The sequence below is a fragment of the Zea mays genome, chromosome 1 (genome assembly GCF_902167145.1).
Source record: "Zea mays cultivar B73 chromosome 1, Zm-B73-REFERENCE-NAM-5.0, whole genome shotgun sequence".
Classification (NCBI taxonomy): domain Eukaryota; kingdom Viridiplantae; phylum Streptophyta; class Magnoliopsida; order Poales; family Poaceae; genus Zea; species Zea mays.
Window position 1 is genome coordinate 235,491,441 of NC_050096.1, and position 70,544 is coordinate 235,561,984.

Here is a 70,544-nt window from a genome sequence, read left to right on the forward strand (position 1 = left end):
GGGAGAGGCGAGGCGGCCGGAGCCGAGCGTGAGAGAGGTGGAAGTCCCGCGGCCTTCGTGTTCGTCCCGCGCCCAGGTCGGGTGCGCTTGCAGTAGGGGGGTTACAAGCGTCCACGCGGGTGAGGGAAGCGAGCGGCCCCAAGAGAGCGCCTGTCCCGTCCTCGGTCCCGCGCGGCCAACCTCCTCTGAGAAGGCCCTGGTCCTTCCTTTTATAGTCGTAAGGAGAGGACCCAGGTGTACAATGGGGATGTAGCAGAGTGCTACGTGTCTAGCGGAGGGAGAGCTAGCGCCCTAGGTACATGCCGATGTGGCAGCCGGAGAGATCTGGGCATCCTGCTGGCGTGATGTCGTGGCTATCGGAGGTGCGGCGGAGCCTGATGGAGGGACAGCTGTTGGAGCGGTCGAGTCCCTGCTGACGTTGTCTTGCTTTCGTAAGAGAGCTGGGGGCCGCCGTCGTCATAGAGCTTGTGGAGCGCCATCATTGCCCCTCTGGCGGAGCTGGCCGGACGAGACGCCGGTCTTGTTCTCCGTGACCCGAGTCGATTCGGGGTAGGATGATGATGACGTCTCCTGTTGACGTGGCGGTCTGTGCTCTAGGCAGGGCGACGTGGGGTTTCCTCCGAAGCCGAGGTTGAGTCTTGCCTTCAGTTGCCGTGGCCGAGCCCGAGCCAAGGGGTCGGGCGAGGCGGAGGTCGTTCGGCCGAGGCCAGGGTGGAGTCCGAGCCCTGGGGTCGGGCGGAGCGGAGTTCGTCGTCTTCCGGGTCTTAGCCCGAGTCCGAGCCCTGGGGTCGGGCGGAGCGGAGTTCACCGTCTTCCGGGTCTTAGCCCGAGTCCGAGCCCTGGGGTCGGGCGGAGCGGAGTTCGCCGTCTTCCGGGTCTTTGCCCGAGTCCGAGCCCTGGGGTCGGGCGGAGCGGAGGTCGCCGTCTTCCGGGTCTTAGCCCGAGTCCGAGCCCTGGGGTCGGGCGGAGCGGAGTTCGCCGTCTTCCGGGTCTTAGCCCGAGTCCGAGCCCTGGGGTCGGGCGGAGCGGAGTTCACCGTCTTCCGGGTCTTAGCCCGAGTCCGAGCCCTAGGGTCGGGCGGAGCGGAGTTCGCCGTCTTCCGGGTCTTTGCCCGAGTCCGAGCCCTGGGGTCGGGCGGAGCGGAGTTCGTCGTGGCGCCCTTGGCAAGGCCTGATTGCCTGTCGGACTCACTCTGTCGAGTGGCACTGCAGTCGGAGTGGCGCAGGTGGCGCTGTCTTTCTGTCAGACTGGCCAGTGGAGCGGTGGAGTGACGGCGGTCACCTCGGCTCTGCCGGGGGCGCGTGTCAGGATAGAGGTGTCAGGCCACCTTTGCGTTAAATGCCCCTGCAATTTGGTCAGTCGGTGTGGTGATTTAGTCAAGGTTGCTTCTGAGCGAAGCCAAGACCTTGGGCAAGCCGGTGATGTGTCCGCCATAAAAAGGGGGCCTCGGGCGAGACGGAAGTCTCTCGAGGTCGGCTGCCTTCGGCCGAGGCTAGGCTCGGGTGAAGCGCGATCGAGTCACTCGTGTGGACTGATCCCTGACTTAATCGTGCCCATCAGGCCTTTGTAGCTTTATGCTGATGGGGGTTACCAGCTGAGAATTAGGCGTCTTGAGGGTACCCCTAATTATGGTCCCCGACAGTAGCCCCCGAGCCTCGAAGGGAGTGTTAGCACTCGCTTGGAGGCTTTCGTCGCACTTTTTTGCAAGGGGACCAGCCTTTCTCGGTTGCATTTCGTTCCGGTGGGTGCGCGCGAGCGCACCCGCCGGGTGTAGCCCCCGAGGCCTCGGAGGAGTGGTTACACTCCTTTGAGGTCTTAATGCTTCGCTTTACGCTTCGGCTGGTCTGGTCGTTCCCTCATGCGAACTGGCCGTAGCCCGGGTGCACGGTCGGGGCCCAAGCTCTCGGGCTGGTATGTTGACGCTGTCAACGATTTGGCCGGAGCCGGTTTTTGCGAGAGCAGCCCCCGAGCCTCTGCACAGGGCGAGAGGACGATCAGGGACAGACTCGGCTTTTTACATACGCCCCTACGTCGCCTTTCCGCAAGGAGGAGGGGGGGAGTGCACCATGTTACCCTCGATGGGCACCGAACATGGTGTCTCCGGTGAGCTGCAAGCGGGTAATCCGAGTGGACGTCCGTGCCCCGTTCGTTGGGGGTCGGCTAGGGGCCCAGAGGCACGCCCAAAAGTACCTGCGGGTGATTTGCCGGACCCGGTCCCCTGGCGACGGGGTCCGAGGGCTCGATGCCTCCCTCCGATGGGATTCCGTTACAAGATCGTTCCCGCTGGTCTCGGAAATGTCCTAGGGTACCTCGGGAGCGCAGCCCGAGCCTTGGTTATGTATCGAACGTACCCCTGGTCATCCCTCGCTCGGTGTCTGAGGCGACTGTGAACCCTTCGGGGGCCAGCCTTCGAACCCCTGATCAGTAATGGGCGCGGAGCCCGAGTAGCCTGAGGCGGCCATGGAGCCCTTCGGGGGGCTGGCCTTCGAACCCCTGACCAGTAGTGGGTGTCGGGCCCACACGATCTGAGGCGGCTGTTGAACCCTTGGGGGGCCAGCCTTCGAACCCCTGATCAGTAATGGGGGGCTCGGAGCCCGGTTCCTTCGCGGAGAAGGATCCCTTTCGGGGTATCCCCCTTCCCCGGTCCCTGTTGCAAGAGATAGAGAAAGAGGAAAACGGAAAAGGATACGAAATCGGACGGCGTGGCGTACCTTTTCTGACGCGGTTATTACGGCGAAGGTGAAGCGTCGCGTGCTCCTCCTACCAGAGGCGCCGCGTGTCCCGCCGCGGAGTTAATGCGACGGGGCGAGTGGTTGGCGGGGCGGCCGTTGCGCGCGGGTGATCCGTTCGAGGAACGGGTCACGGGTGCACCGTCTTCACGCCGTGAGAGGAGGCTCTCTTGCTGTCTCAGGATGGGACGTGAGCCTGGCTGACGACGTGACCGCTGCGCCTGCCCGCCTGCCACCGCCATTACTGCCAGCCCACTTTCGGTCGCTTTGACCGACGCGCCAGTCTGGCGCTGTTGGGTCGCCTCGAGTCGTGGCACAGGCTTCGCAACCGAAGAGGCGCGATGGTGGCATAAGTGGCGGTGCGGTTGCTTGCATGCAGCAACTGGCGTGCCGGTTGCTCGACGCGTGGGCCTGGGTTCCAAGCTGGCGTGTCAGAAGTCGGAGAAGCGCGTCCATCTGGCGCGGTTGCATGCCGCCTGCATGGCTGCCCGCCCCTTCTGCCCGTTGGTCTGGGCGGAAATGGGGGGTCGCCTGTAACCGCTGGACGGTCGTGCGCACCATGCGCGGCGGTTTGGCTTCTTCTGCCCTGAGCCGGCTTGCATGACATGCGGGACCCAGCCCCCGAGTCGCAGGGGAGGGCCTTGGAGCGTGTTGGAGAAGACTCGGCCCGCGGCGCCTGGGGGCGCACGTAGGGGGAGTTGCCTTTAAAAAGAGGGAGGCTCCTTTCGTAAGGCAACCATGTCTTCTTCCTCCCTTAAGCGCCGGGTCTTCCCGTCTTCCAAGCCCCCGGATGGGGGGTATCCGCCGCCTTTCCGCCTCCTCGTTGGAGGAACGCAACTCCATGGGAGTTGGTACCTCTCAGCCATCGTTCGGCTTCAAGGATTTTCATCACGCAGCCTGGCCACACTCCGCCACCGGCGGTCACCCGAGATGGTGACCTCCGGTTCGACGGTGGGGAAAACGGGCCAGGCCGCGGCCTCTACTCCTCCCTTGGCCTCAAGGATTTTCGTCATCCAGGCCAAGATGGAAGATGAGGCGAGTCGGGGGGCCGCCTCCGCGCGGGTCGGCTGCCCCTTTCTTCCCCCTGCGCCCGGGGGTGAAGGGCGTCCTTAAGCCCCGCGGAGACTTCCTCCAGCCATGCCAGGATACGCGGGGCGCTAGGGGCCCTGGGTCCCCGTCTCCCTGCCTGAATGGCTGGTTCTCGTCTTCAGCGGGGGGGAGCCCTTCTGCTGTGACACCTCCCCCCAAAGCCGCTGCTCAAGCTGCTTCGCTGTCTGGGGCGGGGGTGGTGGTCGTCGCAGTTGAAGCGGGCGGCAGCGAGCCGTCCATCGTTCTTCAGTTACTCCGCAGGCCTTCCCCTTCGGAGTGGGGTTGTTCGCACCTGCGGAGGGGGAAACAGAGTTCCGTTGGTAGTGGCATCTCGTATGCCAGTGTGTTCGTTCATTGTGGCTGTCGAGGCCTGAACGTGTATGTAATTTTGGCACGGAGCCGTGTTTTTTCCTCATTTCCGAGCACTAAGTCTCGCCTGTTTGATTATCTGAACCGCTTTACCAAGCATGAGTTGCCCCTGTGTCAAGGTGACGGGTGAGGTATCCGTATCCCGGAGGCGTAGGAATCCCTCGGCCCGTTCGGCCTTGTTATGTGAGGCTCCTCTAGCTTAGTTGAAGAGACCCCTCGGCCGCCCTTTGGTGGATCGAGGCCGGGGGTAGCGATATCAGCATGAACAGAGGCAGAGTTGACTCGAGAATGGGGAACCTGGTTGGCCGGAGCCTAGCCGCGTTGCCCGTCAGCGGAGCCGACGCCAAAGTCGGTCAGTCGAGGCCTCGGATCGGGCTAGCGCCCTTGGAAGCCGGTTGCCCGAGGCCCCAGGGGTAACCGGTTGAGCCGCCTGCTCGGGCCGGATTCCCGGAGGAGCCCCTGGACCTCGGCGCCGCCCGAGGCTAGGTCGGGCTTTGTTGTAGACGCGTCGATGCCGAGGGTGCTACGGCTCCCTTCGGCGTGAAGACCCGAGCCTGCAGGATCAGATCGTCTTGTAGCGTGTGTTTTCTGCGGCCGCCGAGGCCAGAAGAACACGCCCTCGCCGCGCTTGCGAAGCTGCGTCCTTTTTTCCTCTTGTTTCGAGCATCTGGACTCTGTCGGTAATAGGGATGTTTGTGTGAGAGTTGCTTTTCGCGGAAGGGACGAGTGAGGTATCCGTATCCCAGAGGCGTGGGAATCCCTCGGCTCGGTCGGCCTTGCCGCTTACGCGTACTTTCACCCGTCCATGAGGCCCTGTCCCCGATTTAGTCGAGAAAGCTTGAAGGACTGCTTCGGCGGGAGAGCTTCCGAACGTGATGACTTGTTCGGTCCACGGAGTCGCTTTATCCGAGCGCAAGTTACTTATCGCAGAAGGGGACGAGTGAGGTATCCGTATCCCGGAGGCGTAGGAGTCCCTCGGCTCGGTCAGCCTTGGCTGCTTACGTGTACCTCGTCGTTTCCAGGATCCGCTTTCCAAAGTAGTCAAGAAGCACGGAAGAAATCCTGCTAAAAAGAGGTCCTTTTTCGAGGAAAAAATTCGACGCAGAGGGGGTCTCCCCCCTTTTAGCCCCCGAGGGAGGGTCGGGCCTTGCCGAGGCTAGGCCGACCCTTCCTTGACAACTAAACTTTGCGTAGGTGCGAGGTATATGAACAACTTGAAAACATCTTAAGGGTAGAAGCGACGTAGCTGTTTGATGTTCCAAGCGTTGCCGTAGATCTCGCCTTGATTGTTGGCCAGCTTGTATGTTCCGGGCTTCAGAACTTTGGCGATGACGAACGGCCCTTCCCAGGGGGGCGTGAGCTTGTGCCTCCCTCGGGCATCTTGTCGCAGCCGAAGCACCAGGTCGCCCACCTGGAGTTCTCGGGACCGGACCCCTCGGGCGTGGTAACGTCGCAGGGACTGTTGGTACCGCGCCGAGTGTAGTAAGGCCCTGTCCCGAGCTTCCTCCAACTGGTCCAGCGATTCCTCTCGGCTGGCTTGGTTGCTTTGCTCGGTGTAGGCCCTCGCCCTTGGGGAGCCGTATTCCAGGTCAGTGGGCAGGATAGCTTCAGCCCCGTAGACCAGGAAAAACGGCGTGAAGCCCGTGGCACGACTCGGCGTCGTCCTTAGGCTCCAGACCACCGAGGGGAGTTCCTTCATCCATCGCCTGCCGAACTGGTTGAGGTCGTTGTAGATCAGAGGCTTGAGCCCCTGTAGAATCATGCCGTTGGCACGCTCTACTTGCCCATTCGACATGGGATGAGCCACGGCGGCCCAGTCCACCCGGATATGATGATCCTCGCAAAAATCCAAGAATTTTTTGCCGGTGAACTGGGTGCCGTTGTCGGTGATGATGGAGTTCGGGACCCCGAAGCGATGGATGATGTTGGTGAAGAATGCCACCGCCTGCTCGGACCTGATGCTGTTCAGAGGTCGGACCTCGATCCACTTGGAGAATTTGTCGATGGCGACCAGCAGGTGCGTGTAGCCCCCGGGCGCCTTTTGCAAGGGACCGACGAGGTCCAGACCCCACATAGCGAAGGGCCAGGTGATGGGTATTGTCTGCAGAGCCTGAGCGGGCAGGCGTGTCCGCTTCGCATAGAACTGGCACCCTTCGCAGGTGCGGACAATTCTAGTGGCGTCAGCCACCGCCGTTGGCCAGTAGAAGCCTTGCCGAAAAGCATTTCCGACAAGGGCTCGGGGTGCTGCGTGGTGGCCGCAAGCCCCCGAGTGTACTTCTTGCAGCAGTTCCCGACCTTCGGCGATGGAGATGCATCGCTGGAGGATGCCCGAGGGGCTGCGATGGTAGAGCTCCTCTTGGTCGCCCAGCAAGACGAATGTCTTGGCGCGTCGCGCTACCCGCCGAGCCTCGACTTGGTCGAGGGGTAGCTCTCCTCGACGGAGATATTGCAGGTACGGGGCCTGCCAATCTTGGTCTGGCGTGGCCCCGCTCTGCCCTTCCTCGACGTTCAATGCCCCGCCCTCGGGGGCCGAGGGTACCTCGGGTCGGGCCGAGGTTGGCTCGGGCTGAGCCGAGGGTACCTCGGGCTCGGGCGCGTCGTCGAGCTTGACGGAGGGTTGATGCAGATCCCGGGAGAAGACGTCCGGGGGGACTGTCGTTCGTCCCGAGGCTATCTTCGCCAGCTCGTCTGCGGTTTCGTTGTAGCGCCGAGCGATGTGGTTGAGCTCGAGCCCGAAGAACTTGTCTTCCAGGCGCCGAACCTCGTCGCAGTAGGCCTCCATCTTTGGGTCGCGGCAGTGGGAGTTCTTCATGACTTGGTCGATGACGAGCTGCGAATCACCGCGGGCGTCGAGGCGTCTGACCCCTAGCTCGATGGCGATCCGCAATCCGTTGACCAGAGCTTCGTACTCGGCCACATTGTTGGACGCCGGGAAGTGGAGGCGCAGCACGTAGCGCAAGTGCTTCCCGAGGGGCGAGATGAAGAGCAGGCCCGCGCCGGCTCCTGTCTTCATCAGCGACCCGTCGAAAAACATGGTCCAGAGCTCCGGTTGGATCGGAGCCGTTGGCAACTGGGTGTCGACCCATTCGGCCACGAAATCCGCCAATACCTGGGACTTGATGGCCTTCCGAGGGGCGAACGAGATCGTTTCGCCCATGATCTCCACTGCCCACTTTGCGATCCTGCCCGAGGCCTCTCGGCACTGGATGATCTCCCCCAGGGGGAAGGATGACACCACAGTCACCGGATGGGACTCGAAGTAGTGTCGTAGCTTCCGCCTCGTCAGGATCACAGCATACAGCAGCTTTTGAACTTGTGGGTAGCGGATCTTAGTCTCGGACAGCACTTCGCTGATGAAGCAAACCGGCCTCTGAACGGGCAATGTATGCCCTTCCTCCTGCCTTTCGACCACAATCGCGGCGCTAACCACCTGAGTGGTCGCAGCGACGTAGACCAAGAGGGTTTCTCCGTCCGCCGGCGGCACCAAGACTGGCGCCTTTGTAAGGAGCGCCTTTAGGTTGCCGAGGGCTTCCTCGGCCTCAGGGGTCCAAACGAAACACTCGGCTTTCCTTAAGAGGCGGTACAGAGGCAGACCTCTTTCGCCGAGGCGTGAGATGAAGCGGCTCAGGGCCGCGAGGCATCCCATGACCCTCTGTACCCCTTTTAAGTCCTTGATGGGCCCCATGCTGGTGATGGCCGCGATCTTCTCCAGGTTGGCCTCGATGCCTCGCTCGGAGACGATGAAACCTAGGAGCATGCCTCGGGGCACCCCGAAGACACACTTCTCAGGATTAAGCTTGACTCCTTTCGCCTTGAGACACCGGAATGTCACTTCAAGGTCGGAGAGGAGGTCGGAAGCCTTCCGAGTCTTGACTACGATGTCATCGACGTAGGCCTCGACCGTGCGACCGATGTGTTCGCCGAACACATGGTTCATGCACCGCTGGTACGTCGCACCTGCATTCCTCAAGCCGAACGGCATGGTGACATAGCAGTACATGCCGAACGGCGTGATGAAAGAAGTCGCGAGCTGGTCGGACTCTTTCATTCGGATCTAGTGATACCCTGAGTAGGCATCGAGGAAGGACAGGGTTTCGCACCCAGCAGTGGAATCCACGATTTGGTCGATGCGAGGCAGAGGGTAGGGAACCTTCGGACATGCTTTGTTGAGACCAGTGTAGTCTACACACATCCGCCATTTCCCCCCTTTCTTCCTCACAAGCACAGGGTTGGCAAGCCATTCGGGATGGAATACCTCCTTGATGAACCCTGCCGCCATTAGCTTGTGGATCTCTTCGCCAATCGCTCTGCGCTTCTCCTCGTCGAATCGGCGCAGAGGCTGCCTGACGGGTCGGGCTCCGGCCCGAATATCCAGCGAGTGCTCGGCGACATCCCTCGGTATGCCGGGCATGTCCGAGGGACTCCACGCAAAGACATCAGCGTTTGCGCGGAGAAAGTCGACGAGCACTACTTCCTATTTGGGGTCGAGCCCGGAACCGATCCGGATCTGCTTGGTGGTGTCGCCACTGGGGTCGAGGGGGACGGCCTTGACCGTCTCCGCTGGCTCGAAGTTGCCGGCATGGCGCTTCACGTCTGGGACCTCCTTGGAGAGGTTCTCCAGGTCGGCGATGAGGGCCTCGGACTCGGCAAGGGCCTCGGCGTACTCCACGCACTCCACGTCGCATTCGAACGCGTGTTTGTACGTGGGGCCGACGGTGATGACCCCGTTGGGGCCCGACATCTTGAGCTTCAGGTAGGTGTAGTTGGGGACGGCCATGAACTTCGCGTAGCATGGCCTCCCTAACACGGCGTGGTAGGTTCCTCGGAACCCGACCACTTCGAACGTCAGGGTCTCCCTTCGGAAGTTGGAGGGTGTCCCGAAGCAGACTGGGAGGTCGAGTCGCCCGAGGGGCTGGACGCGCTTCCCAGGGATGATCCCGTGGAAGGGCGCAGCGCCTGCTCGGACGGAGGACGGATCGACGCGCAGGAGCTTGAGGGTCTCGGCGTAGATGATGTTGAGGCAGCTGCCCCCGTCCATCAGGACCTTGGTGAGCCTGACATCGCCGACAACGGGGTCGACGACGAGCGGGTATTTCCCCGGGCTCGGCACATGGTCGGGGTGGTCGGCTCGGTCGAAAGTGATGGGCTTGTCGGACCAGTCTAGGTAGACTGGCGCCGCCACCTTCACCGAGCAGACCTCCCGGCGCTCTTGCTTGCGGTGCCGAGCCGAGGTGTTCGCCGCATGCCCTCCATAGATCATGAAGCAGTCGCGGACCTCGGGGAACCCCCCTGCTGGGTGTTCTTCGTTCTTGTCGTCGTCGTGGGCCCTGCCACCCTCGGCGGGTGGCCCGGCCCTGTGGAAATGACGCCGAAGCATAACGCACTCCTCGAGGGTGTGCTTGACGGGCCCCTGATGGTAGGGGCACGGCTCCTTGAGCATCTTGTCGAAGAGGTTTGCACCTCCGGGGGGCTTCCGAGGGTTCTTATACTCGGCGGCGGCGACAAGGTCCGCGTCTGCGGCGTCGCGTTTCGATTGCGACTTCTTCTTGCCTTTCTTCTTGGCGCCGCGCGGAGCAGACGTCTCGGGAGCTTCTTCCGACGGGCGGCCCTGGGGCTGCCTGTCCTTTCGGAAGATAGCCTCGACCGCCTCCTGGCCGGAGGCGAACTTGGTGGCGATGTCCATCAGCTCGCTCGCCCTGGTGGGGGTTTTGCGACCCAGCTTGCTCACCAGGTCGCGGCAAGTGGTACCGGCGAGGAACGCGCCGATGACATCCGAGTCGGTGATGTTGGGCAGCTCGGTGCGCTGCTTCGAGAATCGCCGGATGTAGTCCCGGAGCGACTCCCCCGGCTGTTGCCGGCAGCTTCGAAGGTCCCAGGAATTCCCGGGGCGCACGTATGTGCCCTGGAAATTGCCAGCGAAGGCTTGGACCAAGTCGTCCCAGTTGGAAATCTGCCCCGGAGGCAGGTGCTCCAACCAGGCGCGAGCAGTGTCGGAGAGGAACAGGGGGAGGTTGCGGATGATGAGGTTGTCGTCGTCCGTTCCACCCAGTTGGCAGGCAAGGCGGTAGTCCGCGAGCCACAGTTCCGGTCTCGTTTCCCCCGAGTACTTTGTGATAGTAGTCGGGGGTCGGAACCGGGTCGGGAATGGCGCCCGTCGGATGGCCCGACTGAAAGCCTGCGGACCGGGTGGCTCAGGCGAAGGGCTCCGATCCTCCCTGCTGTCGTAGCGTCCCCCACACCTGGGGTGGTAGCCTCGGCGCACCCTTTCGTCGAGGTGAGCCCGACGGTCGCGCCGATGGTGCTCGTTGCTGAGGTGGCCCGGGGCCGCAGGCGCGGTGTTGCGCGTGCGCCCGGTGTAGACCGAGGCCTCCCGCAAGAATCGGGAAGTCGCGGCATGAGGTTCCGAGGGATATCCTTGCCTCCGGGATGCAGTGCTCTCGGCCCGCCGGGCCGCAGCGCCTTCCAGGAGATTCTTGAGTTCTCCCTGGATTCGCCGACCCTCGGTGGTTGACGGCTCCGGCATCGCGCGGATGAGCATTGCTGCAGTTGCCAGGTTCTGACCGACCCCGCTGGATGCGGGCGGCGGCCTGATCCTGACGTCGTTGGCGACGCGGTGCTGGAGACCTTGGGGTGGATGACGTATTTCTCCGGCCAAGGGTCGGCCCACCCATGCCTGTCCGACGTCCCGACGGATCGGCTCAAGCGCTCCTGTTCCCTCGTTGAGCCTGGCCTGCGCCTCGCGGACTTGCTCGAGTTGTGGGTCGTAACCCCCCGCCGGAGCGGGGACCACAGCTAGCTCCCGTGGGATGTCAGCGCGAGGCACCGGCCTAGGGAGATCACCATCCTCCGGCATACCAAGATGGTTGCCTTCGGTGGGATCCCCCAGCTCGATGTGGAAACATTCGCGGCTTGGGCCGCAGCTCTCGTCGCCAAGGCTGCGGCTTCCATCGGAACAGTCGGACAGACAGTTGTCACATGCGGTCATAAAGTCCCGCACGGCACTGGGGTTGCCAAGTCCGGAGAAATCCCAACCGATGCTGGGGTCGTCATCTTCCTCGAACCCAGAGGGCCCGTAGGTCGAGACGTCCGTCAGTCGGTCCCAAGGCGACCGCATACAGAACCTCAGTGGGGTTGCACTCGCCTCAATGAGAGCGCCCGCCAAATCGAGGTCGTTTGGCGGGTGGAGGCCGAGTCGAAATGACGCAAGATGGGAGTCAGTTGTTACCTCTTGGTCGACGAGGAGCGACGTAGTCACATCGGGGACTGGTTGCGCCGTCATCTCTGGTTCGAGGGCGACGTCCTGCAGGCTTTCCGCGAGCGCGCCGGCGTCGTCTTCTTGCTCGGGGTCATCGTGCCGCGGGGGGACGGCGCTTGCCTCCGTCTTGAACGCGAGGTCGATGTCCGGCGTGCCTTCCGTCGGGGCGTCGGGGGCGTCGATTCGCTCGACGGCCGGCGAAGCGTGGCCTCCCGTCTGGCCTTGACGGCCCCGCCTCCTCCTCCGTTGGCGGGGGAGAGAACGGAGCGAGCCCGAATGTTGCCTTTCCACCACGCGGGGAAGACGTCGTCGATTCCGCCGCCGGCGGGCGGGTTGTCGGCCGCCATTGTCGTAGTCGCGCGGCGATGGAAGAAGCGTCATGTCGTAGCTGCCGTCGAAGGACATGAACTCGAGAGTCCCGAAACGAAGCACCGTCCCGGGCCGGAGAGGTTGCTGGAGACTGCCCATCTGGAGCTTGACGGGGAGCTGTTCGTCAGCACGCAGCAGGCCCCTACCTGGCGCGCCAACTGTCGGCGTTTCGAGACAGGGGGGTCCCTAAGCCGACGAGTGAGTGTGCTGTGTGCCCCAGCCCAGATGGGTCGAGCGCGTGGGCGAGCGCGGAGGGGGGAGAGGCGAGGCGGCCGGAGCCGAGCGTGAGAGAGGTGGAAGTCCCGCGGCCTTCGTGTTCGTCCCGCGCCCAGGTCGGGTGCGCTTGCAGTAGGGGGGTTACAAGCGTCCACGCGGGTGAGGGAAGCGAGCGGCCCCAAGAGAGCGCCTGTCCCGTCCTCGGTCCCGCGCGGCCAACCTCCTCTGAGAAGGCCCTGGTCCTTCCTTTTATAGTCGTAAGGAGAGGACCCAGGTGTACAATGGGGATGTAGCAGAGTGCTACGTGTCTAGCGGAGGGAGAGCTAGCGCCCTAGGTACATGCCGATGTGGCAGCCGGAGAGATCTGGGCATCCTGCTGGCGTGATGTCGTGGCTATCGGAGGTGCGGCGGAGCCTGATGGAGGGACAGCTGTTGGAGCGGTCGAGTCCCTGCTGACGTTGTCTTGCTTTCGTAAGAGAGCTGGGGGCCGCCGTCGTCATAGAGCTTGTGGAGCGCCATCATTGCCCCTCTGGCGGAGCTGGCCGGACGAGACGCCGGTCTTGTTCTCCGTGACCCGAGTCGATTCGGGGTAGGATGATGATGACGTCTCCTGTTGACGTGGCGGTCTGTGCTCTAGGCAGGGCGACGTGGGGTTTCCTCCGAAGCCGAGGTTGAGTCTTGCCTTCAGTTGCCGTGGCCGAGCCCGAGCCAAGGGGTCGGGCGAGGCGGAGGTCGTTCGGCCGAGGCCAGGGCGGAGTCCGAGCCCTGGGGTCGGGCGGAGCGGAGTTCGTCGTCTTCCGGGTCTTAGCCCGAGTCCGAGCCCTGGGGTCGGGCGGAGCGGAGTTCACCGTCTTCCGGGTCTTAGCCCGAGTCCGAGCCCTGGGGTCGGGCGGAGCGGAGTTCGCCGTCTTCCGGGTCTTTGCCCGAGTCCGAGCCCTGGGGTCGGGCGGAGCGGAGGTCGCCGTCTTCCGGGTCTTAGCCCGAGTCCGAGCCCTGGGGTCGGGCGGAGCGGAGTTCGCCGTCTTCCGGGTCTTAGCCCGAGTCCGAGCCCTGGGGTCGGGCGGAGCGGAGTTCACCGTCTTCCGGGTCTTAGCCCGAGTCCGAGCCCTGGGGTCGGGCGGAGCGGAGTTCGCCGTCTTCCGGGTCTTTGCCCGAGTCCGAGCCCTGGGGTCGGGCGGAGCGGAGTTCGTCGTGGCGCCCTTGGCAAGGCCTGATTGCCTGTCGGACTCACTCTGTCGAGTGGCACTGCAGTCGGAGTGGCGCAGGTGGCGCTGTCTTTCTGTCAGACTGGCCAGTGGAGCGGTGGAGTGACGGCGGTCACCTCGGCTCTGCCGGGGGCGCGTGTCAGGATAGAGGTGTCAGGCCACCTTTGCGTTAAATGCCCCTGCAATTTGGTCAGTCGGTGTGGTGATTTAGTCAAGGTTGCTTCTGAGCGAAGCCAAGACCTTGGGCAAGCCGGTGATGTGTCCGCCATAAAAAGGGGGCCTCGGGCGAGACGGAAGTCTCTCGAGGTCGGCTGCCTTCGGCCGAGGCTAGGCTCGGGTGAAGCGCGATCGAGTCACTCGTGTGGACTGATCCCTGACTTAATCGTGCCCATCAGGCCTTTGCAGCTTTATGCTGATGGGGGTTACCAGCTGGGAATTAGGCGTCTTGAGGGTACCCCTAATTATGGTCCCCGACAGTATATATGTACATATATATGTGTATTATATCTATACATATGTACACAAGCTTACATTAGGTTCTACAATGACTTCTCTCAGGTATGTGCATTTAAAAACTACACACATCTTTATTTGTTACAGTGACTTAGTTTCTCAACTATATTTAATAAGAATGTTCTTTTACCATACTAACGATTTATAACAATTGTTATAGATTGATGGACTACACACTTCTACCAGATTTAACAACGTATAAAAAACATGCGATAATCCAGGTCCATGTCTCAAGAAAATGGTCTTTCCATGGTGCCACTGAAAATGGTCCCTTGCAGCACATCGACATGGTCCTATCAGATTGCAAGGTATGACACAAAGTACACAAATAAAATTCTTATCCACTTTCTTAACTCATCACGTTTAACTGCATCAAAACACAAGCAAATCAATTATAATATTATTACTAACAAGCAAACAAATTGTTAGGGTAATAGTATGTATGCTGAAATACCAGCAAATCTTGCCGAAGAAAAGGGAGCACTCATCGAAACAAATCAGATCTACGACATCAGTCGTTTTAGAGTTACTGCAGCAAAAACAGCCTACAAACCCATTGATGGTGACAAGATGATACAATTTACGATTTACACAATTATCAAGCCTGCAAGTAACCCACCACCTACATTTCCTTTATATATCTATCAATTAACTCCATTTGATGAGATTGAATCTCAAATTCAGCACAAGACCAAATTCCTAGGTAACATCAAAAACAACTTCAACAATTCAATTGAACTACATTTTCTCACTGCATTACTACCTATATTCTAACTACATTTTGTTTAACAGATGTTCTTGGAACTATAACCGAGGTAACTGCTTTGAAGATAGTACACATAGAAGGACAGCTCAGCCCCACTATTATTAGAGACGTAATGATAGAAGATCTAAGGTTTGTGACAAACAACTCATCCTAACTATAATTTTTACATATATGTGTGTATGTCTATATCTTTGTGTTTACTAATATATTTCCAACATGATCCACAGCCGCAAAACTCACAAAATCACTCTTTGGGCAAAACGAGCAACATCATTTACAATACAAAATGTGTATGACCCAATTAGCAAAAAGCCAATTCTTGCTCTTTTTGTTGGTTGCCTACCTAAATTCTACAAAGGTAAATACCTACTGCAACTACAAATTTTTATCACAATATACACTTCACACATCACACAAAGAAAAGATATTAGAGATTACAATTCTAAACAATACCAGGTGTTTACTTAAGTGGTGGTGCGGCTTGACATTGGTATTTCAATCCCGCAATACCTGAAGCTGAAGCGTACCAAAATAGGTTAAAAAACACCAAAGTTATTTTTTATTTATGTCATCTTCTATTCACATCACACTATAGTATAACAAAGTATTATGCTTACAGACATGGTGGTGAAACAATTCAGCTGCACCTTCCTACACAACCGGAACATGCACTACAAACCTTCCAACCTCCAACAATAGAACATAAAACTCTGGAGCAACTCCTGACAATGAACCCATATGATTACCCAGTAAGACCAATAAAAATACTACTTCCCATTACTTAACAACTTCACTTTTGTACTACCTAACCTTTCTACTATTATCTTTTTCAGGACACGAGATATGAATGCACAGTGACAGTCACCGAAATAGATACATCAAACACATGGTGGTATCCATCATGCACAAAATGCGGCCGAAAAACAACTCCACATAATACAGCATATTATTGTGATTTGTGTAAATGGGATGGCTACAAATTCAAGTAAGTAATCAAAATCTTCAACATTCATATGGTGAATAAATTAGACATACTGACAACACTTTTTACATAAACAATTCCATTGCTTTATAAACAAATCTAACCATGACATATTACTATTATCCATTGTTATTTACATCACCCAATTTTATAACAACATTCTAAGCATAGATTTTTAATTGCTATCACAATGCCTCTTAATGACAGATACAAGCTCAAATTTCGAGCATCAGATGCAACAGCCATAGCACAAATGTTTTGCTTTGATAACATAGCACGATATATTGTTGGCAAATCTTGCGAAGTTATCTTACGATCTACAAATGCAGCGACACCAATTCCTCCAGATTTAGCTCAGATTGTTTCACTGAAATTCACCTTTAGAGTAATACCAGATGACAGTTCTTTCGATAACCAAGACCAGGTCCCCATTGCCCTTCGCATCATCTCTATAACTGTAGCGCATGGTAGACAACATGCACTACCATTGAAGCCAACCAATATCATAGAAGGTACATCAACACCACAGAACAAGTTACAACTGCAGTTAATCGAGAACTCACCATCAAATCCTTTTCAAAATTTATCCACAAGTACTCCACCACCCATACAGGTTATCATATGACCATACTGAAACACCTTATTTTTCCTGCTACCTAGGTAATGTCTCACAACTAAATTATGTTATACAATATTTACTTTTAGGCTGCAAGGAAGCTAATATATCCACCGCTCAGTAACCCCCTCACATATCAACATACTCCCAAGTCTGATGGCGAAGAAGAAATTACAGAGGTACGTCTCTTCCACTTTGTATAAAAAATAACAACCACAAATATATTAATATATCTATTACTCACTGTATTATGAAAAGTTAGTACATTGACAAGCTAATCCATATTTTCCTTCTGTGGCAGCAAACAATGGACACCAGTCAAATCAAAGGAAAAAAAGTATGCCCTCATTCGAATCTCCTCCAAAAAGGTAACTATATACCTTCTACATGTTTTATCTTAGTAAGCAGCAATAAACTATATTATGATCCTCTATGAATCTGAGATATAAACATCGTATATTTGAGAATCTTGAACAACAATAATACAGTACCTTTTTTACTCCAACCACAAAGTCTATAATAATTGAAACAATTTAGTGCATACATGGCTCAATTTAAATCATACATAACAACAGAAAAAATATATCTGTTTGATTTCTGGTAGCAATGCAGTGAGGTTTGATCGTTGCCTCCTACAAAAAGCATTGCACAATTAAATCAAAGAAATGTAGTAAAAATAACATTGATAATTTGAAATTGTTCGTCATCTAGAGTATTATACTCACCATTTATAGGTAACATGGTCTAAACGTTAATTATACATGTGTACATTACATTCAGTTACAAATTAATAGCATTACCATACGTAATATCATGCCATATTTAAGTGAACCATTATTCCAAGTATCCACAGGTTCATATTACATAACTGCTTTCACCGTTTACTAACAATATATACCAACACACAGCTTAACAATATGAGTACCATACACAAATTCCATGCTGCCATAGGTACTCACAGATTACTGCACCAGATAGAATCTAGGTATCAACTTAGGAATTTCTAATAAATACACCAAATTGGACCTTCCAGAAATAATTCCCAAATTTAAAATTCATGACTATTATTATCCATCTTCCTATCAGGTGCCTACATAAAAAATCAACTGCTACTAATAAGTTTGTACACTATGACTTAAACAAAACAAAACCATACCATGTTCCCTATATCTGTTTTATGTACCATGCACGATACATTTTAAGAAAATACGAACCATTTGATCATAGAAAAAACTTTATTTGTTCTTTACTTTACTTTACATTAAGATACTAACCTGCTCACAAATTATTTCTTATATTCGCATCTACATCAATCTATTCTACCCTAATTCAAACCCACCATTACTTACTACTTAAATATATGTAGGTTCAAGAAAGGAAGCTTACATATCCAAAGCAATGATGACGATGTCCAGGAGAACTAAACACAGATGTTTAGAGCACCAAATTTTCTTGCTTTTGACACGATGTCTTCTACAAACTTTGGTGTAATCCGATCTAAAACGTATTTACCTGCCAAAGTCCCTACGAACTTTCTTTTGATGTAAACAATATATCCATGCCGAAACAAATACTACAACTAGAAAGGCATGTAGCTATAGTTCTGACATGCCATCTTTTGCGATCTTTAGGACCAATATTCTGGTGCCTCAACAAATATGTATATATAACTAGGAATTTGCTATCAACTATGGTTAGCTTACAACCCACTGTAATATAACACATCCAATCTGGACGTGATCCTATATTTGCATATCCCAACTTTTCAGTGGTACAAACATATTCGTGCTTGCATATTTTTTCATTCATATTACATACCGTCTTCTACACATATATTACTAAGATACACATTGCTTATATACACCCACAACATCAATTTACTTAATGTCTATATACATCAAATCAGCTATTCAATTATGTTATAAAAAACTCGCGCAAGGCGCGAGCAAGTTTCTAGTAGGAATAATAGTGCACCGAAACCAGATTGACCATCTTCGTCCACCGCCCACTCGAGCTTGGAAAATCACACTAAAGGCTAGTTTATAAACCCCATTTTTTCAAGGGATTTTCGTTTTCCTAAGGGTTGATTTGGTGACAAAGGGATCACGGGAGGATTGTAGGGGATTGAGGAGGAAATAAACTAATTTCTCCCTCAATCCCCTCCAATCCTCCCGTGATCCCTGGTCACCAAATCAGTCCTAAGAGAAATTAATTCATTTTCTCTTAGAAAAATTAGAATCCCTTGGAAAAACGGTGTTCCCAAACTAGCCCTAAAAAGCCATTAAACCCTCATCATACGAAATTTTGAGGACCACAAAAGTCAAGCCGCTTGCAACTAGATAAACTTCACACTAAAAAATATCAGCTTAGAAAAATCCACAAACATCGGCTTAGAAAATCCACAAGAAACATACGCTGAAATTCCTTGGCTACCATCAGGGCCAATTATTAAGTCTAAACATTGATCGATCATGGTCAAACAAAAATTAATGGTGGATAATTGATGAGTATAATTTATCAGAAAAAGATTGGAAACTTAGGGGTGTTTGACACTGCTATGTGCCTATGTGTTCCACCTTCATCGTGAATCGTGAAGTTGTGACGTATAACAGAAATTCAAATGGTTTTAAAAATATTTTTAATCTAAATAAAAACAGAATAACTTATCTAAAGTTCTTATAAAAGTTTACAACTTTAACTTCACGATTTTCTAAAACTCCTCATAATATGATTTGTCAACTTTACCAAATTTTACGAAGCTAAAACAGTCCCAAATAAGACCTTAAATCCCCTTCAAGATTTCTCGAGATTGGAGGAAAAATAAGCTAATTTCTCACTCAATTCCGAAGAGGATTTAAGTTTCCAAACTAATCCTAAAATCCTAAATCAACCAATTACTTCTCTTATCATGGGCATCATAGGGAGCGGTCACCACCATGCAGTCCGCACCCGCAGGAAAGGAAAGCAACAATCGGTGCCAAGGCTAGGAGGAAAGAGAGGATTAGTTGCTATCCAAGGCTAGGAGGAAAAATAGGATTAGTTGCTATTGTTAGTCCTTAATTCTAGGAGTCGATTGGCTCTAGTCATGTCGGCCAATGGCTATATATAGCCCCTGTACTGAGCAGTTGGAGGGGAGGAAGGAATTATCAAACCAATCTCTCTTGCAATAACTCTCAATCGCCTAGAGCTGCTACCCTAGAACCAAGCCTGCGACAGAGCGTACAACCTCACCGGAGAAGACAGTCCGGGCTGCTACCCTAAAACCAAGCCTGCGACAAAGCGTATAACCTCGCCGGAGAAGACAGTCCATGACATCTCTCAATAAGCACACAGTGTCCAAAGTGAGCGGACAGATGTAACAGATCTTATCTGCCCTTCGTAACACAGCCATTGTAAATAGAGTGTGGAACAAGTGAGGCAGTAGTCTTAGGCAGGCTATCTTTAACAAATTCTCTATCTCATCCCCTATTTAAAACTTGCTGCCTAATCTTTAACAAATTCTCTATCTTATCCCCTATTTAAAACTTCAGTACTTCATGAAGTACTCTGCAAAAAGTATCAAACAATGTAGATGACACATCTACAGTTTCACGTCCCCTGTTTTACATCATCTCCTGAATACAGTCTTGTCTATTGCTGCAGCGACAAGCGACAGCACAGCCTTTTCCTTGCTTGTTTGAATGGGAGCTTAAAAATTAAAAATAGAGTTCTTGCTTAAGAAATGGGCAAGGTTAAACAAACTTAGATATATTAACAAATCTGTGTGGCCGTGTTGGTCTGTATGCCTCTGCTACTGATTGCTGCCACTGTTTGATCACGCTATACAAAACTATTGCTCGTACTAGTTCACTTCGCATGTATGAAAACTGCCAAGATTGCGCTCAAAATCCTAAATTTGGGAGTGCATAAATTTACATCTTTGAGGTGCTTTAGTTCTACTTGCTCTGAGAAACACAAAATCTGGCGGTTTGATGCCTCGGTCACAAGCTGGTGACCTGGTGGACGGAGCATAGCAGAAGCGGAATTGGTATGATGCGCCCGCAGCTCACCCATGTTGGCAGGATGCTATTCCTCTTCCTGCGACTGTGAGCTATTTTCCACCCTCATGGCAGCCTTTCAGAGTGGGTGGAGATGCCCCTTGATTCATGCCAGGCGCCCTCTTCACATCAGAATCTGTCCTCGGAAAATGTAATGCCAGGCAACTCCTGTTGGCTCCAAATGCAACTATGCAAAAATCAGAATGGCCTGCTAACAGGTGCAAGAAATCTAAGATTTATGCATTATGGAGATGGTAAGGAGGTGTAACTTCAGAGTGCAGCAAAAAAGACCCAACGCACAGTATCCCCAGAAAGAGAGCAGGCCTGCCAGCGAGAGGCGTAGGCAGCACCAGGGCACGGCTATAGCTACCAGCATACAGATCGGTACGGAAGCGTAATATACTGCGTCATCTTTGTGGTAGATAAATTGACAAAGCAAAGACCAAAATTACACTCAGATGCTAACTGAGCTAGAGGATCGACTAGCTCCTCCTCTACTTTGGTTCTGGAGAGATTCCTAGTCTAATTAAGTCAAATTAGCCTCTCGTTCTACATGTGGAGTTATGGAGTTCTGAATCGAATCCCTTTCTATGGTTCATCCTAGCTAAGGTTAGCTTTTATGGAGTTTCGAATCGAATCCCTTTCTGTGGTTCATCCTAGCTAAGCTTGGCTTCTATGTTGCTCTACTCCTTTTTATGGCACAAGAGAGAACAAAGTAACATGCCCGCTTAAGGCTTAACAGTGGATGCTGCACGGTAGATATTCAACTACTCATACTGTCATATCCATGGACCGTACACATCGCATAACTCGGTCGTGCCAGGCATGTCTTGCTACAGTAGCTAGTACGTCCTGCCATTGCAGGAGGTACATCCTGCTGTAGAGATACGTCCTGTTGTAGTGATAGATAAGATAAGGAAGTCCATGCCGTTGAGTACGGCTTAGTTGGTATTGTAGCCTATACTTTGTACTTCATAATGCTTGCATGTACGCCTGCACGTTCAGACATGGCTATAGTGACAATGGTATGCTGGCCGCAGGTACAACTACATCCTTAGATGTGGCGACAGTGCACTCTTTTAACCGCAACGTTGTTCATAGCATTTAATGCGATAAACGAAACATTTATCTTGACCGCCCCACACCACATGGCCATCCTGATCATAGGCGCATGTTGTACCACCAGGGACCATGCTGTCCCGAGGGCGTCTTTGGTTGTGGGACCTAGCCCGCTGGGGCCTCGGACCTGGTCGAGTCAAGGACTTGGCCCCTGGCCCAAAGAGCCATGAAGGACCCTGGTAGGCCTGGAGAACTCTAGACCATACGAGGGGCTCAGGATTTGGGCCTCAAAAACCAGGAGGGCCTGAAATATGGTCAGAACATGACATGGCTCCCCAGGGCATGGGCCCCGGGAAGTACGGGCTTAATGCCATCTCCAGCAGGCCGGTGCAAAGTACCGTTTTACACTGTAAATTGCACTGTTTGCAGAGTAGAGTTTGAAACAGGGAGTCTGCTGGAGATAGTCTAATGCGAGTTTTCTTGGAACACATATTGCTAGTATCTGGGTGTATATCTATCCCCACACGCTGAAAAGGCCAAATTTGGATCAATGATGGCCTGCAACAGCCAACAAGCACTACCTCTGAACAAATAGTTGACAAATATTGAAATTTGGCAAGCACAAGAACACACAACAGTAAAATTAAAATATAACAATACTGGAGTACTTTATGGTAGAATAATAATGCCAAACAGTAAACCAGTACCAGATGAAATGCAGTTTACCTTTAACTACTTTTAGATGGGAACTATTCAGGAAGCCTCAACCGTCTAAAGAATTCGAAACGATGAAAATTAGATGTCCAGTAAAAGAAAGCTATCACAGGACCATCTCTGATGAACTGCAAGTTGCAAACAGAAAGTATATTAGAAAGACAATAAGTATAGGACCAAAGACGTGATTTGTTTAGTAAATTCACCTTTCCATCTATTATCAAAAGCTCTCCATCAACCCATCGAGGGTTTTGGAAACCAGGATCTGCAATTTTCCTTTGCCCCTTGTACCTAGCAATCTATATCACATTGATTGTGAGGTTTGATGTCTGCGGGTGAAAACACAAAATACTATTTGGATTATAGAAAATACCACTCCAAGTTCTCTAGGGATAATTCCCTTATGAGGGAGCTGATAGCGTTCACCAACTTTTGCACGGAAGACAACCTAGCAAAGGAACCATAGGAGGTCAGTCTGAGCTACTATGCTTATCAATGACAATTATGCTTACCAATGATATAGCATAAAGTTAGGCTGCGTCAGCACTCTTGGAAAATTTTATGCAACTGAATCGAATCAACAGAGAAGGCTGTTCGGAAATGTGTATGATATGATGACACACTTCTTAACTTGAAGTTAGCGAGTGAAAATTAACATGGGAATATAAAAAATATGTATTACCTACTTCCTCAGATCACAAATATAAGTTGACACGGGTTTGTCCTAAACCAAACATTTTTAACTTTGACCATTACTATATAGATTGGCATTAATACATTCATTATGAAAACTGCTTTATATCATATATAACTAGAGGTAATATACTTTTATTGATATTGCTGGTCAAAGTTAGAAAAGCTTCATTTAGTTCAAACTTAAATGGACTTATATTTGTGATTGGAGGAAGTGTCCTTCTAGAAAGGAAGAACATAAACCAGAAGGCACGTATACTTAGCTACTTACAAACACTATTCCTGTATGGTAATAAGAACCAGGTGAAAGTTATCACACCTGACCAGCTGGCATGAGATTGTCCCCTGTTAATTTTACAGCTTCAACATGCTCATAGAACAATAGGTCACTATGCTCCTCAGATGAACCATCATCCCGCCATTGACCAAATTTTCGTTGCAAACTAAGAATTTCTGAGTCAAATCCTGATGTGGTCACATATAAACCTGCCCAAAGAATATATTTCAGTCAATACCAGAAAGAAAAAAGAAGACAAGATGCACATCACGAAAAGCTCAAGTGGTAGGTACACAATTTGGAACAAACCGGTAAGAGGATCTGAAAATATAGGCATCTGAATACGACTAAAGTGGGTAACTCCATGCAGTTTTTGCTGAACCTTGTTATTTTGCTTGATGCCAAGTTGTAGTATCTGCATCAGATAAGTTGAAATGATACCAAGAAGCAGTTTAAAAGTATTTCATATTGTAAGTCGACAGCACTATACAGAAATTCATCCTCCATTTATATATTTGTGTCGATGTACATGCTAGAATCTGACAATCAACAGCAAACTAGATAATCAAAGGTACATTCAGGATCATGGGGCAACATTATCAAAAAAAGGGAGGGAAAGACCGCTCTCCCGGTATTAATGCCTGGAGTCGGCACTCAAGGATGCACGTAACCCACTGATGGCTAAGAAGAGACCGAAACATTGGTCACAGCCGACAAAATCCCCGAACCCTGGCCTCCCATCACTAACGGGCCGACATCAACCGTCAACTCTACAACAGCCCAACCGGAGAGTGGCGCACAGGACATCGTAACCCGAGAGCGGATGAGGCACAACGAGGAGATTTTTTTAACCAAGCCGGAAAAATCGCCCCCGAGGGGAATCAAACCCGGGACTTGGGGGGTGCTACTCGAAAGCCCTTAACCACTAGGCTAGAGGCCCTTTTGCTTGGGGCAACATTATCATAGTACAACAACAACAATTTAGTCCCAAACAAGTTGGGGTAGCCTATAGTTAAAAACCCAACGGAACCCACAAGTCAAGGTTCGGGCACATGGATAGTTATTTTCCCTGCACTCATATTCAAGGCTAAATCTTTGCGTATATCTCATTCTCATCCTTTCAAGTCTCCTTTTACTGCCCCTTCCCATGTCAACTTCGTTCTTCATCTTCCTCTCTTCTAGTTACTATCACGCCATAGGACCCCACTACACATTGGTGTCACTGGAGGTCTCCGTTGGACATGTCCAAACCATCTCAACTGATGTTGTACAAGCTTTTCTTAATTGGTGTTACCCCTAGCCTATCATTCCGGACTCGATCCCTTCTTGTATGGACACAAATCCAACGCAACATATGTATTTCTGCAACACTTATCTATTTAACATGTCATCTTTTTGTACGCCAACATTTTGCACCATACAATGTAGCAAGTCTAATCGTCGTCATATAAAACTTGCCTTTTAGCTTCTGTGGTGCCCTCTTGTCATATAGAACACCAAATGTTTGGTGTCACTTCATCCATCCTACTTTAATTCTATGGCTAACATCTTCATCAATATCCCCGTCTCTCTATAGCATTGGTCTTAAATAACTAAAGGTGTCCTTAGACACTACTTGACCTTCCAAACTAAAATTTCCTTCATGTGTGGTGCCGAAATCACATCTCACATATTCTATTTTAATATCACTGAGTCTAAAACCTTTGAATTCTAGAGTCTCCCACCTAGCCGAGTTCTATCAACTAGCACTACATCGTCCGCAAAAAACATACACCAAAGCATATCCCCTTGTATGTCCCTTGTGACCTTGTTCATCACCAAGGCAAAAAGGTAAGGGCTCAAAGCTGATCCTTGATGTAGTCCTATTACAATCGGGAAGTCATCTATATCCCCATCACTTGTTCAAGCACTAGTCACAACATTGTTGTATATGTCCTTAATGAGTCCAACGTGCTTTGTTGGAACTTTATGTTTGACCAAAGCCCACTAGATACCATTCCGTGGTATTTTGTCATAAACCTTCTATAAGTCAATGAAAACCATGTGTCGATCCTTCTTTTGTTTCCTATACTGCTACATCACTTGTCCTATTAAAAAATGGTTTTTATTGTTGACCTTCTAGACAGGAAACCAAATTGGTTTAAAGAGATCCTCATTATTCCTCTCAGACAATGCTCGGTGACTCTCTCCCATAGCTTCATAGTATGACTCATAAACTTTGATTATCCCCCTTATTCTTCTAGATCAGTACCAATATACGTCTCCACTCGCCAAGCATTTTGTTCGACCGGAAGTCCGGAAGATATGATTGAACAACTTGGTTGGCCATAAGCTATGTCAACAAAGCATCTCCATACCTCAATTAGGATCAGATCCCCTCACCTTGTTCCCTTTCATCCTTTTCAATGCCCTCCCTAACCTCAAATTCTTGGATCCTACGCATAAAGCGTCTATTAGTGTCATCAAAATAGTTATCCAACAGAAAGGTCGTGCCCCCATTCTCCCCATTGAACAATTTGTCAAAAACTATCATCATCTATACCTAGTCTCATCATCCACCAAGAGGTGCCCTGCTTCATCCTTAATGCACTTAACTTGGTTAAAGTCCCTTATTTTCCTCTCACAAACCCTAGCAATCCTATATATGTCCTCTGCTTCCATCATACTCAAATGTTGGTAAAGATCCTCATATATCCTACCCTTTGCCACACTTAAACTCGCTTTGTAGTCTTCTTTGCTACCTTGTACTTCTCTATATTGTCCACACTCCTGACATGGTACATACATATGTAGCATTTCTTCTTCTTTGTATAGCCCTTTAGACTTCCTCATTCCACCACCAAGTATCTTTAGCTTTCCCTCCACTCCCTTTAGTTACTCCACACACCTCTAAGACCACCTTCTGAATGCAAGTTGTCTTCTCCCACATGTTTGCGCCATCTTACTTCCAAGTGCTCTTCGATGGTCCTTTCTTAAAGACTTCTGCCTTCTCCCCTTCCGATTTCCACCATCTTGTTCTCGCAATCTTGGCTTGTCCATCCCTAAGGGCACACATCTGAAAACGAAAGACCGGCACCACAAGCTTATGTTGAGAGACAACACACTACTCACCTTACAATCCAAGCATGCTCGTTTATCCTCTCTTCTTGTAAGGACTAAGTCAATCTGACTAGAGTATTGGCCACTACTGTAGGTCACTAAATAGAAGTCTCTTCCGAAAGAATTTGTGGGCTATCAATAGGTCAAAAGCTACTACAAAGTCCAAGACTTCCTCTCCCTCCCAATTCTTGCTACCATACCCAAAACCTCCATAAACTACCTCGAAACTTGCACTTGTTATACCTACATCCCATTGAGGTCTTCTATGAAAAGCTTCTCACTAATAGGTAAGTCTTCCCAAAAAAAGTTGCTTGCCACTTATGGTGGCCTACTTGAGGGCATACATGCTAATTATGTTCAAGACCAAATTACCCACGACAAGCTTGACTAAGATAATCCTATCTCCTTGAGTCCACAATATTTTTGAGACTCTTATCAATCAAAACTCCTACTCCATTTCTATTTGTACTTGTCCTTGTATACCAAAGCTTGAAGCCGGTATTTGCCCACCTCAATCGCCTTCTGGCCCTTTTATTTAGTCTCTTGGAGGCATAAGGTATTTACACGCCTCCTAGTCGTTGTCTGAACTAACTCCCTTAACTTACCTCTTAAGCGACCTTACTATTAAACAATTTTATATCATGGTTGTGTGTGTTATGGGCCTAGCATAGCCCAACCCCTTAGGCATATTCGGGTTATGGAACCCTAGGCCTATATATTGTAACCCCTTCACCAATCAATAGAATTATGAATTGTTCTCCCTAACATGGTATCAGCCTTTGTTTCCCCCTAGTTGCCAGCACCTAGAAAAGCAGCTATGGTACACATTCTGCCGAGAAATGGTTGGCAGGTCTTTGCTATTTATCGCAAGGTCAAAGTGGTCCGATTTACCAAATGAATGCAGCTCAGAAGATCCACCAGGATTCAAGCATAAAAAAGGTTATGTTTGATGCTTTGCTTTACCAGTTCATAAAAATACTGAATAGATTAAACAAGAAGTGGTCATTAATAAAAAAAACAGTTGATCCCCGTAGTCAAACAAGACAGGAATCAATGCGGAATTAGATGATTCAATGAAGCAGGGAAGCAATGAAGCACAATGAACGGCATCAAAAGCTAATGCAGCACATTATACAAATAAATTATTTACCGATAGTTTTTTGTTGCTGCCACTCAACTTTACACGATCAAGCTGGACAAAACCATCATAATCCTGCTGATCGGCATGCAAACCAACTGTTTCCTTTGAAGTCTGCCGGGCCTTTCCAGCATCTAGCTTTTTACTGTATTCTTCAGTATAGAAGGAAAATGAGAAGCGATCTCTTTTTTCTAATCTAGCCGGCATTCGTTCAAAAGCTTCAGCAGATGGACGAGAAGCATAGACGTTATTCTCACTGACAAAATCAAATGAAACCAAGGTTTCAATATCACTTTCGTCACCAGATTCATCACCATTCTCTTCTGCAGAAACTGTTTCTGCTACTCCACTGTTATCATCATTATCAACATCTTCTGAAGATTCATTTTCAACTTCATGATCATCATTGTCATCATCTTCCTCTGAAATCTGATCAAAGATATTGATTATGTAGTCATGATCAACATTCTGCATGGGTACCACTTTCAAGATTTTAATCCTGGGAACTGCAGTTAGATCGCTTGACAAGTTTTTCGAACCAGGGCCAGCAGCGATGTTGCTATCATCACTATCTTTATCATCCATGTTTACACTTCCATCAAATTCTTCATGCTTAGACCCTAATGGACTGCTAGATATGTTTATACTGTCAATGCCAAGTTTCTCCCTTAACATGTTTGGCACTTGGTCAGAATCGCTACCATCTGGTTTCAGATGCACTGCCTGAAAAAACATCCCAATTTTCCAGAAGATGGACAGAACTATAACACATTAGCTAAGATAAGAATTTATTTTCATATAGTAACTGTTATTGTGACCTTACTCATAGCTACTGAAATCTTACAGTTAACAATATCAGCTCTTGAAATTGGAAGCTCCTCAAAACTTATACAGGAAATTTGTTCTCAGTGCATGTCAAATACATTTTCCCAATATAATGCGAAGTTCCAAATGCTCAAGTTCAATGTGCATGGATTTATGGCCCTGAGGGAACTAACAGGCAGCTACTATGGGAACACAAAATGTGAAGTGAAACTTATGTTAATACTCAAGTCTGACAGACATGTGCAAGTACGGGCCAGCAATATATAGTCCAGACAGAGAGTTAATGTTTTTTTAAAAAAAATGAGTATGCAATGCTGTCCAATATTCATGCTTGCCATTATCATATTATACCTGTTAATGTAAAAAATCTCAACCACGGGAAGACGACGCTTGTCATTATCATATCCTATACTGTTAATGTAAAACTCAACCATAGAAAGAAGACATCTCCCTAGCTTTTCTACCAAACCCTGTCGGACCATGAAACACACTGAAACCAGCTCACTTCTCAGAAAGGTACCCACATGACATGTGAGCCAGGTACAAAGCCAGGAGGATGTCTTCACAAATGGAGGCTCCATCAACTGAGTTATCACTCAGTCCTCAACAGCAAAAAGAAATAACTAATAAAGGATGACATCCAGAATTTCTAGAGCACATGTGATAACTCAGTATTCTGTTTATGAAATGGGTAACATGTGGTAAAATTGCATGATATCCAAGATGATTTTCATGTTTTCCGACCCAGAATTTCATTGCCAAGATTATTTTAATATTTGCACGTTGATTTTACTTCTATTGAGTGTAAAACATTGTACCTGTAGGTTATATCCACCATTTGCCTCTGCAAAGTATATTTCAAATATAGGGAGACCAGGGCTGTCAGAAGCCAGCTGTCTGAAAATGAAGAGAATTAAGAAGTCATTCAGCATGCAAACAAATATTTCATACAATAAAGTAAAGACATTTTACACTAGTAAAATGAAATCAGCTAAGAGTTACTATAACATAAATAAGCATATGGATCACCAGTACATATATTTAAGAAAGTTTAGAATTATAGTGCTGACAATTAATTTATGAAGCATGTGTGTTACTGTTCAAGCAGCTTGATGCACCATATCACCAGCTAGTAGGAATGATAAAAGGTAAGTTTCTTCTTGCAGTTCTTCATAGAACATTTTAAATTTTAATGATTTATAATTGGCATGCTGAGACTTGCTTTGAGATATTTTGAAAACAAGTGGTTCACTTCTATGAATTCGCAGCCCATTTTGTCCACACAACCCTTCACAGATAAGCTCCAGTGACTGATTTAACTATTAAGTAGCCAGCGCTAACAGACACACCTCTCCTGCTGTACCCATCAATTTCTCTACGAGTAACCTCCTGATGATCAAACCACTACTGATACACACCTTATAACCAAAAATAGCATTGCCAAATGCCAATAGCTTCTTAAGTGCTATAGGACCTAGAGCATACCGCAGTATAGAACCCCATTATCCTAGGCATTTTTTACCAATATTGAAATGTATTCGAGCATTCCATCCTTTAAAACAAAGACAGAAAACATGAAGAGCAAGTCCACTCACAGAATGATCAATCAAACTATAAAGAATCAACAATAATGTTATTATGCACATAATAATATTCAACAAAATTAATACCTTGTATCATAACTTCTTGCCACATATCGACCATGTTCAGCACTTATACGAATAATAAGACCATATGGATCAGACAAATTTCCAGAAATTCCAGACCACCACCCCAGCTGCATGTGCTCTAATGGATCAGGCAATGGCATGTTTCGTTCGGATGGAACAAAATATGATGTAATAGGCAATTGTGAATTACAAAGCATAATCAAAGATTTATTGTTTGAGAAAGAGTAGTAAAAATCTATTAAGTTGGATGCGAAGAGGTCAAAGAAACTTAGATAGCAAGGGACAAACAATATAGAGGAGGAACTCCACGGTACTAACCAGTCCTGCGCCAGCATGATCTCTGATATATGCTGCATCCTTGTAGCGCTCCTCATCTATGGCCATCTGCAAAATCCAAAACAGCAGACAACTATCTTATAAATAACAACTAAAGCCCCTCAACTTGATCATAGACCAAATCAGCTCCTCTACATGAAAACACTTGATACTTGTTCTTCTATAAATCTATTATATATTACTAGCAGTCCTTCTGTTACCAAGGGTGTTGACATATGGCATGGTATAAATAATGCTACTTATTACATCGAAGCATGTGGTACAGCAGCTAAGAGGATATGGTAGGGTAGTGCAAGAACAACATCCACATACATTTAGTCATTTCAGATAGCTGCAAACTTAGCTATTGTTTATTACTTCTTTTAGTCAACTAAGTTGCATTTTTTATACTTATAAGTGTTAAGAGTGTGTGTTCCTATTATATCCATGTATATGTAGTTGGGTTGCCAACCCATTAAGGTTAGGGTTCCCTGGTCTCTATATATGTAACCATCTCCTATGCAATACAACAAGTAGTTCATTATCTTACATGGTATCAGAGAGCTAGGTTTTCATCTCCCGTCCACTCCCAGCCACACCTCTTCTCCTACCTCCAACAGCCGCCATCTGCTCCTGCGTTGTCATCCTCGGGATGCTCATCCTTCCCTCCCAGAGCCGGCCAACACCCCAGCGGTCGGACCTCCCCTCCCCGTGGCCGCCCCTCCCCTGCACCGTCGTCCTCAGCGCCCCCTCTCCATCCATGGAGTCGCCTGCCCCTCTGCTCGGTCTCCATGGCACTCGGCGCCTGAGCTCCTCCAGGGTGCGCGGCCTTCCTCAGCGCCTCTGCTCCCTCCGTCAATGGTGCTTGTGCCCCTACTCCATCGACGCGCCGATCGACGCCATGGCGGGCTCCATCTCCAGCACCGCCCGCCGTCTGCCCAGGACCGACTCACCTTCAGTCACGCGCTCACCTCCCCTACGTGCGCTGCTCTTCCCTCCGCGCGCGAGCCTCCTCAACTCTGGCGCGCTCTCCTCCATCCATGGTGCGTCCCTGCTTCGCCCCTTCTCCAGCATGTGCTCAGCGCCTCCCAGTCGCACCACGGAGCAAACCTGGCCGGTCCTTCCCCTCCCTTCCCCCTTCCCCGAGCGGCCCCCATATCCACCGCCGTCGTGCCTCCCAGCGCCGCCGGCCGCCTGATCCGCTGTAGCTGCGCCTCCCAGCGCCACTGACCGTCTACTCACTTCCTCCCTACCAGCACTGACGCCCCAGCAGCGCCTCCATCTTCGCGTTTCTCCCGTCATTGACGTCAAACCCCCTGCTAGGCCCGGCGCAGGCCCCTGCCAGGCTGGACCGGACCCACTGCCACAGCTAGATCTGTCGTTGTCGTGGCTTTCCCGACCGGATCCACCGCTACCGCGACCTTCCCGGCTGGATCCACCGTCCCTTTGGCCGGATCGCCGTCTTCATGGCTGGATCCTTCGCTGTCATGGCCTTCTCGACCGGATTTGTCATTTGCCGCTTTTGTTCCTCTAGCGGGCACAACCACCTTGACCGGCGCAGACGCGTGCGCTGACGTCGGCCTCCTTGGCGGGGTTCCTCGACGACCGGACGAGAGAAGCAAGAAGGTCCCCAGCCTACTGCTATTGTCCTTTTGTGTCGCCCCGCGGCCCCGTCGATCGTTGATGCTCGAACGTCGACCCCCCCTGAAGAACGAGGTCGTCGTTACGTGTCTCTCGATCACGACCATCTCGACTTCAGCTACCTCGGCATCCAGAAGCTATCATCTACATGGAGTGCACACCGGTCTCTACTCCAACCGCAACATTCACACCCTCACGATGTTGCGACTGCGGGGGATTTCAACCCGTCAACTCCTACCTTCGGCTTCTGCTCCAGTCTCATCGTTTGTGGTGCTCCCGTTGCGACTGCAGGGGGATGTTAGAGTGTGTTCCTATTATATCCATGTATATGTAGTTGGGCTGGCACCATTGTTGGGTTGTCGACCCATTAGGGTTAGGGTTCCCTGGGTCTCTATATATGTAACCATCTCCTATGCAATACAACAAGCAGTTCATTATATTACAATAAGGCCTCCAAAATACCAGTTTAACCATAATTTACTCAATATCTAGTAGTGTGCTTCTTATAAGAAAGTAGTCAAAGTACAACATCCAATCTACATATTTAGAGATATGGATACCGGAGATTAAATCATCTGGAGGCAGACATACTAAAATGTTATCTAGTTTTACTAGAGAGAGTATTCTGCAGCTAAACTTTTAACCATACCAGAGATTCATCCTTTTTGTGTAGTAGGACTAACATTATAAAAGTAAGGCATAATGTAGAGGGGTGTAAATTCAAAATTACAAGAAAATGAAAAAGGTTAGAAATGCTTTTCACCACTAACTACATAAGAAAACAGATATTTCTTACATTTAAGTCCGAGATAGCTCTGCCCACAGCGTCATTTTTTGATGTAGCAGCAATAGCCAGCCTCAGTTTATGAGCAGTCCTGTAGTCTTCTCTATAAACAGCAGCCTGGAGTTGCAACTGAAATGCAACATACATGTATCAAGATATTTGCTATTTTTCAATATAAATTATTGTACTATTATGAAATTTGAAGTGAGATCTGCACAAAATACAACACATACACATGGGTGAACCATGCAAGCAGCAAGTCACTCAAACAGAAGTTCTATCGACATGTACTTCAAAAAAATCTATTTTAACAGCACGTGAGTCGTGACTAGCATCTCAATAGTTTAAAAACCACATCACACATAAGCTCCTAAAACTCTGCAACACTGGCATGAACCAAGGACAATCTCAAAACATTATGCACTAAATTATGCAGTTTTGTAGCTATTGAAGTGTATGAGTGGATTGCCTAACTTCTCTCAAAAGCTTAAGCTTTTAGGTTGAACTAGTTAGTGTCCACTCTAACATGGTATCAAAGTCAAAGGTCTCGAGTTCAAATCCTAGTAGAGGCTTCATTTGTACCTCCACTCCTCTATTTCCACGTTTGTGTCTTCCTCTCTGGTTGTACATAAGTGGGAGTGTTGAAGTGCATAAGTGAATTGCCTAACTTCTCTCAAAAGCTTAAGCTTTTGGATTAAATTGATTAGTGTGTCTACTCTAGCAGTATGAACCACAATAGAGGAAGGCATGTTAGTCATGTGTTCCATTGAAACAGCTGCAATTCCAGCACTACATTTTACTATTCGAGCATAGGAATTCTATGTACAAACAAGAAAAGTCGATATAACCTCCCCCCTAAAAACCAGGTATTATCTTAAACTATGTAATATCATTCAAATAGACCCCGAGGTGGTTTTTCCACCGTGACATATGGGCTTGCTTACCAGAGATGACATGTAGCATTTGGCAATTCTCACTGGCATCTGATGACATCAGGGCCGTCCTGTTTCCTGTCAGGATCTCCTTCAACCTTCGATCGTCCCATTCCTCACGCTCCTCTGCCCATCTGTCCGACTGAGCTGCGAGGTAGTATGGTCTCCCTCATCCACCCTTGGCCATCGACCGTGTTGCAGTGGTAGGCGGCGCTCTCGACATGACAACCGGGGAACACGAGGGTGGCGCCACAAGAGAGCAACATTGTCATTGGCCAACCTCACTTTGTCATGGAGGAGCATTGTTATCAACTCTCCTCTTTGCCACCCACTTTCCACATCCTATCATCATCATGGAGCCCATTGAGGGCTCCTCATGCCAGAGCTCACTGGAGGATTGAAGCAACAACGATGTGGTGAAGGTAAGGGATGCTTGGTGAGGTGTCGATAGAAAGAAGGGTAAATGGGAGAACGGGGTTGAGCATCTGGAGCTCAGAAAAGCCACCACCGCCATCATGGTCTTCGCTAACTCTGATCACTGCCAATGCAGTCTTGCTCTCGCGCTCCAAGTCATGTCCGCCATATCCGTGTGGTTCCTCAACAACGCACAACTTTATTCAACATGCTGGTGCCTTTGGATTTGCACCACAGGTCCACAGCCACTAGAGACGCATGTCAACAGCAAGCACCGATGTGCTGCCATCTACACATCCGTTCGCAGTCCTTCGCCATCACCGTCGCTGTTGCATCTGCCTAAGGTGAGCACATCTGCACATATGCAAGATCCCAATTATCCCTCTCCCTCTCACGCACCACCCAATAGGACCACCAAGAGCACCAGAAAGCCGGTTGCAAATACAAGGGTGTTGGCGACACTGATTTTCTACACCCCAATGAAGAACAAGAGAATGTCATGTGTCATCACTGACAAGCGGGCCCAAATGCCACGGTGAAAAAAACACCTCAGGGCGTTATTTGAACCATATTACATAGATTAAAGTGTACAATCTGGGTTTTTAGGTTGGGGTGAAGTAGACAACATGTAATACGTTAGGGGGTTTTATATAAACTTATCCATACAAACAGAGTAACAAACTTCAGCCAATAGTATGATGCATGATTTGTGTTTTGTGAACATATATCAGGTGACTGGGCTTATCATGAAATGGGCATTTCAATGTTTGATACTGAGAATTGATGTTAAGGCATGTATTGTTGACAACATGTCAACAGTGTGGTGGCAAATAAGTGAATATCATAGGCAGAAAATAGAGTATGTCGATGATTTTAATAAAAGAACCATTTCATCATCCTAGAAGGTCGGTTCAAGTAATACATCAAACAACCAGTTCCATTTGATTAAAAAGGGCATTTACTTCAAAGCAGCCTGTTCAAATTTGAGTGCGAGTTTAATAGCTTTTTCCTGAGTAAAGCTCCCATAACAGTTAATAGCATGAATCTAGTGTGTAAAGTAGCCCTGTTAGGAAAATTTCTTTAGACTCACGCCACTCAAGTAACAATCCTGATGCAGAAGCTAAATAAAAAATGGAAAATGATGTTTACATCCTCATACAATGGTGTGAACCCCTAGCCTATTTCGAGGGGCATTTCAAAGATTAAACTTCCAGGATTGATATCATATAGTAATGAAAATTTTCGTCTTCATTCCACCACGTCTTCGAACTTGCTAATTAGTAAGTGAGGTGGTGTAAAAACTCCAGTGTTGAGTCTTAAGTAAGTTCCGTCCACATTTCAAACATTACTACCATGTAGTAAGTATATATAGTGATAAAAATTTACCTGGAGCTCATCAACGAGACGCCCGCTCTCCTCAATGAGAGCAAAGTGCCGCTTCCACCTCGCCCAGCTCCACTTTCCCTCTTCCTCCCCAACCTTCCTCTCCTCTTCATCCCCATTCATCACCTCTTCCTCGTGAGACCTCCCAACCCTCTTCCCCGTACCCGCCTCCTTAACAGAGGTCGGTGGGGGCCAGTAATTGCTGACGTACTCGCTCCACCGTCGCACGGCACCCTTGAAGGCGTCGTGAAGCATCGCGTCCCAACCCCGCCGGCGTCGCTCGTCGCCGGCGTCCGCGTCCGGACTACGCGCGGAGCAGCAGACCAACGGAGCGCGCCGCGACGGGGCCGCGCCGGCGAGGCGGCGGACGACGCGGAGGCGCCGCCCGTCGAGGAAGTGGCTGCCGCTAGGGTTCGGATCCACCTGCCGCGCGGATAACGAGGACGACGCTGCCGCCGGGAGTGGAGCGCGCGGCGCCGTGGACACGGACGCCATGGACGAGGGCGAGGCGGACGCGACGGCGACGCGATGACACTGGTGGCGGAGGAGCTCGTCTGCTCGTGGACTCGTGGTCGTATACTCGTATTCGTATGTTAGGTACTCGTACTCTTGTCGCGTGTGGCGTGTGTTTGATTGATGAGGCTCGCCGCTCGCGCGTTGCGGCTGGAGTCGTGCTCGACCTCGTCTCTCGGGTGGATTAGAACGAGGCCAGGGGATGATAAGACTCGCCGAGAGGCGAGAGAGCAGACGGCCTCCGTGAGAGGCCGTGACAGACAGGTGGACCTCGGAAGGGGACAGTTGTTTTTGGGTCTACGCCGCCATGCGCTTGTGGCGGCGTCGGCCGCGTTGCGACCGAACTTTAGGGGGCGTTCGGTTACTTGTATGGGTGAGCCTGGCTCGTATCTAGTGAGCCTGGCTCAGACTGGACTGGCTGAGTGCATGCAGTATAGCGTGTTTGGTTGTGTGTATGTGGCCAGTCTGGTTCACAAGAGATGTTGTTTGGTTGCTTGCATGAGTACATGGTGCATGAGTTAAAAAAATTTAAAAAAATCTATTAATAGACACTAATTATATGGTAAATTGCTTAATAGATACTAATTACATGTTAATATACACTAATTATATATTAATCTTAATCACGTAATTTCTTTATTTGAAATATATATAGTATGAGTGGTCTAGTTTCGTTCGCAAAAATGTCAGGAACGCGGATATGAAATCGGTTCGGTGATTAAATCTTTTAATTAGACGATATAATGAAAAAACCAATTAAAAACGTGTCTCGATATGCGTGCACGAGTAAAGAGCTGGCTGAGCGGAGCCTGGCCGCGCGCGTGCGGCCACGCGATGCGTTTCTGCCGGGCCTGGCTCGCGGCGCTTTAAGTTCCGTGCTAGCCTGTCTCGTGCGATACAACGAACCAAACAAACACTACTTTTTGCATGTGTAGATGCAGCTGCACCACCGGAGAAGGCAACCAAACGCCCCCTTAGCGGCTTTGCATACAGCCTTTCTTTTTCTTGTGCGTTGCTTGCGGCCACGAAAATGCGGGGGCCACGGGCTGGGGCACAGTCTCAGACAAGGTTTGAGTAGTGTCGGTCACTCGTACAAACTTTATGAGACTAATAAAAATAATTAGAACGTGACAAAAGACGACTAAAAGATTATATGGTACAGTCCTGAGACCTTGATTATCAATGTAATTAATAGACAACGTATATAAAAAATCGTGAAAAGATAGACTCTCCGCGAAGAACTTGTCTCTTATATCCTTTTCACTTAGCTCCTTAGAGACTCCTCAAGATATCCATATTAAATGTGGTTATACATGTCCTATACAATAATAAATCAAATCTTCTACTTTGTATTAGCTTTAATTATCATTCAAAGCAAACTTCTACTCTATTTCTATAGTGTTAAGTTTTATTATATATTATAGTGGCGGTCCAAGATTTGAAGGATGAGTATTCAAAATTAATAAAGGGTAAATTTTTTGATATATATAATATTGTATAAGGTCTAACTATTTGGTACATATAATACTACAATATATTACATATTTACATTACACAATTTCGTAGCATACACATGATATATATCAAATAAAATAAAGTCTTAGATAAGCATAAGACTGATAAAATTGAAATTATTCAATACTAATGATAATGAAATATATGAAGGATACTATTGTATCCGAAATTCTACATATTGATAATTTGCATTCTAGTAACTTCTTCATTGTTGCAAAAATAAATTCGGACTTGTAAATTATATTTGTGCTCATAATCTTTTTTAGTCGAATTAATTTTAATTTTTTAGTAGAAGGGCTATCGAGCTTATAAGAAAAATAGAAAAAATCATGGTGTGCTCAACTGGTATGGGCTTTGGAGCCGAAGAGCGAGCATGGTACGACGACCGGATTGACGGAAGGTGGGGACACAAGGTGAGAGCTAGGGGTGTTGGCCTTGTCTGCGTTCGGTGGACGGGCGAGGTGCATTGCGCGCAAGGCCAAGACGTCGAGGACCGATATGTGTGTGGCTAACTGGCTACAGTTGGATGGTGGCGACTGCTACTAATATTTTGTTAGGGCATGCGGCCACGCGCTCGTCCACTCCCGACGACCACATGAAGATAGGACTAGGTCTCATGAGAGGTGTCAACTGCAGAGGCCATGTTTTTTATTTTTTACATATACATATATTTTTAATCTCTACTACTAATTGTGTGCCTATCGCAGGTGTCCATAATTCCTTGGCGCACGGTTCTGCCATCGCGCTGCGAGCCTGCCATCTCCCTCCGCGCTCCATCCACCGCCATCCGCGCTTGCCTCCCTCCGCGCTTCCTGCAGCCGCTTGCTCCTTCCTTCGACGGTGCGGATCCCCCGCGCCTGCCATCTCCCTCCGCCCTCCCGCCCCTCCAATTCCCCGTTTCTCACGCCAGGTAGGGTTTCTCACCTCCGTGTCGCCGCCTCCGTTCATTGTCCGCGACGCCGCCTCCATTCCCCATTTGCACCATCACCGGCCCAAAGTCATCAGCCTCCGCGCCGTTCATGGAAGGGCGTACTGGAAGGTCCGCATCCGCTCTGCTCTCTATCGCCCGCTAATCTCGCATATGCGCGTCGCTCTCTTCCACCCTCCAATCTCGCGTCGTCTCCTCCCCGTGCTCCATCTCCTTGCCCTCGATCGCGTCTGGCGTTCTCTTCCCCGTCCTCCGTCTCCTCGTCCTCCTCCGCATCACCGAGATCCACGCAGTGGCGGCCTCCGAGTACGCCCTCCTCACCGTCTCCGACCCAGTGATTGAAGCTTAGTCTGCCACCACCTCGCTCGTCCTCCTCCGCGTCGCCGAGATCCACGCGGTGGCGGCCTCCGAGTACGCCCTCCTCACCATCTCTGACCCGGCGATTGAAGCTGAGTCTGCCACCACCTCGCTCGTCCCTGAATCCGCGACCACCTACGTCTCCTACCTCGTCACCAGCGTCTGTCGCGTTGACCTCGACCAACACCGCCATTCCATGTGCCACCACTTTCACGACTTCATCACGCTCGCAGCACTGTCCTGCTTCGGCTCCTCGCTATCGTTGTGGCACTGCCAAAGCCCCGCACGATGACATACTCCTCGGTGCCTAAGATGAGACCCAACTCAGATGTCGAGCTACTGGACATCATCGACTCAGAGATCAAGTACGCCCGAGGACTCAGGACTGCGATGACCACGATAGGGTAATGGACAGATTCCCCTATCTATTGTGTGTGTATCTATTTTCACAATATTAGAGTAAAAAAACAATCCTTGTTTCTTGTGTAGATTCAGTCACGCTAGAGAGTGTATTTGGTCTGTTAGTTATTCTGTTGCATTGCTGTGAATTAGATCCTCCAGAACGTTGTTGTCGTGTTTCTATTTTCCTTGGGAAGTAATGTCGTGTTTTTATTTTTGGTTAATTCTATACGATCATTCTACGATTGATAGGGTAATCCGTAATCTTGTACTCCTGTCTCCACTCTACTCAATGCTTGTAGTTCTTCTGCATTGAGGCAGTCTTTGAATTGTGATACTTTTGACACACATAATCTGGTGTTCTTAAGTGCCCTTTTAATTTTGATGCCTTCCTTTATCCAGTGACTATAGTCTATAACATACCCATCCTATAATGTTTTATGCACTTACAGTTAGACCTCATCTTAGCATCGTATGCATAGATGCTCACTTAGGTCTTACGCATAATGTTGCTACTATCAAATTATCTCCTTGAAATCAGTTGGCTATGCTTTAGTAAGTGATAGTGATATTTGTTGAAAGGTGTTAATTCATTTTTCTGTTCATTTATTTTCTTGCAGGGAGACCTAGGTATATTTTTGGTGTTGTAATTTACTCCCAGGGTGCATGTATTTGAAGTTTTGGTTTATTCTAATTGATCCTAGCATGAATGACTAACACAGTTCCTTAGATTATATTAACACTTGGCAAACATTGTGTTCTTCATACAGAGTGATCTGGATCATGCTAGCAAAGTCTTATGACTATCATGTTGCGCTTGGGCAAACATATTGTATGATTTGTTCACAGCAACATATTAGCTATACTACTATAATCATGAGATACTCCATCTATATGCGTTGTCATTATGTTCCTCAGTAATGGTGATGTGAACGTTAGGAGGTCACCTATACCACCTTGTTTCTTCTGGAACAAAACTGTCGCTATTTGTGAGGGAAGAAGCCGAGGGGAGACTACGGGACGACAAGCGCAGAAGGTGGGCTAGACGATGGTGCTGCCATCACGGGCCTGTACCTGTTCCGATCCAACCTATTTGGGATGCAGTACTCGCGCAAGCGCTACTTCGTGCTCGAGGACGTCGCGCTCCGCTGCTTCAAGTTCGCGACGTTCTCCAAGCGCGAGGTACCCTATTGCCACCACTAAATAACTACATGCCCCCTCCAATCTTGTTTCGTTGTTCTTCCCTGATCCGTAATTTCATTTAGTTGTTTTTTATGCTCCGTGATTTGATTTTGGATAGTGAAGATAAATTGATACATAATCCAGCACTTGATCTGAGACCGGCTTCTATCGAGCGACTGATGCACAGACATCTCTGTATCTGAGTCCTTAACATCTTGTAATGGTTTTGACCATTGTTTTCTATTCTTGTGCTGTTGAATTGCATCTCTGTATTTTTCTTTGTAGTATCTGATGGCGAAACCTCGAAACAATCTTAGAACACCTTTGGACACATTGCTAGCAGCACTTTGAGTGATAAGTATATTATTTTCTTATGATACTGCAATTATGCTTCAATTCTGCCTTTTATTTACGTTGTTAGGTACTTTCTATTCTTTAGCATTGTTCGCTCTAGGCAGTTTCTTTATAATGTTGCACTAGCATTTGATCCGTACGTGAGCCAATGATGATTAGCTATACATCTGGAGTTACTTACGACGAAAATTATTTGGCTTCATGTGTCATTTGTCACTGTAAGAATAGAAATTTGATCTATTTTGCTCATGTACTCATGATAGTATAATCTTATTATGTAGGCACAGTTGTAGTTCCAATGATGATTTCAAGACCTAGCAATATGAAGTGTCATTTGTCACTGTAAACAACAACTGCTTCTTTCTGCTTCATGTGTCTATCTCTCGATCATAACCAATTTGGTCTAGGATGCAGCCCCATCAGTAATTGTTGGATTCAGTTGTGGTGTGATTTAAATCGTATCTATGAGAATTGCTTGTTAGCTTATTCAACATATTTTAGTTTACGAACTGAATGTCTTTAAATTTGGGCCTGATGCCACGTCACTTGGGCTCGCTACAATGAGGCTCAAAGCACTCTGGTGGCCTGTTACCTACGACCTCTTCTCATGGAGGGTGGTCTACCGACAACCACCAAGACAGAAGGAAGCTCCTTCAAGGGCCTCCATTGATCCTTTACACCCTAGAGAGTCAGATGGATTTTGCCCCCGAATTGTTTCTCTAGGACAGCAGTGGCACATCATCGGATTTATTTTCATGTCTTTGTTGTATGATACCAATCTTGCATATATATGCATAGTTAGTTACTACCATTTCAAGCATTCTAACAAGGTTCCATTGCCAGGAAGAATCACAGGGTACTGTAGAAAATATCATATCCTAAACCTTATTTTCTGGTATCCCAATCGACATTTTTGGTCCCAGACTTTTGGTTGTCCTTTCGACTCCAACAGATCTGTCTGTACAGGTCCAAGGCAAGACAACTGGATTAATCTCACCAATGAAAGGTACTTGCCCTGACTGATTTTGTCTGTCTATTGTTATTGCATAATTTTCTATGATTTTTGAAAGGAAAATAGGCTTACACCTTTTCCTAAATTGATTTTGGTGGTTGAATTGTCCAACACAAATAATTGGACTAACTAGTTTGCTCTAGTCTATTAGTTTTACAGGTGCCAAAGGCTCACAACAAGCCAATAAAAAGACCAAAGATGGGTTCAAATAAAGAGAGCTAAAGACATCCCAAAAGGCACCCTGGTCTGGCGCACTCAGGGAACTCGACGCTGAACTCGCTACCTTCGGGAAAATGGGAGGCCGCTCCGCTATAATTCACCGGACTGTCCGGTGAAGCACCGGACAGTGTTCGGTGTCACACCGGACTGTCCTGTGTGCCAGCAGAGCAACGACTACTTCACACGCAACGGTCGACTGCAACGCATTTAATGCGCGCATGCGCGCGCAGAGGACAGAGCACGCGCAGAAGGCGCACCGGACAGTCTACAGGACCTGTCCGGTGCACCACCGGACAGCCCAGAGGTCCTACCAGTCAGAGCTCCAACGGTCAAAATCCAATGGTCGGCTGACGTGGCTGGCGCACCGGACAGTATCCGGTGGCACACCGGACTATCCGGTGCGCCATGCGACAGACAGCCTCCCAACGGCCACTTTTGGTGGTTGGGGCTATAAATACCCCAACCACCCCACATTCAATTGCATCCAAGTTTTCCACCTTCAACACATTACAAGAGCTATAACATTCAATTCTAGACACAACCAAAGAGATCAAATCCTCTCCCAAGTCCGGAATCACTCCAAATCAAATAGTGACTAGAGAGCGACATTTGTGTTCATTTGAGCTCTTGCGCTTGGATTACTTCTTTTTCTCATTCTTTCTTGTGATCAAACTCAATTGTAACCAAGGCAAGAGACACCAATTGTGTGGTGATCCTTGCGGGGACTTTGTGTCCCGTTTGATTGAGAAGAGAAGCTCACTCGGTCTAAGTGACCGTTTGAGAGAGGGAAAGGGTTGAAAGAGACCCGGTCTTTGTGACCACCTCAACGGGGAGTAGGTTTGCAGGAACCGAACCTCGGTAAAACAAATCCTTGTGTCTCATTCTTTATTTGCTTGCGATTTGTTTTTCACCCTCTCTTTCGGACTCGTTCATATTTCTAACGCTAACCCGGCTTGTAGTTGTGCTTAAGTTTATAAATTTCAGATTCGCCCTATTCACCCCCCCTCTAGGCGACTTTCAATTGGTATCGGAGCCCGGTGCTTCATTAGAGCCTAACCGCTCGAAGTGATGTCAGGAGCATCCGCCAAGAGGGAGATCGGGACTGGCGAGAAGCCCGCCACAAGCCATGGGAAGGCTCCATCCAGGGAGTCCGCCAACAAGGTGAAGGGATCTCCTTCACACAACAAGTCGGGTCGGAGCGGTGACAAGAAGAAAAAGATGAGGAAGGTGGTCTACTACAAGACCGACTCTTCGTCGCCATCCACCTCCGGCTCCGACACGCCGTCCGTAACTTCTAAGCGCCATGAGCACAAGAAGTTTACTAAGATCCCCCTACGCTACCCTCGCATTTCCAAATGTACTCCATTACTTTCCGTCCCATTAGGCAAACCACCCATGTTTGATGGTGAAGAATATAATATGTGGAGTGATAAAATGAGGCATCAACTAACCTCACTCCACACTAGCATTTGGGATGTTGTTGAGATTGGAGTACAGATACCATCACCGGGGGATGAAGACTATGATTCGGACGAGGTCGCCCAAATCCGACACTTCAACTCCCAAGCCACCACTATACTCTTCGCCTCTCTAAGTTGAGAGGAGTATAACAAGGTGCAAGGGTTAAAAAGTGCCAAGGAGATTTGGGACGTGCTCAAGACCGCGCACGAAGGAGACGAGGTGACCAAGATCACCAAGCGGGAGACGATCGAGGGGGAGCTCGGTCGCTTCCGGCTTCGCCAAGGGGAGGAGCCACAAGATATGTACAACCGCCTCAAGACCTTGGTGAACCAAGTGCGCAACCTCGGGAGTAAAAAATGGGATGACCATGAAATGGTTAAGGTTATTCTTAGATCACTCGTCTTTCTTAACCCTACGCAAGTTCAATTAATACGTGGTGATCCTAGATATACACTAATGTCTCCCGAGGAAGTGATAGGAAAATTTGTGAGCTTTGAATTAATGATCAAAGGCTCAAAGAAAATCATCGAGCAAGATGGCCCCTCCACGCCCGAAGCACAACCGGTCGCATTCAAGGCGACGGAGGAGAAGAATGAGGAGTCTACATCAAGTAGACAACCCATCGACGCCTCTAAGCTCGACAATGAGGAGATGACGCTCATCATCAAGAGCTTCTGCCAAATCCTCAAGCAAAGGAGGGGGAAGGACTACAAATCCCGCTCCAAGAAAGTATGCTACAAGTGTGGTAAGCCCGGTCACTTTATTGCAAAATGTCCATTATCAAGTGATAGTGACAGGGATAACGAGAAGAAGGGCAAGAGGAGAGAAAAGAAGAGGTACCACAAGAAGAGGGGCGGCGATGCCCATGTGTGCCGCGAATGGGACTCCGACGAGAGCTCCACCGACTCCTCCTTCGACGAGGACGCTGCCAACATCGCCGTCACCAAAGGACTTCTCTTCCCCAACATCGGCCACAAATGCCTCATGGCCAAGGACGGCAAAAGGAAGAAGGTAAAATCAAAATCCTCCACTAAATATGCAACCTCTAGTGATGAGGATAATTGTAGTGATGAGGAGGATAATTTGTGCACCCTTTTTGCCAACCTAAACATGCAACAAAAGAAAAAATTAAATGAACTAATTAGTGCTATTCATGAGAAGGATGAACTCTTGGACTCCCAAGAGGACTTCCTAATTAAGGAAAATAAGAAGCATGTTAAGGTTAAAAATGCTTATGCTCTAGAAGTAGAAAAATGTAAAAAATTATCTAGTGAGCTAAGCACTTGTCATGATGTTATTGTCAACCTTAGAAATGAAAATGCTAAATTAATTGATAAGGTTGATTCCAATGTTAGTGATGTTTCAATTTCCGATCTTAGAGATGATAATGTTAGTTTACTTGCTAAGATTGAAGAATTGAATGTCTCTCTTGCTAGCCTTAAGAATGAGAATGAAAAATTAATTGCTAAGGCTAAAGATTTAGATGTTTGCAATGTTACAATTTCCAATCTTAAAAGTGAAAATGACATTTTATATGCTAAGATTGTTGAACTAAAATCTTGCAAACCTTCTACATCTACTGTTGAGCATGTTTGCATTTGCACTAGATGTAGAGACATTAATGTTGATGCTATTCATGTTCACCTAGCTTTAATTAAGAAACAAAATGATCACATAGCTCAACTTAATGCCAAAATTAATGAGCATGACTTAGAAAATGGAAAATTTAAATTTGCTAGAAGCATGCTCTATAGTGGGAGACACCCTGGCATTAAGGATGGCATTGGCTTCCAAAAGGGAGACAATGTCAAACTTAATGCCCCTCCTAAGAGATTGTCAAACTTTGTTAAGGGTAAGGCTCCCATTCCTTAGGATAACGAGGGTTACATTTTGTACCCTGTCGGTTATCCCGAGCACAAGATTAGGAGAATTCACTCCGGTGACTGTGATTTTCCTTCCAGTAGGGAACTTCCCATCTGGTCACCCATCCCAGGTTTCTCCAAGTTGAGCACGCTTAACTTTGAGATTCCTTCGAACCAGGCTCCCAAACTCATATTCCAATAATTCTCGTTTCTAAATTCTTATCAAACTATTCCCTATCCAACCATGGCATCCCTTAAGCATGGCCCATATTCCAAAAACTCCCAAAATACTCTTGTTCCATATTCTGCCTATAACTCTCCTGTTCATACTAAGTCAAACGATTCATTCGTCACTATTCTCACCAACAGTGAACTTCACTGTGCTACACCACATACACTCAGCTATAAATACACCCAACTACCCTCTCCCTCTCCACACACACTCAACACCCTCAGCCAAGGCAAACACCCCACCCACTCAGTTACTCTGCTCTGCCGGCTACACGCATAGTGTCGCTTCGCCTCCAGTCCACCCTCCTGGTAAGCACCTCCGCTCCACCACCAGTAATATCACAACACCACATGACATAGATTCTACTCAAGACTCTACCCATCCATATATCGCTATTCTGACCACTATACTAAATATTTGTTAGTATACTTGCTGGTTTGTATGTTTGCTTGTTCATGTTGCATAGTTATCGGAGCGTTCGTGCCGTCTCATGGAGGCCAGATCTGCAAGCCTACGCTAGGCGGTGGAGCCAGAAGCCAGTTCCGCGAGCTCCCCTTCCCCCTTTGCCGAATAAGCACGGCAAGCTCACTGGATCCCTTTGATGCATAAATTACCTATGATTTTTCAACCACAACCCTCAGCCTGTTATTTTATGCATGATATGATTTTGAGACAAGTTATTATGGCCACCCAGCCGCTTGCCGCAATCAATCCCTGATATATATGTTCCAAATGATTTGAGAACAGGTGTGAGTTTTCAAAAGAAAATGCTTTTCAAAATGTGTGTGATGAAGGGTTTTCACCCTTATCACCTTGGGAGTGGGATAATCAGGGACTCCCTGGTTTAGGGGAGGGCCTAAGGTGTTGGCTCAGCTGGTTTAGGCGTGAGCAGAAGGATTGTCCCCTCATATAAGGACCGGTTTGTCATCTTCACTACTTGTACTCTTTAATAGTACAACCACTCGAGACTGTGTGGGCAATCACTCAATCTGAACTCGTACGGTCCAACCCCAGGGTTATGAAGGCTGGGGAGCACCGGGAGGATAAGGAGGGGGAAAGTTTTGTTCGGTTTGGACATGGTGGTGGCCTGACTCCTTCCGGATAACCGTTAAGGTTAGGACGTGCGGGGAAAGAAAGAGAGTCGGATTCGGGTCTCATTGGCCATGGGATCGCAAAGCCGAACTAGTGGGTAAAGTGTACCCCTCTGCGCAGAGTTCAAACCTATTCGGATAGTCTGTGTCCACAGGAATGGACGAGTCTGGTATGGTATGGCAATTAATGTTTTGTTTTCCAAATAAAGATATGCTTTTGAAAAGTGGTTTTTAAAAAAGGTTCGGCGGTTGAGCCGTGAGCTATGGTGGACGGGAAGTCCAGTAGCTGTTTTTGAAAATGAAAACCAGTGCGAACTGCTGAGATACCTGGATGGTTTAGTCCAGGGGATTTTGTTATAATACTAAAAAAACTTCCTGCTCCTTTTGGAGAGGATGCACTTTGCAAAAATACAAAATGTTTTTCAAAACAACTCTGCATAAAATATTGTTGTTTCTGCAAAATATCTCGAGCTCCACATATTCCATGCATTATATCTGATTTCCCCATTCCACGGGTGAAGGTGGGCTGCTGAGTACGTTTGTACTCACCCTTGCTTATTTGTTGTTTTTCAGAAAAAGGAGATCGGGTAAGAGTTACGACTGTTCCCAACCTTGCCTGTGGCTGTTGGACCGCTGAATTGCTTCACTGCGTATATCGGGCTGCTTCAGCCCCACTCTGATGATATGTCCCGAGTTGTGGACCAACTCTTAAAGTTGTTCGCCACCTTTATAGGTTTGTCTCGTTTAAGCAGATCTAGAATCATCTGATGTATAAATGTGTTTACTAGCCTCCTAGGACTAGTAATTGTATCACATTTGAGTCCCAGAGGATCGGGACGCTTCAGTTCGGCAATCAACCCAGAAAGTTGTACTGCCTATTTTGTGGTGAGGACAAGGGCCATACAAGGACATGCCAGGTCACAATTCAGAATCAAAAGGAAATTGCTGAAGCCGAGGCACGACAGAGTCAGCCGAAGCAAGTCCTCCACGCTGCTTCGTGCTACTCTCCATACATCCCAGAATATGTAGGAAAACAACAACCTACGACCTCTGTCGCTTCGGCAAGTCATTCCCGAGCTTCCTGGCCTCAGTTGCCACCACCACCACCGCTGGTTCACAATCAACAACCAGAAGGGCGCAATCATACTCAACAACAACGCAACCTTTGGGAGGAGTCCGAAGCTCGCACAGTCAACAACACTGTGCTTGAATCGAAGCACATCTACTAAAGGGACTACAGTGGCTCGGTCAAGGAATATGTTGATCTAATGTATCTTAACTCTTTCTGCCTTTATTTTTTCTTGCAGGAAAAACAATACAGGAGGGATTAACTTTCAACTTGATGAAACAATACCGTGGTTACACCATCGAGTGTGACAGAATTAAGTTCCGAAGCTACAAAGACGTTCCTAAGGGAGCGCAGAGTAAGTTTTGAAGCTACAAAGACGTTCCTAAGGGAGCGCAAAGTAAGTTCGGAAGCTCAACAGTCGTTTCTAAGGGAATGCAGAGCCAAAATGACACTAAAGTAAAGGGTGAAGAAGCTCCAAAGTCGTTCCTAAGGGGATGTAGAGCTTAAATACCACCTAAATCAAAGGTGAAGAAGTTCCAAAGTCGTTCCTAAGGGGATGCAGAGCTTAGCTCCAAAGTCGTTCCTAAGGGGATGCAGAGCCGAATTACCACCTAAGTAAAAGGTGAAGAGACTCCAAAGTCGTTCCTAAGGGAATGCAGAGTCTGAGTGTGTTTTCGTGTGGTTGTTCATCTTCGACATAAACATCACACTTCATCATACCAACACATCATATCGCATAACATTACATCATACATCATATCACATCAGCGAAAAAATTGTGGAGAGGAAAAAATGCTCCTCCGAAAAAATCTGGTGGATTATGAAAGAACATGCTGAAGCACAAAGTATACCTTCGGTAGACATATTTTTACACAGCAGGGAAATCTTAGTCAGCAATATTATTATACAACAGTCGTGGCAAAGCATGTGGTATTCAATCGATAGAGGGGGCAATCTTTCTTTGCGAAGCATGAAAAGAAGGTAAGGTGTTTTTTCGCCGAAGGCTCAAAAAACGGTACGTACGTAAGTTTTAGGCATCGCAAAGAAATGTATTACATTAATTTACATACAAATACTTAATGTTTGTCACGTGCACATGGTGGCAACCACACACAAGCATTTACAGTTTCTAACACACAAGAATTTAATCTTCTTTTAGAATTTTCTCAGCGGCTTCATGTAATAGTCTGTCGACAACTTCGTCGACGACTTTGTTAGCAATCTTCATCACATCCAAAGCCTCTTTCATAGCTGGGTTAGCCTCAGGGTTGTATGGCTCCAGTGGTGGCGAAAGGTCGGCTCTAATAAAAAACATAATGGTGAGTTTCGAAGCCAGAAACAAACAAAAAAAAGAAAAAAAACTTTAAAAGGATACCTATAATCATTGCGCGTTCAGCATCTTCTTCAGCTTGCTTTGCCTCTTCTCGGGCGTCATGAGATTCTTTTTCACTCTTTTTTATGGCTTCATCGGCCATCTCACGACTGTCCTTCATCCAAACATCAGAATAGAACTTCCCGCCTATCAAAGAAGCATCAGCCGAAGGTTCCTTTGTATCGTCTGCTGAGAAGATGGCTTCTGCCTGGGTTGCATCCTTAACATGTTCATAGCCAGTTTTCTCCAATATTGCTACAACCCCTCGTGCACCGCGCAAAGGCACAAAAGTCCCCACGATCGCTGAGTATTTCTTCAAAAGCTTCGACCTCTTCACCTATCCATTGGATAACCCCTTCGGGATCACCACGAATAAATTTTGACTTTGAAGAATAAGCTCCCACCTTTGTAAAGCTATCTTTCAGTTTCTTCGTACATTCCATGGATACTTTGTAGCATTTTTCCTTGGAATCCCGAAGTTCTTCAATGTTATTCTGCACCCTGGCTCTTTCCATTTCACTTATTTCTTGCTTAGCCTTCGCAACTTCGAATTTTTCATTCATTTCGGCAAGTTTTTTCTTTAAATTTCCAACACCGGCTTTGTGAGCTTCGGCTTGTGCGTTAAGCTTGGCTTCGCTGGCTTTCAGCCTATCCACTAAGGAGAGCAGTATTTTATCTTTTTCAAGAGCTTCATTCCTAAGTGTAATAATTTCGGATCGAAGATTACCAAGGGCTAATTGATAGCTTTCATCTTCTGCTTTTTCAGGGCCTTTAAAGCCTTGCTCAGAATTAACCCCTACAAAAGCAAAGGATGAGCACATATTGATAAAGAAATAAGCTACAAAAATAATTTGTTTTCCACAAGTTAAAGTATTCTCACCTTCAGACTATTATAGGCAAGGCTATCTGCGAGCTGGTCCTTCGTCATTGCAAATAAGCCTAGTTCAAGCTTCGGATATCCTACATTGTCTGCCATCTCCCGACAGATATGAATCTCTTTATTGTTAGGCATACAATAAAGGAAGCCATCTTCATCATCCCCACCATACACCAAGGACCCTCGAGGGTACTGCAGACCCCTGGCGTAATGCTGCGCTTCGACAATTTGATCATTTGATTAATTTTTTACCTGAAGCATGACACATTATGAATTCTAATTCCTCGGCAGGGGCTCTAGGAGCAGAGAACTCATATTCCTCGGTAGCACCCTCTTTTCCTAACATTAATGGTCCCTCGGCAACCTCCGAAGGTCTTGCTTCAGCACCCTCCTCAACAGCCTCCGAAGGTCTTGCTTCGGCGGGGGCTGAGGGCCCAGCCTCAACCTCAGCCTGTGTTGTGCCAGCTTCGGCAGATCTCTTTACAATCTCGCCTTCTGTATTAGGTGCTTCAGCAGAGGCAGGAGTTAACGCCTTCGTGGATTCCATAACAGCGTCCAGTATGCTGGCCATCCTCCTTCTTTTCGGAGTTGTTGTAGGAATCTTCGACACCTTCGGCAGCTCCATCCTTTGCAATGGGATCAGAGCCTTCGTTTGCTCTGTCGATTTCTTTGATTCTGGCTCTTCAGCCGGCTTCGCTCTAGCTTCGACAGGAGCGGGTCGACGGGGCTCAGATGCGCAAGAAGATCCCTCAATCGACTTCGGCACTACGACCGTTTCAATGTGCCTGGGCCGGTGAATCATAACCTTAATCTTTTTTACTTCGTCGTGCTAGAAGTCGCCGAAGTAGCAGTTTTCTTTTTTCCCTTACCTCCATGCAGGATAACAATAGTCCGGATACACGAATCCGATGACATCAAAAACTCTATTCGATCTCTTCTTGCCTCGACCCTCGAAGGTTGTTGCCATAGCGTCATCCTCAACCCTTGAGTAAGCACCAAGCAGTTCATCACTGGTTGCTTTGATGGCATTCAGCCAGTCATCATTTGGCTCATCGAACTGGCTACTGTACTTGAATGTATATTTCAGATAGACCAAACCACCTTTGCTGGACCCAGCAGTAGTTTCCTTTGGCATCTCCCATCCACTTCTGAGCGGCCACACTCTATAAGCAATATGTTCCTAGACTAAGTCCCTGGTGCCTATGTAAGTGCATACTACGTTAAAAGCAACTTGACACACTTGTATGTCGTTCCCAAGGGTAAGGGATGGTCTCCTAATGCCGAAGTGTATAGGACGTTGGATAATCCCATTGATGTCTTCCCTTTCAACCAGATCGTTTTTCACATAGAACCACTCCTACATCCAGGCTCCCGGCCATCTCTTATGAAATGTTGGGACTGGGTTGCTCTCCTTAGAGCGGGTTACGAAGCCATAACAACTAAAGTTGTTTTGATATTTCTCTTTTCCGGTGGCCTTCGTCCCATAAGATAATTCATGCATGTTGTAGAAGCATTTTGCATTTGGTTCTAACCCTTGGCTTCTCATGGCCCAGATATAGATCCCTATTTCGATGATAGCTTCGGGAGTAAGCTGATGAAGGTAAACTTCGAAAGTTTTTAGGATTTCGACCAGTATCTTATTCAGAGGGAACCGAAGCCCTGCTTTCATGAAGCTTCTATAAACGACCACTTTGTCAGCTTCGGGGAGGGGGGCATTATTCTCCCCTCCAGGCCTCACAATAGAAATGTCACGAAAGTACCTTCCCCTCATTGCATCAATTTGTACTTGCTTAATCGTCGACTTCCTGAAGACAACATGGCTTGGCCTCCAGGGTCGATCTTCGGCACCCTCATTCTCCCTTTCTGCATCAAAATCTTCACTATCACTAGAACTCTCAGATATCCCAGCTAGTGTCTCATGTGCAATCTTTTCTGCATTAGTCCTCTCCATAGCTTCGTAAAACTCGGACATTACCGGGCCGACACTCTTCTTCTCGTCAGCCATCAAATGAAACTTAGTCGAAATGCCGAAGCTTAAAATCCGATCAAAACTCGACAAAGCAAGAAAGTTTAAAATGCCGAGCACAGTGTAAGCAACTGAAATGGCACAAGAAATGCTTTCAATACAATCTCCTATTTATATGCCTAGCGCCCCACGATTCGGTGGGTCCGACATGTCAGTGACATTCGCTATTTTAGCGAAGGGAAGGTGTTTTTTCGGACCTTCGGCTAAAGGCCTTCGTTCACGTCGCAATCTAAATTTGTTACAAGGAAACAAATTAATACTGCGAGGGGCTACTATTGGGGGCTTTTCTCTTCCGAAGGTCCTAAAAATGTGACTAACCATATATTTTCAGCATGGTTATGAATAGTTACAGGGAGCTTTGGCTTTGGGATGGAGAACTTCTCTTATGACAGAACGAAGGAAAATAAAGAGTGGGCGACGAAGCTAGAAGCCAAAGGACTTCAGCTGAACATGTTGACGAAGCTCAAGTATGATAACGACTGAAAAGGATAAAGACCATACAATCCTTAGTAATTCTTGTTAATATTATAGATAGTTACCAGGGACATAAATGTACTTTTATCTAGGCTGCGTCCCGTGCCTATAAATAGATGAACAGTAACACCGTACTGTTCACGCTGGATGGTAATCACTTTCGCGTCATTCTCGCGCCCCACCTTCTGGCAAGCCGAAGGTACTGATGTAATATGAATATTATTGATGTTTATTCATGTTCATGGAATACAAAAAAATAGATTATTGATACATGATTATTATTATCTCTATTTCTTTGTGTTCCTTTACTTTCTTATTCACATTCATATTTATATATCGAAATGATGATGGTATGTCCTTCATGACCTTCGTCTGAAGATCATTATATCCGAAAGGAAATAATGCTTCGAAGGACGAAGGTCTTTAACCATTAACAATTGTGTTGCTTTGTTCTTGATTTATAGCATTTGAGAACAAGTAACCAACAGTGGCTCGGATGCACTTGTTAGCCAAAGCAAAGAGCGTGGTGACGCTTTCTACATCATGCGCCGCCAACTTCTCAATCATCTTCTCATCACATACCCCCTGACGGAAAGCAACAATGATAGACACGTAAAAATACGAGGTATGGTTCCTCGTACCTTGGTGAAGCGGGAGATGAATGCCCGGAGTGTTTCTTTGGATTCTTGCCTCACTGCATGGAGGTGGGCCTCCTCGCCATGCTATTGGTAAGCACTGGCGAAGTTCATGGTGAACCATGCGCGGAGCTCTTCCCATGAATAGATTGATCCTAGGGTAAGGTTCACGAGCCAAGTTCAGGCTAGCCAGGTCAAGGCTACATGGAAGTAGCTTGCCATGATAGTGCCATTTCTACCACCCACCGTGATAGCGGTGATATAGACATGCAGGAACTCCAACAGGTTAGTCATACCATTGTACTTTTCCGGTAGGTGTGGCCATAACTTGGATGACCAGGCCACGGTGCTGAGATGATTCGCAAGCGCGACATAGCCTACTCTGGTCATAAGGACGGTGACCTTGGCTTTTCCTGGAGAGGGTGGGGCTACTGCACCGAAGTTGGCATTGAGGTTTTGGCCCTTGATGTTTTGGTGGTGCTCCCACGCTCTCTCCAAGGAGACATGGGCATCCTCGCTCGCACGTCTACGGTCAAGTTCTGCTTGCAAGTCCTCAATTCGTGCACCCCTCATAGAGGGTGAGAGCACGGAGACCAACGCTTCGCGTTGACGCCGGCGAAAAGACCTCGAGTGTTACCCGGCCACCCCATGGGGGTTGAGTGGTGGATGCGCCCCGGTCCACGCCGAACCAGAGATAGTTTAGGTTAAGTTGAGGAGGTGGTCGATGTCGTCACACCACCTCCTCATTACCTTGAAGGTTCTTGTACATCTCGGGGCATTGTGGAGCAACTCCCTAGCCGCTAACAATGCTCCACCGGGGTGCCTCACAAGGAAACTCTAGATGCTAGCTCTAGTGTGTGTTGTGGCGTAATGGGCGCTGCAACACATGGAGCGGGGTGAGGAGCTGCCCGTTGCGCAGATGACGCTACTCCCTCCCACATTTGGATGTCATCACAGGAGGAGGGGACGAGATGCTTAGTGAGATGCACCATCATCCGAGCAGGGAAAAAATGCAAAGCAACCTAAGCTAGCGCCCCTAACTAGTGCACCAAATGTTGGAGAGAAAACTCCAACCGAGTGGTGGAACGCACCTGCGTAATCCTAAGAACGGGGGAGCCTAGGGTTTGCCTAATGAGACGGACGGACATAAGAACATACAAGGGTTTAGAGTGGTTCGGACCGTCGCAGCGTAATACCCTACTCCACTTGTTAGTCGTATTGCTGAGCTTGAGAAAGCCTGGGACATGCTGGAGTTGCTTTCATGGGGATTCAAGTGTGAATGTCCCCCTATACCATATGTGACATCCCTTTTATAGTCCAAGGGAGGCACGTTACAAGGGAGCTAGACCCCGATAGGTTGGCCCAACATTCTAGTATTAAATATATACAACATGGAGCTATAAGTGCAACGACGACTAAGATCTCCTTCTCGTTTGTTGTGCATTTCCTCTGACCAGATATCTTCACCCCGTTTGTCGGCCTGGGCCTGTAGCTGGATGTTCCTGGTATGGTGACGTTGTTGGGGCTAGGTAGGCCAACGTGCGCAGGAGTTAATGTGATATCTCTGTGTTGCTCCAGCCCATACAATAGAGGGTGTATCGTCGACTATGGTGCCACATGATGTCATCGCCCACATATAAGAGATAACTGCGACGATAGCCCGTGTTATCCTGAGCACGCATTAAATGTGCACGACGTGGCCATGCCGTTGTATGCCTTGGTAATGCGCAGATTGGTCTTATGGGTTATCTACCCTGTTAGATGCCTACCGCGCTCTGCGTATGGTAGATCACGTGAAGGTTGCCCCGCATTAAATGCGGGCAGCCGACCCTCAGACTAGAGGCTTTCTTCTACCCAAAAGCTTATGCTTTTGTGTCTAAGGGCACGTGGTGACACCAGACCCTCTCCTTGAGTGGAGGGCGTTCGCCAAGGTCATATGGCGGCTGAATCACCGGGCCTGTATGGATCGGGGTCCGGAAGGCACACAAGGAGGTCTAGACATCACATGTGTCTGTGGCTAGTGGCCAACGACCTGATTAGGTGGAACTGAGTCTGAGGGGTCGCCCCGCTTAGTCCCTTAGCACGAGGGGTATCGACAGTACCTTTGGAAGAACTTGAAAAGTTAGTGGATGAACGAAACTGGTGTATTTAGCTTCTGATTGCATTTATACATAGTATACATCAGTTGAAAAGTTAGACTTGACAATGCATACAACCTCTCGCACTCACATCAGATTTCAATGAAACTTGTGATCCACAACAAATTCCGATAAAATGATAAAATATGAGATTAATTCTGTTTCTAGCATGATGAGTGTCGGTGTTTCGAACCTTGCTCCGACAAGTAAATTTATTGTGTGCGTTCCGAACTCCGGAGGGTATGCACGGTGGGCGCAATATTTGTACTGGTTCAAGCAGAACTTCCCTACTTCCAGTCATCGACGACTTGCACTACTGAAAGGGAATTAGGCTTACACCTAAGTCCTAAATAATTTTGGTGGTTGAATTGCCCAACACAAATCTTTGGACTAACTAGTTTGCCCAAGTGTATAGATTATACAGGTGTAAAAGGTTCATACTCAGCCAATAAAAAGACCAAGTTTTGGATTCAACAAAGGAGCAAAGGGGCAACCGAAGGCACCCCTGATCTGGCGCACCGGACTGTCCGGTGTGCCACCGGACAGTGAACAGTACCTGTCCGGTGCACCAGGGGACTCAGACTCAAACTCGCCACCTTCGGGAATTTCCAGGGGGACTCGGCTATAATTCACCGGACTGTCCGGTGTGCACCGGACATGTCCGGTGCTCCAAGGAAGCGCGGTCTCCGGAACTCGCCAGCCTCGGGTTCGCGTGGCAGCCGCTCCGCTAAAATTCACCGGACTGTCTGGTGTGCACCGGACTGTCCGGTGAACCAGCGGAGCAACGGCTCTCTTCGGCGCCAATGGCTCCCTGCGGTGCATTTAATGCGCGCGCAGCGCGCGCAGACGTCAGGCACGCCCATACCTGTGCACCGGACATCAAACAGTACATGTCCGGTGTGCACCGGACACCCAGGCGGGCCCACAAGTCAGAAGCTTCAACGGTCGAATCCAACGGCAGTGATGACGTGGCAGGGGGCACCGGACTGTCCGGTGCGCCATCGAACAGACAGGATTCCCAACGGCCACATTTGGTGGTTGGGGCTATAAATACCCCAACCACCCCACCATTCATTGCATCCAAGTTTTCCACTTCTCAACTACTACAAGAGCTCTAGCATTCAATTCTAGACACACTAAAGAGATCAAATCCTCTCCAATTCCACACAAAGCCCTAGTGACTAGTGAGAGTGATTTGCCGTGTTCATTTGAGCTCTTGCGCTTGGATTGCTTCTTTTCTTTCTCACTTGTTCTTGAGATCACAACTCCATTGTAATCAAGGCAAGAGGCACCAATTGTGTGGTGGCCCTTGCGGGGAAGTTTTGTTCCCGGCTTTGATTTGAGAAGAGAAGCTCACTCGGTCCGAGGGACCGTTTGAGAGAGGGAAGGGTTGAAAGAGACCCGGCCTTTGTGGCCTCCTCAACGGGGAGTAGGTTTGCAAGAACCGAACCTCGGTAAAACAAATCTCCGTGTCTCACTTGCTTATTCGCTTGGGATTTGTTTTGCGCCCTCTCTCTCGGACTCATTTATATTTCTAACACTAACCCGGCTTGTAGTTGTGTTTATATTTGTAAATTTCAGTTTCGCCCTATTCACCCCCCCTCTAGGCGACTATCAATTGGTATCAGAGCCCGGTGCTTCATTAGAGCCTAACCGCTCGAAGTGATGTTGGGAGATCACGCCAAGAAGGAGATGGAGACCGGCGAAAAGCCCACTACAAGCTACGGGAGCACTTCATCGGAAGAGTCCCGCACCAAAAGGAGGGAGAAGAAGAAGAGCTCCTCCAACAAAGGGAAGGAGAAGAAATCTTCTTCTCACCACAAAGAGAAGAAGGAAAAATCTTCTTCCCACAAGCCGCATCGGAAAGGCGACAAGCACAAGAGGATGAGGAAGGTGGTCTACTACGAGACCGACACTTCATCAACATCGACCTCCGACTCCGATGCGCCCTCCGTCACTTCTAAGCGCCAAGAGCGCAAGAAGTATAGTAAGATCCCTCTACGCTACCCTCGCATTTCCAAACATACACCTTTACTTTCCGTCCCACTAGGCAAACCACCAACTTTTGATGGTGAAGATTACGCTAGGTGGAGCGATTTAATGCGATTTCATCTAATCTCGCTCCACAAAAGCATATGGGATGTTGTTGAGTTTGGTGCGCAGGTACCATCCGTAGGAGATGAAAACTATGATGAGGATGAGGTGGCCCAAATCGAGCACTTCAACTCTCAAGCCATAACCATACTCCTTGCCTCTCTAAGCAAGGAAGAATACAACAAAGTGCAAGGGTTGAAAAATGCAAAGGAGATTTGGGATGTGCTCAAAACTGCGCACGAGGGAGATGAGCTCACCAAGATCACCAAGCGGGAAACAATCGAGGGGGAGCTCGGTCGGTTCCGGCTTCACAAAGGGGAGGAGCCACAACACATGTACAACCGGCTCAAGACTTTGGTGAACCAAGTGCGCAACCTCGGGAGCAAGAAGTGGGACGACCACGAAGTGGTAAATGTTATTTTAAGATCTCTCATTTTTCTAAATCCCACTCAAGTTCAATTGATTCGTGGTAATCCTAGATACACTAAAATGACCCCCGAGGAAGTTATCGGGCATTTTGTAAGTTTTGAGTGCATGATAGAGGGCTCGAGGAAAATCAACGAGCTTGGCGACACATCCGAAGCTCAACCCGTTGCATTCAAGGCGACGGAAGAAAAGAAGGAGGAGTCTACACCAAGTCGACAACCAATAGACGCCTCCAAGCTTGACGATGAGGAGATGGCGCTCGTCATCAAGAGCTTCCGCCAAATCCTAAAGCAAAGGAGGGGGAAGGACTACAAGTCCCGCTCCAAGAAGGTTTGCTACAAGTGTGGTAAGCCCGGTCATTTTATTGCTAAATGTCCTATATCTAGTGACAGTGACCGAGGCGACGACAAGAAGGGGAGAAGAAAGGAAAAGAAAAGATACTACAAGAAGAAGGGCGGCGATGCCCATGTTTGTCGGGAATGGGATTCCGACGAAAGCTCAAGCGACTCCTCCGACGACGAGGACGCCGCCAACATCGCCGTCACCAAGGGACTCCTCTTCCCCAACGTCGGCCACAAGTGCCTCATGGCAAAGGACGGCAAAAAGAAGAAGGTTAAATCCAACTCCTCCACTAAATATGAATCTTCTAGTGATGATAATGCTAGTGATGAGGAGGATAATTTGCGTTCCCTTTTTGCCAACCTCAACATAGCTCAAAAAGAAAAATTAAATGAATTAGTTAGTGCTATTCATGAAAAGGATGACCTTTTGGACTCCCAAGAGGATTGTCTAATTAAAGAAAACAAGAAACATGTTAAGGTTAAAAAGGCTTATGCTCTAGAGGTAGAAAAATGTGAAAAATTATCTAGTGAGCTAAGCACTTGCCGTGAGATGATTGACAACCTTAGAAATGAAAATGCTAGTTTAAATGCTAAGGTTGATTCTCATGTTTGTAATGTTTCAATTCCCAATCCTAGAGATAATAATGATGATTTGCTTGCTAGGATTGAAGAATTAAACATTTCCCTTGCTAGCCTTAGATTAGAGAATGAAAGTTTGATTGCTAAGGCTAAAGATTTTGATGTTTACAAAGTTACCATTGCCAATCTTAGAGATAAAAATGATATTCTTCATGCTAAGATTGTTGAACTTAATTCTTGCAAACCATCTACATCTATTGTTGAGCATGTATCTATTTGTACTAGATGTAGAAATGTTGATATTGATGCTATTCATGATCATATGGCTTTAATTAAACAACAAAATGATCATATAGCAAAACTAGATGCTAAAATTGCCGAGCATAACTTAGAAAATGAAAAATTTAAATTTGCTAGAAGTATGCTCTATAATGGGAGACGCCCTGGCATCAAGGATGGCATTGGCTTCCAAAGGGGAGACAATGTCAAACTTAATGCCCCTCCTAAAAATTTGTCTAACTTTGTTAAGGGCAAAGCTCCCATGCCTCAGGATAACGAGGGTTACATTTTGTACCCTGCCGGTTATCCTGAGAGCAAAATTAGGAGAATTCACTCTAGGAAGTCTCACTCTGGCCCCAATCATGCTTTCATGTATAAGGGTGAGACATCTAGTTCTAGGCAACCAACCCGTGCCAAGTTGCCTAAGAAGAAAATTCCTAATGCATCAAATGAACATAGCATTTCATTTAAGACTTTTGATGCATCATATGTTTTGACTAACAAATCCGGCAAGGTCGTTGCCAAGTTTGTTGGGGGCAAACACAAGGGCTCCAAGGCTTGTGTTTGGGTACCCAAAGTTCTTGTATCTAATGCCAAAGGACCTAAAACAGTTTGGGTACCTAAAGTCAAGAACTAAATTTGTTTTGGTTTGTGTTGGCATCAATCACCAAAAAGGGGGAGATTGAAAGGGAATTAGGCTTACACCTAAGTCCTAAATAATTTTGGTGGTTGAATTGCCCAACACAAATCTTTGGACTAACTAGTTTGCCCAAGTGTATAGATTATACAGGTGTAAAAGGTTCATACTCAGCCAATAAAAAGACCAAGTTTTGGATTCAACAAAGGAGCAAAGGGGCAACCGAAGGCACCCCTGGTCTGGCGCACCGGACTGTCCGGTGTGCCACCGGACAGTGAACAGTACCTGTCCGGTGCACCAGGGGACTCAGACTCAAACTCGCCACCTTCGGGAATTTCCAGGGGGACTCGGCTATAATTCACCGGACTGTCCGGTGTGCACCGGACATGTCCGGTGCTCCAAGGAAGCGCGGTCTCCGGAACTCGCCAGCCTCGGGTTCGCGTGGCAGCCGCTCCGCTAAAATTCACCGGACTGTCCGGTGTGCACCGGACTGTCCGGTGAACCAGCGGAGCAACGACTCTCTTCGGCGCCAACGGCTCCCTGCGGTGCATTTAATGCGCGCGCAGCGCGCGCAGACGTCAGGCACGCCCATACCTGTGCACCGGACATCAAACAGTACATGTCCGGTGTGCACCGGACACCTAGGCGGGCCCACAAGTCAGAAGCTTCAACGGTCGAATCCAACGGCAGTGATGACGTGGCAGGGGGCACCGGACTGTCCGGTGTGCACCGGACTGTCCGGTGCGCCATCGAACAGACAGGATTCCCAACGGCCACATTTGGTGGTTGGGGCTATAAATACCCCAACCACCCCACCATTCATTGCATCCAAGTTTTCCACTTCTCAACTACTACAAGAGCTCTAGCATTCAATTCTAGACACACTAAAGAGATCAAATCCTCTCCAATTCCACACAAAGCCCTAGTGACTAGTGAGAGTGATTTGCCGTGTTCATTTGAGCTCTTGCGCTTGGATTGCTTCTTTTCTTTCTCACTTGTTCTTGAGATCACAACTCCATTGTAATCAAGGCAAGAGGCACCAATTGTGTGGTGGCCCTTGCGGGGAAGTTTTGTTCCCGGCTTTGATTTGAGAAGAGAAGCTCACTCGGTCCGAGGGACCGTTTGAGAGAGGGAAGGGTTGAAAGAGACCCGGCCTTTGTGGCCTCCTCAACGGGGAGTAGGTTTGCAAGAACCGAACCTCGGTAAAACAAATCTCCGTGTCTCACTTGCTTATTCGCTTGGGATTTGTTTTGCGCCCTCTCTCTCGGACTCATTTATATTTCTAACACTAACCCGGCTTGTAGTTGTGTTTATATTTGTAAATTTCAGTTTCGCCCTATTCACCCCCCCTCTAGGCGACTATCAACTACCGACATCATTATTGATCAAAACTCGTAGTAGGGGTTACAAGCGGGCGAGAGAGGTAGGAGAGGCTCCCAAGACTCTTATCGGGGTGGAAGTGGAGCTAAGAGCTACAGACTGGAGTCCTAGCTAAGTCTTGGCTTAGCGGCGGGGCTCTGGCCTCTTGGTCCTCATCGGTGCTCCTCCTCATGTTCGTCAGTTCATCTGGGACTCGTCCTTCTGGGTGTGTATCCAAGTGAACTCAACCCTTTTCTTGGGGACCAACCCCTCCCTTTTATAGGCCGAGAGAGAGGGCGACAAGCAGTGGCTTCCTTAGGAAGGATCTTTAAGGCAATGGTAAAACCAGACGTTCTTACCCAGGGTAAAGCCACACGTACTAGTGGGCCCCAGGGTTGCCTGGCTATCTTGTATTTACTATGGTGGATGACGCGTGGCTGCGTGGGTCCTAGGCGCCATCATTTTGGCTATGCCGACCCCTGGTCTTTGTATCCTGGGGCTCGGCACGGCTCATCGCGTTGCGCCTGCCAATGGTGTGCACACTCAGGCCTAGTCCCGATAGGTCATGAGTGCGCCGCAAGCCGAGGGGCACGTGGACCATAAATATGTCACAGTCTGGAAGGTTCGTAGGTCATGATTGCTATGCGGACCGAGGGGTTCATAGGTCATGAGTGGGAAGCGCACCGGCGCCTGCGCTATGGCTCGATGCGAGGTGTAGTTAATGCGACCAGTTATTAACAATGGGTTAGTCTGGGGCCAGGCACGGGATCCACTTGAGTGGTTTCCCTCCGATAGGCCCGCCCCCTATTAGGTTCTACCACGCCAACCCCGGGCTCGGTGCTGCAAGGTTCGACCAAGGGCGGATTCTTTCAGTACTGGCGTTATCCATTTCTTCTAGTTGGCCAAAGGGCCCCAGCAATCAAGGGCTTTTCCCTCAGCATGCTCTCTGACGTGCTTGTCCCTGGGATCAGGGATCGTATCCCCGACAATGAGTGACCATTGTATGGGGTAGTTCATCTTGTATACCATTGACTAGCACTTGGTTGATTTCCCACTTACATAAGTCCAGTGTTGTTTTAGTGGTGAACCTCGTTTTCGACTTGCTTAAAACTGATTCAAATGCTTAATATTTACATGTCTTATGCATATGACCAGTTTGAGCATTTTATTAGGACATACATATATTGATGCACACATCGCACAACACCACTTAGAGTATTTTTTTACACTCTATGTCTATACTCCTGAAGCTCATGCATTTCCTACACTTCTTGTTGCTTTCATACATATCTCAGGGAGTTGCTTCTTTCAAATCCCTTGTTGGTTGATTGCTGAGTGCAATTATCAACAAGCGGAGGCGTTCACATACACACAGACTTTCTCTCACAAATTCAGTTTAAGGGGGATTTTCACTCACACTCTTCACTCACACTCACATCTTGTGAGGATGCATGCTTTTCTGTGAGGTCCCGAGTACTTCTTCAGGGGGAGCTGTCTTCAGGGGGAGTTCTTCGTGTCAGGGGGAGTTCTGGCTAGTTGTGTTGAGCCATTTTCCTCTTTCTGGAGGGACTAGCGTTGCTTTTAGCTCTTTTGTTCTGTCTTTTGCTCTGATTTTGCTCTGATTTCTGGCTAGTGGTGTTGAGCACATTTCTACCTTTTCTTGAGGGCTAGCCATTTTTGCTTAGTTGTCTTGAGTCGTTGGCCATTTCTTTGGGACCAAGTGAAAGGGGAATAGGCAAATAAGCCATTTACATATTGTTTTGGTGATTAATGTCCAACATAACATACTAGACTAACTATTTGCTAAGTCTATAAGCACATGTTCAATTCAAGGCAAATTGAGTAAAGTGAAGTTCAAATCTGCTCAAACAAGATGGAAAAGTGCAAATTTATGAAAATGGGTAAAACAATGAGGTTTAATCATTTGAATAAGGTGCACACACTTTTTGTAATGTCTTTAGCACTTTGGTTCACTCTCTAACTCATTTTTTGGAGAAAGTGCATATTTGGACTTGTTTTAGCACAAACAGGAAAATCAAAGGGAGATGAGCTAAAAGGTATGAACCTATGACTTAGGCATGTCAAACATACTCTAAATATGTTTGTCTAAGTCATAGAATAGATCCCAAGAAAAGCCAAGTCAAATTGAATAACACATGGCTAAAAAGGACTTCAACCAGTTGTTTAGGGCTCACTACACCGGTTCGGTGGTGCACCGAACCGAGTTTGTAGAGAGTCCAAACTAGGGGTATCGGAGACCTAGCGCACTAGACCAGTCCGGTGGTGCGTCGGACCCTCCATATGTGAACTGCTCGGCCTCGAGTTTTTTTCTCTAAAATCACCAAACCTTCAACAGCAGTGGTCCAGTGGTGCATCAGACCTCGCAGGTAGTGACTACTTCGGGCTTCAACGGGTGACCAATAGCTAGTTGACGTGGATGATGGTCTAGTGGTGCACCAGATTGGTCCAGTGTCAGTCAGTTATGGAAGCCACAAATCAGAATCCCGAAGTGCTTGCTAGTGTACCTGGTTTGGTGGTGCACCGAACCGGTCCGGTGCGCCGATGCGCAGAGCAGTTTTAGGAGGAAACTTCAATGGCTATGAGGGGACTTTGGGCTATGAATAGAGCCTCTAGTCAGCCCCCTCTCTACACCAAGCTACTCAAGAGCAAGTACTTCATTCCTACGCATTTATGAACCATGCGACATTGATCCGAGTGCCATTTGTAATGGGATTGAGCTGTGTTGTTGCCACACTCGTGTTTTTGTCTTTGACTGCTGTTTCTGCGCTCTTGTGTGTGTTCTACTCCTCCCTCTTGCTGGTCTTTAAGATTGTGCTCCCATCGAACTTGTGTATGACTACAAGAGACTCTGATATGTGGAGATCCTTGTGAGGAGATATATTTTATAAGGAAGACCATGGGCTCAAGTTGATCATTGGATCACCTGAGAGTGATTGAGTGCAACCCTCATCCTTTGGGACACCACAACGTGGAGTAGCCAAGCATTTGAGGCTTGACCAAACCACAGGAAAAATCATTGTGTCTTGTGTGCTCTATTCTTATTGTGATTTGTTCTTTGTCTCTACTCTAAAATTCTTGATCTTCAGTTGAGCTTTTGCCCTTGGACTAATTCATAAATCAAGTTGGGCATCAAGTGCGAGTGCGTTTCCCACCTCTTTCTACTCTCTTGGATCTTGTCCTTGCACTAATCATTAATTGGGATCCAAGTTTGTCTTACTGTGATTATTTTGGGATCACCTATTCACCCCTCTAGGTGACTATCACCCAGCTTTGCTCTCTCGATGGCTTTTGTTTGGCTTCTGGCATTTGAGTGAGTTTCTTCTTTTCCTTTCTTTCTGCTGATCGGTGTGTTCTTGCAGTGGTGTTGACAATGCACTCATCAAGGGGGAGATTGTGACCACAAGGTTTACTTGTCCCTTATGGTTTGAGTTTGTGATGAGTAATTGTCATCAAAGATAGTGCTTTAGTGTGATTTAGCAAACTAACCAGAGTACGAGTTTGTTGTTATGCAACATGTCTCTCGACTTGTGGTGTGTAGGTGTGCAGTCAGGAGACGGTGGTCGATGATGAAGGTGAAGGACTAAAGGTCATGTAGGTTAGTGCTAATGGACCAGGAGCGATAAAGGACGAGCGCTGAGGCTTGACCGAGGGACTTGAGAATCTAGGTGACTAGCTATGGTGGTTGACACATAGGGACACTATCAGGTGCGAGGACGTGGCAGAGAGGATCTTGTAGTCGGCGCGGTCACGGACTGGCCGGACACATGCCCAGGACATGGGGGACATGTATGGAGTACGCTACCTATGGTGGTTTTGGTGGTTGAACATCAAAAGCACCCAACGCTATTGTTTGCTATTTTTGTTGGGTTTGGGCCTCAAAATTCGGCGGTGTGGTTCTGGCGGGAATCGAAGGTGGCACATGGCGTCATCGTGAAGGGTGCGTCGAGGCAAAGCAACTTCATGAGGAATGTGTGGTCGTTAGATCGATATTCTAGGAGTTGGTCTATTTTGCCACTGGCTAGGTGGATGAACTCTATGTATCTAGGAGTAGTTTAGACAAGTAGAATACCCCCTATAAACAAGAGGGAGGATTAGTTGTTTCAGTTATCTTTTTGGGCATTTCATTAGGCTATCTCTCTTAGAACTTCTAGTCTCTATTTTTTGTAATCGCTCTAGTTTGGAAATCCATAGGTGCTTTGAACTTCGGCATCTGTGCATAAAGATTTTGAGGAAGTGTGGTCGTAACCAACCGGAGCCAGCGTGCTTTTGCCTTATCAAATCTGATTTGGAGTTTGCGCTTGTTGTGTTTTACCTCTTCTTCCTCTCCATTTCTCTCTGGATTTTGAGAGAAATGTTGTTTTTGATGATTATGTGAAGTATTTAGGGATACATGTTGTTGGAAGACTACCCCAAGATCATTTTCAGTCTCTAGTTAGAGCAGATCATGGGTATGTATCACCTTCTAGCCGTTTGATTCGAAAATTGCAAAACCTCAACAAAACCCCATTCAAAACTGAGTTTTTTGAATCTATTTTAGTTGTACAGATATTTTCTTGCTTGAACTTCATGAATCTCCTACTCCTTGCCATGCTTCCTATAAATTTGGGGGGTCATTCTAACCATTTTAAGTAGAGCGACACTACCGGACCTGTGTGCGACATTGCCGCTCGTTCTGAACTACTGTTCTGCAAACATTTTTTACAGTTTTCTGGAAAGTTTTTTTGCAGATAGTTTGATGCAGACAATCGACACTAGATTGCAATGTAATGTGTTGAGCAGTTTTTTGTGTCCCTCAGGGTTGGATTGTGTTGAGCACCTTTTATGGCTGGACGGTTCGTCGTGGCGGCGTGGACGGTCCGCGCAAAAACAAAATCAGTTAGGGTTCCTGTTTTATTGTGGGATTTATTAGCAAACTCCGCAGGAATAACTTGGTAACCAACTTGTAACGGGTCCAGACCTCCCCTTATATAATTGAAGGCGTACGACTGATTGACACCCCGACTAGAAATGACAACGGCGAATTTCCCGTCGGGGAACGACTCCCCAGCCCCATCCCTACAGGGAGAAAAATTCCCCGTCACTGTCCTCACGAATATTCACGGGGAGACTTTTTCTTTCATCCCCGTCCCGTCGAGGAATTTAGGGAATCTATCATCGTTAGTAAATACAATATTTAGAGGCAAATTAAAACTAATTATGCTAAATCCATATAAATTTAACAAAAAAGAATTAAAAATACAAGAAGCGTCTTCTTTAGTGTACAATTTGTTATTCTATAATAGACTATGTACTAAATTTTTTTAGAATAATTGTAACATACAAATGGACTGATTTAGATGAAGAAAACTTCATGGGGCGGGTATGTGGGGAATGGGGACGAGGATTTCCCGTCCCCGCGAACCCGTCAAGGACAAAGTTTTCCTTGTTTTGATCCCCGTGGGTCTAAATTACCCATATCCCCGTCCCCTAATAGAAGAATTCCCCGTGGGAATCAGGGATTGGGTCCCCATTGTCATCTCTAACCCCGACAATCGATCCAATCAAACCAATTTTTTACATTTATCTTATTTGCTTTGCTCTTTCCATGCATTAAGAGTAGGCGTAATCTAGCAATAGTATTAGTCTTTCTCAACCTATTTCTTCACCTCTCTTCGGCTTGACGTCACCCAGTGACATCTTGGGTGGCCTACCGATCCCAAGACAACCCTAAATCTCTCCTCCCGACGGGGACCCTCTCGGGAGGTGAGATTCAAGTTTCTGCTAGAAGAAGACTCTGCGCCATTGTCGACCGTCGGAGCCCCAGGCGTGGACCGTCCTGAAGTACGCAGAAAAGGAGCAGCTCCTATAGCGAGGCGAGGCCGTGAACCGCCCGACCCTACATTGCAGACCGTCCGCGCTCCTGTAGAGAACACCACAAGATGGTCCATCTCTAGTGTTTGGCATCAAATCGGTGCCAACAAATTGAATCCGGGATCAAGCCACATGTGCTCTCTTGTGGAAAAATTTTATGTGGCTTCCAATCACACGCCCTCGGATCGTCTCACCGGTCCTTCATATACATTTATTTTTTATTAAAAATCTCAAGTATTCATTTGAATACCTATGTCTACATACTAGGTTCGCGCCGGCTATACCACATCACCACGTAAGCTAGTGTATTGCTAGAGACATTCTAACACTACACACTGTAATCACGCAATAACATTTTTACAGACCGAGGGTCCGTTTGTTTCCTGGCTAAAGTTTAGTACCTAGCATAACAGATGTTTGGATGCTAGTTAGAAGCTAGTTAGAAGTATTAATTATAGAATAATTAGGAAACTAATTACACAGATAGAGACTAAACAATAAGACAAACATATTAAACCTAATTATTCCATGATTCGCTCATATGATGTTATAGTAAACTTTTGGTAACCATGAATTAATTAGGCTTAAAAATATTGTCTAGCTGTTTAGTATTTACTTGTATAATTTATTTTATAATTAGATTATATTTAATATTTATAATAAGCGTTCAAATATCTAATGTGACACCGTGGCAAGTGGTAGGAATATGGGTAGGCCTTTTTGAGTTAGCACACGCATGTCCCGAATGCAGAAGCCAAAAACACGGTCCGATATGAAATAATCCACCTGATTGGTTACCCGCATCATCTCATTTTGGATCACCGCATGCGTTGACTTTACTTGAGATTATGTTTGGTTGCTTGTATGTGGGAGTCACAGACTATATGAGTGGATGCAAAATAAGCCATTTTGATGTCATTAATCTGCATCCACTCATACACTCAAAATTATCGTATGTGGCTGGCCAGAACGACGCCAACCTGCGCATGGACGCGTAGCCATCAAACCAGTCTGAATATGGATCATGTTAGTACGGCCTGAAGGCGGGACTGAGCCGGACCTCAAATTCTGGCTCGTTGGGCCCTAGCACGAAACACATGCATGGGTCGGGCTTGGGCCGGCATGGCCCAATGAGGTCTATATTATTTAATTTCTTTAATTTAGTAAGATATAGACTTAATGTGGTTGTGATATTTAGACTTCATGTGGTCAAACGTTGTTCACATGTTTAATATCTTAATTTCGTAAGCTATTGACTTTATGTAGTTGTAATATTTGGATTTTATGCGGTTCAAATATATGGGTCGAGCTTAGGTCGACACGGGCCAATGAAGGCACGGCGTGCTTTAGAGCCAGCCTAGGCTACTGTTTCTTTACTTTAGACTAGCACGACATGGCTTAAAAGTTTTTTTACCTTCTTGACTCTAATCCTAAAGTATTGTAGGCTTGACTTGGAGGGTGTTTGGTTTTAGAGACTAATTTTTAGTCCCTTTAATTTATTCCACTCTAGTCACTAAATTGTCAAATATGGAAACTAAAATAGAGTTATAGTTTACATATTTTACAATTTATAGACTAAAGTGGAATAAAATGAAGGAACTAAAAATTAGTCCCTACTAACCAAACACTACCTTGTTACGGCCCGGCCCGCCCAATTCCAAGCTTTATACCGTGCTAAATTTTAGTCCAACACTCTACGAGGAAGGAAAGGAGAAGGAGAGCAAATAGGCCAGGCCCAAAACCCTGCCAAACCCAGTACCTCAGTCCTCGGTTCCCCACCATGGCGTCCCTCCTCCTACACCGCCGCCACGGTGCGCACCCACGCGCCGCCGCCGCGGCCTGCGCTCGCCTCCTCCGCGCCTTCTCCGCGCTCCCCGACATCGATCCCTCGGCGTCCTCCACCGCAAGCCCTAGCCCGGCCGCGCCCACCTCCACCTCCGCCCGCGCCTCCGTGCTCGACCTCCAGCTCGCCGTCCGCGCCGAGTCTGACCCAGCCCGCATCCACTCCCTCGTCGCCTCCGCGCTCTCCAGCCATGACATGCCGCGCCTCCACACCTCGCGCCAGCTCTTTTCCCTGGCCACTTCCCGCTTGATCCGCCTCCGGCGCGCCGACCTCGCCGCCTCGCTCCTCGACCTCCTCCTTGCCTCCACCCCGCCCTCCCCGGGTCTCCTAGCGCGGGCACTCTCCCTCTACCCGGGACCCGACGACGCGCTCCGGGCCTTCTCCTCGTCTCCCCCCGCCGCCCGCTCCGACGTCTCCCTCTCGGCGCTCCTTTCGGCGTTCCTCCGCGCCGGCCGCCTCGATGACATCAAGTCCACCATTACCCTGGCGGAATCCTCCCACGGGGTCGCGCCCGGCCGCGCCTCCCACAATGTGCTGCTCCATGCATTGGTCAAGAATTCTGAGCTTGCTGCTGCCCGGAAGCTGCTCGACGAAATGGCCAACAAGAAGTTGAAGCACCGCCCTGCCCCAGACATCATATCCTACAACACTGTCCTCGCTGGTTACTCCGTGCAGGATGATGAGGATGAGTTTGGGAAGCTTTTGAAGGAGATCAGCTTGAGCAACCTGGAGCCAAATGTTGTCACTTACAACTGCCGGATACAGTGGTTCTCCAAGAAAGGCGAGACAGTCAAGGGGGAGGAGCTGCTTGATGTGATGGAATCAAAGGAGATAGCGCCAAATTACGTTACCTACAATGCTCTCGTGCAGGGGTACTGCAAGGAGGGAAATGTTGGGGCAGCTATGCGTGTGTTCAAGAGGATGAAAGTGATGAAGAGGCGGGAGGGAAGGAGTGACTTGGGTGTTTCTGCACATTCACAGGTATATGTGGTGCTGTTTAGGAGTTTGGTGGAGAAAGAGAAGCTTAATGACGCGCTGTGGATTTGTAAGAGCTGCTTTGCAATGAAGGCAGCACCACCGTTTGAGGCTGTTAAAGGTTTGGTTGAGGGTTTGGTGAAGGCAGGCAGGTCAACAGAGGCCAAGGATGTTGTTGCCAAGATGGAGTTTCTTGTGAAAGGCGATGCCAAACTTGCTTGGGGGAAGGTTGTTGGTGAGCTTTCTTTTGAAGAGGGATCACCGAATTTGAATCCATGATTTGCTAGAGGCATCTGTGTTACTTCTCATTAATTCATGCATTTTGGAGTTTGAATGATGATGGTGAAGAAGATAAGCGTTCAACGTGGGATCCAATGTTGCCTTCTTGTTGTCACTGGACTGCATTTTGCAAGGTTTGCGGTTAGATCAGGATGTAATGGATGCTCCGTTTACTTCAAAACTTGCTTAATTTTATGTCTTGTAATAATATTCGAAATGATGTTAAAGTTTAACATTTGTTGAAGTGTTTAGGGCATCATGATAGATGATACATCTACTATCTATCATTGTAACATGCTTGTTGTAATGTGTATTTCATGCCTCATCACATAATTGCTCTGCTTTTCCTTAGAAAATATGATATTTGCACTGTAATCAGTTCACTCATCCATACAAGCAGTATTAAAGTAATCCTGCAATCATTGCATAGTACAGTGGAACAACACTACAACAGGCTGTATAGTGCCTTATTTCTACAATGTCTAGGAAGCAAACTCAAGTACCTTACACTGTTTGATAGATGAAGAACACAAATACAGTAAAATATTAGCGATGTGCTATGTGGTGCTCAGCTTCCACCGAGACATCTATGCTCTTTATGTGATGTTTCTGTATATATAATTAATCTTTATGCTTGCCATGTACCCACCATTATATTAGCTTGTGAAGGTTTTCTTTACACCTCGAACTAGCAGTCCTTCAAAGGTGATGCCTGGGCCAAAAGCCAAGATCAATCCCCACTCTTCACTTATTGCCCCTTTCTTTAACTCGTCCCTCAAGTACTCCAGCACATAGAAGATTGTATTGCTGCTCACATTTCCATAGTTCATTAAGGCTTTTCTGCTAATCTTGAGCTTCTCTGGCTGAAGTTTAAGGCAGAACTCAAGCCTGTTCAATATTGCTGGTCCACCAGGATGCACAGCCCAAAATATATCGTTGAAATCCTTTATCCCTACCTTGTTCATGAGAGTCCTGCAGAAACCTTCTATGCGGCTTTCAATCTTCTCAGGCAAATCACGCCCTAGTTTAAAATTAATTCCTTCCTCTGAGATTTT

At 47.8% G+C, this 70,544-nt stretch overlaps 4 protein-coding genes and 2 non-coding genes across 10 annotated transcripts in view; 4 read left to right on the forward strand and 2 right to left on the reverse strand.

The window, feature by feature from the left end:
* The first annotated feature begins 14,738 nt into the window (after positions 1–14,738).
* Positions 14,739–18,273, forward strand: LOC109942132 (uncharacterized). Its single transcript, XM_020543595.3, has 6 exons — positions 14,739–15,260; positions 15,345–15,496; positions 15,701–16,106; positions 16,199–16,288; positions 16,411–16,477; positions 17,476–18,273. The coding sequence occupies exons 1-6, from the start codon at positions 15,240–15,242 to the stop codon at positions 17,598–17,600; spliced, it is 861 nt and encodes a 286-aa protein (XP_020399184.3). The 5' UTR covers positions 14,739–15,239; the 3' UTR covers positions 17,601–18,273.
* On the reverse strand, positions 16,555–36,152 carry LOC103643442 (protein EXECUTER 1, chloroplastic). 5 transcript variants are annotated; one of them, XM_020546754.3, is made up of 12 exons: positions 35,094–35,938; positions 32,374–32,490; positions 29,940–30,005; positions 29,622–29,728; positions 28,770–28,848; positions 27,139–27,849; positions 23,199–23,304; positions 22,932–23,098; positions 22,293–22,367; positions 22,126–22,218; positions 21,932–22,047; positions 16,555–16,741 (listed from the first exon to the last, which is right to left on the reverse strand). In XM_020546754.3, exons 1-11 carry the CDS (start codon positions 35,583–35,585, stop codon positions 21,955–21,957), a joined length of 2,106 nt encoding a protein of 701 aa, XP_020402343.1. In that variant the 5' UTR covers positions 35,586–35,938; the 3' UTR covers positions 16,555–16,741; positions 21,932–21,954. The 5 variants fall into 5 exon arrangements, with proteins under 5 accessions (XP_020402343.1, XP_008664851.1, XP_008664852.1 ...); XM_008666629.4 differs by lacking the exon at positions 16,555–16,741 and adding an exon at positions 19,805–20,354 and having other exon boundaries at positions 35,094–36,152; XM_008666630.4 differs by lacking the exon at positions 16,555–16,741 and adding an exon at positions 19,805–20,314 and having other exon boundaries at positions 35,094–35,962.
* Positions 36,153–40,095: 3,943 nt separating this feature from the next.
* LOC111590765 (small nucleolar RNA snoR31) lies at positions 40,096–40,193 on the forward strand. The gene has a single exon (XR_004855802.1). It is a non-coding gene; the product is annotated as a small nucleolar RNA snoR31 (small nucleolar RNA).
* Positions 40,194–40,630: 437 nt separating this feature from the next.
* LOC111590737 (small nucleolar RNA Z112) lies at positions 40,631–40,810 on the forward strand. The gene has a single exon (XR_004855778.1). It is a non-coding gene; the product is annotated as a small nucleolar RNA Z112 (small nucleolar RNA).
* Positions 40,811–68,097: 27,287 nt separating this feature from the next.
* On the forward strand, positions 68,098–69,816 carry LOC100502248 (Pentatricopeptide repeat-containing protein mitochondrial). The gene has a single exon (NM_001196725.1). The coding sequence runs from the start codon at positions 68,173–68,175 to the stop codon at positions 69,487–69,489; it is 1,317 nt and encodes a 438-aa protein (NP_001183654.1). The 5' UTR covers positions 68,098–68,172; the 3' UTR covers positions 69,490–69,816.
* Positions 69,817–69,831: 15 nt separating this feature from the next.
* The window catches only part of LOC100284244 (chalcone synthase G), a 1,840-nt gene continuing 1,127 nt past the window's right edge, over positions 69,832–70,544 (reverse strand). The window contains exon 2 of the mRNA NM_001412985.1: positions 69,832–70,544. This exon is cut by the window's right edge and continues 590 nt beyond it. Within this exon, the coding sequence (NP_001399914.1) occupies positions 70,146–70,544 (399 nt within the window). The 3' untranslated portion in view covers positions 69,832–70,145.

What these genes read in the sequence shown, in the direction of transcription:
- LOC109942132 (XM_020543595.3), top strand. Translation starts at nt 15,240, where the DNA reads ATGAACCCATATGATTACCCA. An exon ending in TGGGATGGCTACAAATTCAA is followed by an intron (nt 15,497 to 15,700) that starts GTAAGTAATCAA and finishes TCTTAATGACAG; the next exon opens with ATACAAGCTCAAATTTCGAG. An exon ending in TTCGAATCTCCTCCAAAAAG is followed by an intron (nt 16,478 to 17,475) that starts GTAACTATATAC and finishes AAATATATGTAG; the next exon opens with GTTCAAGAAAGGAAGCTTAC.
- LOC103643442 (XM_020546754.3), bottom strand. Translation starts at nt 35,585, where the DNA reads ATGGCGTCCGTGTCCACGGCGCCGCGCGCTCCACTCCCGGCGGCAGCG. An exon ending in GAGCTATCTCGGACTTAAAT is followed by an intron (nt 30,006 to 32,373) that starts GTAAGAAATATC and finishes TGGATTTTGCAG; the next exon opens with ATGGCCATAGATGAGGAGCG. An exon ending in TTTTGATAATAGATGGAAAG is followed by an intron (nt 22,048 to 22,125) that starts GTGAATTTACTA and finishes TGCAACTTGCAG; the next exon opens with TTCATCAGAGATGGTCCTGT.
- LOC100502248 (NM_001196725.1), top strand. Translation starts at nt 68,173, where the DNA reads ATGGCGTCCCTCCTCCTACACCGCCGCCACGGTGCGCACCCACGCGCC.